Raw genomic sequence first — 72,089 nt, forward strand, 5'->3', positions numbered from 1 at the left:
GTGTAATACACGGAAGGCTTGATTTTAACATCATATGATCTAGGCATGAGCCGCTTTGGTGTGTAGCCAAAGTGTGCGCCGGTTGGAATCCATGGTATGAGCATAGGTTAAGGTAATCCTGTGTTCCTACATCCTGATGTCCGGGCTCAATGTTAATATTTATATCGCCTGTTATTACAGTGTTTTTAAAAGATGTTAAAGTTTGAAGAATCTGGTTCAAGGAGTTGTGGAAATAATCTAAATTTCTAACAGATGGAGACCTGTATAACGCAATAATAGCTGTGTCGCTTCCAATTTTGATTATTAAGCAATTGCATTCTTGTAATATACGTTCTTCAACTGAGACTTTTAGTGATTCTCTAGCATACACTATCACGCCGTCGTTTTGGTTATGGTTAGTTCTTGTATAATACATACTGTATCCTGGCAATTCTGGGAGATTATTATGTCTATTTTGTAACCAACATTCAGTTAAAACTATTATATCACAATAAAAGTTGAGCCTATGGAGGAAGATCTTAAAGCTATCTATATTTTTATAAATACTGCGAATGTTTTGGGTTAGTATTGTTAGTGAATTTGGGTAAACAGAGATACATTGTCGGCACTCCTCAACATCGCACGACCTTGACTCGGATACAGATAATTCATCCATTTCGTTTAGTATATTTACATCCATATTTCTAACTTTTTATACTATGTGTAGGTCTAAAAATAAACAAATTATGTGGCGCTCTTAGGCGCCTTCATAGTCTATAGAATTTATGTACCTGTTTTCGGCCGCTTTTCTTGCCGGGCACTCTGTGTCACCTGTCTTGTGGCCGCAGGGTTTCTTGAAACGTAGACAGGTCGCACATTTAGGCGAGTCCGCTTTCTTCGAGCACTCCTGGATTGAGTGGCCATCTTCCCCGCAGTGGCCGCAGGTCGGAGAGGCGGCTTTGCACGTTTTCGCCGCATGTCCATATTGCTGGCACTTGAAGCATCTTGTTACAAGTGTAAAGTCTCTAACTGGGCATGATGTCCAGTTAATGAAAAGTCTGTCCTGTGAGATTAGAGCTTTACGAATGACGGCTGGTACTTCTATTACATAATTTGTGTTTTCCAAATTTTTTCTTCCGGACTTATGGCTCAATTTTATTGAGGTCAGAAAAGTATCACGTGACATTGTTGGAAGTTTGTCAGCCAGGTTTTGTTCATAGATGCACTTGAGGACGTCCGCTTCAGCCATGGAACAGGGCACGCCAATAATAATAATGCGCGGTTTGCGTTTGTTGGTTTCGTCGACAGTGAGACCCGAGTTAACCAGGTTGACCGAACTCTTGAGCTTTTCCATATCCTGTTTAGTTTCAATGTCACTTTAAACTACTATTCAACGAGTGTGTAACTTTTTAATAGTAAGGGAGTTAATCATGACATCGATAAAAAAAATGTGTTTATAAAGTGAAAATAGCTATTAACTATAACACAAAAGCGTTCGGCCACCAGACCTGGATGTATGATGCACTCACGCCTTAGCCTTAGTGCCTTAGTACAAACTAAATTTAAAAAAAAATACATCCATACGGCGAAATCATGAAGCTATAGCACAGAATACATAATAGTAGCAACAGAAATTGCACTCCCTTGATCAGGATCAGATGCCGACATTTTAATGGTAATAATAATAATGCAAAATTTCCAACGAACCTGGTCACCTGGTGCATTCGAAATCGCACCTTACTACTACGCTCACAAGAGCGCAATTTTTTTGTGATCAGAATTGATCTACCTCGCAGCTCAAGCGTCAGGGTTGTTTAAGCAAAGTAAAATAAATAAAAACTTAATATTGAGAAGCAATTATTGTATTTACGATTAGTAAACGTTAATCTAGTGGTGTTTGTATTTCGTACCATCTCCAAAGTACCTATTAATAAACTTCAGTGTTGCGATAATTCGAAATTGGACAAACAGTTTTAAAAGGTGTAGTGTCGGAAAATAGACACGGTAAAGTAAAGTTAATGTTTTATTAGCTAAAATAATGTTTTTGCTATAGCTTTTTGCCATAAGTATTTCAAATTTATTTTAAAAAAATGCTGTTATTTTTAATTATTTAAATTACTACAGTTAATTATTATTTTTAAATATTACGATTTTCCATTATAAAGACGAATAACAGTGCTGTTGGAACAATAAACCTTGATTGCGACGATGATCGACTGAGCGAGTATAGGTACGCGTGTGTACACAGGCGCGTGGCAGCCATGACTGATTTGCAACTTGAAGTTGTCGCGCGCTGTAGGTAATTATCTCGGCCGGCATAGGCGAGTGACGGAGGCCTGGCTATAGATAAAAATGGAGGCCACACTCCGAATACCTACTTGAAGCACAATCTCGCTCTCTGTGGGCAGACTCTCTCTTTCTAAGTAAACAAAAAATACAAATTTGCTCAAAGTCAATGAAACTCAATGTAAAATTTTTATTTCTTGACATAGGTATCATTAAATGATAAGTGTAAATACTGGTAAAACGTTTTAGGAAGAAATTACTGTGAAAAATGTAAAAAATGTTTACAATGATCCAATGTCGGAAATCACCAAATAAACACTTACGCGTGGAATCTTAAGTGACTTCCGGGACACCACGTACTACCGCAACCACGCACTACAAAATTTTGCACCATTTCTTGTGAATTATGTCCTGTAAACAATCTCAAACGAAATTAACTGCATAAACAAAATAGTAAACAACCGCCATGATGGGCCGGATTGGGCCGATGTTGCCACATGGTACCGATTCCCCAGGAATTGGGATTGTAATTTCCTGATTCGCCAACACATTAAACCTAAACGGCCGACAATTTTGTGATTTTTAATTCAACTAGGTAATTGTAGTTCAATATTTAATTATTTATTTGTTTAACTTCTGATTTGGTTAGTGAATTGGCTATTTCGAAGAATTTACTAGGAGATTTAAATAAGGAGATAGCAATACTACAGTCCACACTAAAAAGAGAGGTCGGCCCACAGAGAGCGAGATAGAGATAAGTAGGTATTTGACTCAAGTTTTTGTTCCAAGTCTGGCCTCCATTTTTATCTTTAGCTTCATGGGCGAAATCCAACTTTGACGTTCTAAATTTAAATCACTTTACCGCCCTTTTACTATTTTGGTGGTTTGAAAACGCATTTTCTTGATACTTAACATAATACTTAACCACATGTCACTAAAAAAAACTTGATAGTTGGATATTTTAAGTAACGGAAAAAAAGCTAGGTTTAAACTAACTTAGGCTAACTTGTACCACCTAACTTTGACCGTATCTATGACGATACCTAACCGGTGTTTTATGTTAGAGTTTGACAGATTTTTGACGTTTGTCACAGTTAAAGTTGGTGCAAGTCAGCCTGACGTCACCTTCCATGTTGCCATATTTGATACTTATTAAACAACCTTTCGACACTTACCCCGTTACTTATAAAACTTACACGCTCGTTGAACAGTGTTTTAAAGTGACGTTTAGTATGGAAATGTCATTTTAAAACAGTGTTCAACAACTGTGTAACTTTTTATTAGTAAGGGGGTAAGACTCTAAGACATTCGATGATTCGACCATTCGATGATACGGCATTCGATATTTCGTACGTTCGAGATTATGACCAATCGATGAAACGGCTTCGATGAAACGACCTTCGATGAAACGACTTTCGATAAAACGTAGGGAACCCACTCTGCTCATAAGGTAACCCCGCAAAAAGAAGTCTACTGTAATGAGACTAGCGCTTCTTAGAGGCAGTGAGATTTCATCCCTGCTTAATGAGGATCATTTCGATTTTTAGCTGTTAATGCAGATTTATAGGGCTAAGAAATCCTTAATACACAGTCCAAAAATTTTTGTTCTACGACAAAAATTGACGAAGTTATGGTCAAATTACTAAAAAAGTTCACTGACCGCCCGGCGCGGGGACGATGACGTCATTATATCCGATCCGAACGCTGCCGGCGTACTGCGTGGATAGAAAATATTTTTTTCTAGCCAAACTATCAGTTTTAGAGAAAAACTTGTAATGACATTTATTCATCAGAATAAAGTAAGCTATCGATAGGTAATTTTTAAAAATAGAAATTGTGAAAAATAACGCAAAAAATCCATCATAATATTATGTATTATTATGTTCAATACAAACAATTATTAAGTTACACTCACCCCAACCGCGTCTCCGCATTGCATCGAATCCTATGAAAATGTGGTTTTTGGACATAGCGATACTTACTTTTCACAATTTTTATTTTTAAAAATTACTGATCGATAGGTTACTTTATTTTGATGAATAAATGTTATTAAAAGTTTTTTTCTAAAACTGATAGTTTAGCTGGAAAAAAATATTTTCCATCCCAATAGTACGCCGGCTGCGCTCGATTCGGATATAGTGACGTCACGCGGCCCTGCGTACGTTGACTTTTAGCGGCAAAAACGGCCTATGTTTATTACTTAATATCTTCGTAAGTAATGGTCCGATTTGGATAATTCAAAAAGATATATCTTTCTTATGTCTTAAAGATTAACGTAGATACTAGTTTTATTGAATTTTCTACAACAGTACTGATCCTCATTGGTTTGTTGCATTGAAAGGATGATTAATTTTTGAGAATGCTATACTGGTAGGCTGAAAAGCTTTTTGATTTTTAAAGCTGCAAGATTCGCAAGGCTATGACCGGAGCACTTGGCTTCACCAAGATGGGGCTACGTGTCACATTTCAAATGAGAGCATTTAGATGGTAAGAGACAAGTTCCCACAAAAAAATAATTTCAGGCAGGGGTGACATCTCCTGGCCACCAGGAAGCCCTGATCTCACTCCAGAAAATTCTTTTTTGTGGTGTTACATTAAGAATAGAGTACCTATACAAATTTTATAATCCAACAAACATGCAGCAACTGAAGCTGAGCATTCGGCAAAAAATTGAAAATAGGTTTCGAGGTAATTCTAACGAACGCATTTCAAGATTTTGATGTATGTTGATCGAATGTTGTAAGCGTCAAGGAAATCTCCTAGGCGATTTAATTTAATAAAGGTAAATTTAAAAATATATTGCATTAAATTTCCTTCAAATTGCAAAAGTTAAAGTTCTATAAAAATGTACAGTTTTCGTTTCCTTCAATTTTCAAAAGTGAATTTTCTTCTGGGCCACCCTGTATTTATGTATTCGTCATTAGTGTGAATAGCCCAGATAAAGAAATTTGTTTTTTGAAAGGCTTTTTGAAGAATGGCTTTTTTGTAACTTTTTGGACTTTAAATAAAAGCCGTCATTATTATAAGCCATTTTATTCATATTTACCTCAAAGATTAATGTACTTCATTTTATTAATAGAAAATTGTCGTAGTTTTTTAATATCCGGTATCCGGCCGGATAGTAAATTTAGGCCGGATATCCGTTTCATCTCTACTTAGTATACAATTGTAGAGATTCCAAAATAAATAGTAAATCAGAAAATAGGATCATAAAATATCAGGTTAAATAAGTAACATTATCATGAATATTTTTGAATTTAGATTAAACTTATTTTATTTTTTTCAAATAATTGTATATTTTGTTTTGGTGATAAGAGCTTTTAGATTTCACAATCAAATCATGGTTAAGTTATTGAAATTAAACAAGATTTAAATAATTCTATGTTTAATAAGATTTGCCATCATGACACGTCATTATCTTCAAAACTATCTAGTACACTTTCCAATGCTATCTTCTCTGGAACCATTATTGCATTTGATACAGGTGTAGGTTCCTTATTTCTCTTTAAGAATGGCAATAACAGACTTTTTAGTTTATTGTCATTAGTTATACCAAAATCCGATTCAGCTCTATCCACTTGTTTCTCCAGCAGGTCAACATTTTTGTACAACTTCATTATGACTTCATGAAGAGTACCAATCTTCTTTGATAGAGTGTTTACTTCATGTCGATATTTAATAATATCTTCTGACACAGCCGAATTGCATTCGCTGTTTTTGATCCGTATCATTTGCAAGACACTAGATAATTCTTCAAGTCTTGTTAGCATGTTGTCAATTACATCTTGCACAGTCTGAAATCCACTGGACACATCCAGTTTTATGTACGCAGCGTAATCTTTGACCACTTCGTTTAGCATTGCAGTTATTAATTGATATCACACATCAAAATCAGGATACAAAAATTCAAGCAAGCTCACAATTTTATCAAGTACATCTGTCACAAGTTTTGACAATTGCCTTACTGAAGTTGGACAAAGGTGGAGAAGTTTTATGAAAAATTCCATGACGTAAACTTAATACTAGTATTTAAAACGGCAATAAGTTAAAAACACCATGCCTGCAATGAGACATGCTTGTAGTTTAGGCCTGCTAAATAGTTGTGAAATTCAAATAGCCATGACATGATTTGAAATCATTGCAAAACTGCGCCATCAACACAGACAGAGTATCAAGGACAATGGGAGCGTTTGACGGAAAATAATAGCGCTGGCTAGCGCTAGAAAATAAAATGGCGTCCTTTTAGCGGTAAGTGTTTTCACTGTCAAATGTATGGGAAACTGAAGTATAACAAACGTGTCCTAGGCCCTAGCCGAAAACATACTATAATTTTGGAGGTTGCCATGGCAATCAAAATGGCGATTGCTAGCAAATTCTAACAATGCTATTTTATTATCGGCTGAACGCAACCAATGTGCGCTGGAGGCACAGATGAGACGGGAGGAGGGATTTGTTGATCTAATCTAATCTAATGTTGTTAATAACTAATTTTGGAAGGTACACTATTTATTTTCTTCTAAAAGTTAATCGAGCAGATAATTTAGTAAAAACAAATTTTACTGTCTGTGTATAACGCTATTATTCGAAGTGTTCTAGATTATGGGTCTTTCTTTTTGGAACCTTGTAGCATTGTGGGTTTGCGCAAACTTGACACTGTTCAATCTAAAGCCCTTCGTATTGTCACTGGTGCAATGCGGTCTAGTCCTAATAATGCGGTCCAAATTGAATGTGTTGAGCCTCCCCTTAGTCTTCGAAGGCAATTTTTAAGTGATAAATATCTATTTCGTGCATTTCAATTTCTTAATCATCCTCTCTATTCTAAGTTGCAAGATTTGTCAGAATATGTAGACTCTGTACCTTATTGGACTCATAAAACTACACCGTGCCTTGTCATAAGTTTTCGTAAATATATTTCATTACAAGCTCCTAGCCATAGATCTGCATACATGCCTCTGTTCTGCTCCAATTATGAATCCCTAATTCTCTCCCCTGACATTTATTTCGACTTGGATATTCCAAAATATGGTAGTTCTGCTTTCTCTACTTTTAACCTTGTTTTAGAATCTAATGGCTGGCATGATTGGCACCATATTTATTGTGACGCTTCGAAACATTCACCTGATGGTAACGTGGGCGTAGGAGTCTTTCATTATCAGTACAAAATAAATCAAAAAAAGATGTTCCCCCCTGAGACGTCAGTATTTACGGGTGAATGCTATGGTTTATACAAATCATTAGAATATATATTACTCATGAAACTTAAAAAGTCCATAATTTTTTCAGACTCAAAAAGTGCATTACAAGCTTTTGCTAAATTCCCTTTTAAAGCTAATATTAATTTTCCAATAATTATTGATAGTAGAATATTACTTAACAAATGCCGACTGAATGGTTTTCAGGTAATTTTTGCCTGGATCCCCTCTCACAGTAATATTCCCGGTAACGAAATAGCAGATAAAATGGCAAATGAGGCAGTACAGTGTGGAGATATTTTCCCATATAAAAACTTCTCTCATGATTTAGCTTCCCTTCCTAAATCCTATCTTCGTAAAGCTTGGGAAGGTGAATGGAACAGTAGTGACCTGGTTAAAGGGAAGCATTATAAGAGTATACAGCCCAATATCCCGGTTAAACCTTGGTTTTTCAGAACGACGCTCGATAAGACAGCCACCTCTATTCTCATTCGCATGCGGTTAGGGCATACGTGTACGCCAGCACATTTAGCCAGACTTAAAATCATTGATAGTAATTTATGCGATTGTGGCTCTGAAGTAGGTGATATTAATCACATCCTGTTTTCCTGTCCGAAGTATGATCGCTCCTTTTTTATGTCCTCATTGTTAACCCTCCGTGTCCCTTTTCCCACTTGTATTAATACCCTTTTATGCACAAACGATCAAGATATTTATAAATGTATCTCCTTATTCCTATCTAAAAATGATATAAAGGTTTAGTCTTTGTACCTCATATATGTTTTAAATTATATTTTTAATATCTTATTACATCTACCTACCTACCTATATTGATCCTATCCTTTTTAATTTCCGAAATTCCGATATTTCCTACATTTTCGTTTCCCTACCTTTGTCGTGGCAAATGCACAAGCCGTGCGAGCCAAAAAAAAAAAAAAAATTTACTGTCTTAAGCTTCGTTCCCACTTTAAACTAGATTTACGTTATAGTTCCAAAATACTGGACTGTCCTGTCGATGACATTGACAGCGGGGCGCCACCGTCAATACCGAATCGCTGGTTCCGATTTTTGCCATGTTGGAAACCATATAGTTGAACGATGGTAGCGCCCCCCTGTCATTGAGTTTGGCGGGACAGTTCAGCGTGGGTCATCTATAATATTATGGTCATGGTTAGTCGGTTTCTCTGGGACTGGAAAAATGACTAAGCCTAGGCCCGTGGCCGCGTGGGCCTGATTCTAATTTGTATGAAGAATCAGCTGATAGGCTAGGCTAAGAGAAAAGACAGCAGTATCTCCATCCAACATGTTATAAGCATGCAAAAATGCTTTAAACCGGATCTCCAGCGCGTGTTTTGCCCTACACAATCAACAAAAACATGTCAAAAATCTAAGATGTCAACGTACCATTGCATCGGCAACAGTGATAACTATCCATTGCCTGTCATGTCGTCTCGTTCTATCGCAAAGAATCGCCATTTGATTTTGATGAGAGCTAGAGCAAAAACGGAAATGGATATTAGTTAACAGTGTGGCCCACAGCGCCACAGGTGTGGCCTGTGGTGGTGTGGCGTTGAGATGTTTTTGGTGATTGTGTAGGCAGAACACGCGCTGGAGAACCGGCTTTATAAATTCATATTGCTGTTAAAAAAAGACTGAAATTTTAAAAAATTACTTGTATTAAGATTAAATAATAATTAATGTGACGACTGACTGTAGGTATATTCATAGCATTATTTAAAATGATTAATCATTTGATTCCATGACTAATACAATAATAAAAAAAAAACAAGTGTTAAAATTTGCTTGTCAAATTGGGCTTTCTGTGTGCAGCGTTGAATTTTGGTTTATGGCTTTGTTTTAAGAAATAACAAAATAATGTTACCTTCTACTGGTTATTTTAAAGGTATTAATTGTCCTTTTTATGATAGTGGACTGTGTGAGCGACCTTATTGTCATTTTCGTCATGTAAGGAAAGAATCTCAGAATGGAGCCAACGAAGAAAGTGGAGCAATTCTTCAGAAACTGGTGTCGGCAGCGGTACAAAAAGTCCTTCAACAGACCGACGCCTCAGGAACAGTCTCTCCTCAAGAAGTTTTACCTTTAGATCCTGCCGCTGATATAATTAAAACTGGTATTCAACAAACAGTTTCCAAAGTCACATACAATCCTACACCAATATCGGAGTTGAATAAGATTACTAACATAGATTCCGAGAATAAGGATGACATTAACGAGCAGAGGAAGAGACATATTCCGGTTCCGTACACACCTCGAAAGCCTATTAGTTTACCAGTAAGAAGGCCTTTAGACACAAATGGTGCTTCGAAACCGTTCATATACATACCACCGCCCGTTAAATATACGCCAGGGAGCACTGATTCTGCGCCAGTTGATCCTTATACGCCCAAGGGTGGAATAGATTCCACTGAAAAGTATCTACCTGGTTCAGAAGTCGAATTGCAGGAATATAAACCAAATGAAAACACGCAACCAACTACCACTAAACACAACTATGTACCTTCAGATAGGAGTGTAAATAAGAAAAAGATTTTGGAATACAAACCTACCAAAGTGTCAACAAAGAATGAGAGCAGCACAGTAACTTATCAACCAACACCAAGATCTTTGGCTCCATGTTTTTCTAGCGATGAGGAATCTGAACCAGATAATAAAAAGAGGAAGATGTCTAGTGAATTCAATGGGCTGGATGATTTAGGCCCTGAGTTCGATATATTAGATCAAATTTTGGACGAAGAAAAAACAGAAAATCCACAAGTTCAAGACTTAAAAAGAAACAAACAGGAGTTGAAAGATGACAAAAAACTATCTTCAAAACCTAAAGAAAGCCTTAAAGTAAGCAAAAGTGAAAGTAAGAAACAATCCAGTAGACATGAAAGCAAAAATAACAGTAAACATGAAAGTAAGAATGATAGTAAACATGAAAGTAAAAATGATAGTAAACATGAAAGTAAAAATGATAGTAAACATGAAAGTAAAAATGATAGTAAACATGAAAGAAAACATGACAGTAAACATGAAAAAAAATATGATAAAGATAAAAATACAGATACCTCAAAACATGACAAAGAGAAATTAAAATCAAGGAGTGAAGATAAAAAATCTAGTTCCAGTAAAGATGGTTCTAGAAGTTCCAGTAAAGACCATAAAACAAAAGAACACAAGTCTCGTGATGATAAGAAAGACAAACACAGCAGTGACAATAAAAAACACTCTAGTACTAAAGTGTCCCATGAGAGTTCAAAAGATAAACACCGTTCCAAAAGTACAGAAAAGCATTCTAAACACTCTAGCTCAAGTAAAAATGAGACGAAACATAAAGATAAAAGTGAGCATCACAAAAGTCATAAAAGGTCAAAAGAGTCGAAGGAACGAAGCAAAAAGAAGAAGAAAAAAGATAAGGAATCAGTATCTAACAATGGTTGGGCTGATAGTGACAACAGTCATAATGAAAGTATTGAATTAAATGATGAAGATTTATGTGATATATCAGACTCCGATGAAGAAAGCAGGACTTTAGAATGTAAAAGGATATTTGAAGAATATGTTCCAACGCCAATAACCCAACCTGTTGAGGAAACAACAAAAGTAGAGGACAACAATGAAGATGAATATGTTCCAAGTAAAAAGAGAATATCAAGGACAGTAGAAAAAAATGTTAAAGTAATTCCTAAACCTCCTGTAAAACCTGACTACAAACTCAATGCAGCTCAGGCTATGGCTGAAAGGTTAGCGAAGGTGAAGGAATATCATGCATCAAAAATTAAAACAGAGACTCAAGTTGAGGATTCTAATAAAGTAGATATCAGAAAAAACATTCTTGGTGTTCCAAATATCAGTAGCTCTAAGATTCGTATTGCACATGTGCCTTATGCTTCTACTTTAATGAATGCTAAAAAGAATATTTCACCAATTACTAATGTTAAAAGTGAACCATCCACTAGTTCAACTATAGCACAAACTGTGAAAAAAGGGTCCCAGCGAGTTTCTCATGTTCCAAATGAGAAATTTATTGATAGGCCAGGAGTCCTAGAACCACTTGGATCAAAGATTCCAGCAAATATTAGATCAACATACCTAAATATGATGATAGATGATTGTTTAAAAATTTACCTTTCTGCAACTGATGCCTATGCTAGAGCTCAACATGAAGAACTAACAACTAGTAAAAAATGCACTACTGTTCCAATATATAAAAACTCTGCAGTAATGACTGTTAGTAGGCTAAGAAAAGAGTTGCAAGAATGTAATGGAATAAAAAAGACAGGACTTGATTGTTCAACTTTACAAAAACTACCACAGAATGTGTCTGGGCAGTCAAGTAACTCAGGATCATGGAGTATTGAAAATAAAAACAGAAGAGTAGTGGAGTCACAAGAGTTTCATGGAGCTAAACTTTACACCAACATACAAAAGTGGATTCTATCAGAAGAACAATTGCAGGAAAATGGCTTTCCTAGACCGCATCCCAATCAGAATAAAGGAAGAGCAATAATATATGGTCAAAATAAACAAACACCACCCAAGGGATTTGTCAGGACATGCTGCCGATGTAAAAAAGATTTCACTGTAGATAAAAAAGGTTTTCCTTGCATTAAAGAGGAATGTATTTACCATCCTAATCGAAAATATAGAGTACGTGGAGAGGTCAAATATCAGTGTTGTAGTCAAGATGGCATGTCGGACGGGTGTTGCATTGCGCCGTGCCATGTTTATGAATATGTAGATTTTGAAAATTTAAAAGGATTTGTAAAAACTTTACCACCAGAAAAAGAAATGGAAGATTATGGTGTATATTCTTTAGATTGTGAAATGTGCTACACCACACATGGCCTAGATTTGACCAGGGTAACTGTAATTAACTCTAAATGTAAGGTGATATATGAGACTCTTGTAAAACCATTACATCCTATTATTGATTACAATACAAGGTATTCAGGGATAACAGAAGAGCAGATGGCAGAAGTTAAAACAACACTTTTGGAAGTTCAAGCTACTCTGCTTGCTATGTTTAATAGTAAAACAATTCTAATAGGTCACAGCTTAGAGTCAGATTTTAAAGCGCTCAAATTAATTCATGATACTGTGATTGACACAAGTGTATTATACCCTCATAAAATGGGACCACCCTATAAAAGAGCGCTAAGAAATTTATCTTCTGAGCACTTGAAAAAAATAATACAAAATTCTGTTGATGGTCACGACAGTGCAGAGGATGCAACAGTATGCATGGAATTAATTCACTATAAATTGAAAGAAGATTTAAAGACTAGGTAAAGAAGTACTTACTTTACTATGCAGTCCTTGTGTGCAGATTAAAATTATCAAGTACGATTACAGTGTTAGCTCCAAGACTGCCAATCCTGCTTACAATTTGAAACCAATATGTTTGATTGTGACTGGACCTAAATAATCTTACCATTAAATATAATTTATTAATTTGCCTTTTGTGCTGTTACTAGTACTACTACATTAGTAGTATCTAAGTATAATTACCACCTTAATTTTATAATTTGTAAAGACAATACTATTTATATAATTTTATGGTGTAGTAGCAATAAATGTTAGAGTTTATGTCTGTATTACTTCATGTGAAGTTATATAAATTAATATCTTTTCTATAAACTTTTATTTGATAAAAACTCTTTTATTTTCTAATAAATCCTTCATTTTAAGTTTTTGTTATCTAATTAGATCTGAGTTTCTTGCAAACTTGCAGCTAGAAAAATAAACGGAGGTTCATGAGTATAGTACCCGGAGCACAAAAATAAAGATCGTTGTCGTTATGGAGGGTACCTAAGTAATCGTGTTTTTTGTTCGGAAAAACAAAACAGCGCCGCTACGGTTGTTTAAAAGGAATGGGAATACCACTGTCTAATAGGAATACGAAAGTTGGTACCTACCAAATGGAACTGATAGCTCAGCAGTATTGATAGTAGCGCCCTACTACGGCAGCAGTGTTAACTGCCCATTCCCGATCATGTCGTCTCGTTCTATCGCAAAGGTTCAACATTTTGACGAGAGCGAGAACAACAGAAATGGATAGTAACACTGGCCGTGTGTACCCAAATGTTTATGGGACACTTTCAGAGCCCCGATTACGGTAATTTTTAACGTCAACAATCCAGACACGCTTCTCGATTCTGCGATACGATTGGTCGTTCAACAGCGTACGTCAGCTGTTTTGACCAATCGTATTGCAGAATCAGAAACGCGTCTGGATTGTAGACGTTAAAAGTTACCGTAATCGGGGCTCAGATTCAGTTTTGTCCATTAAGTGGCAAAAATCGGAACTATTAACCTACTAGGATTGATACTAGCGCCCTCCTGTCAAATATCTGGGTGGGATACTTCATTGTTGGACAGCTCGTGCTTAGGGTACAGTCTTAAAACAATCAAAGGAAGCAACAGTGATCCCAATTAGCATATCAATGAAATATTATTTGTGAATTTAACATTTAAGTAGGTAGTAGTAAGGGCTAGCGCTAAGTAAGACGGTTTACATGGGATTTTTTTTCGCAATCCGCGCAGTATGCTCCGTGCCAGAATGGGAGAGTTGTTTCGTTACGTTTCAAGTCCATTTTCATGGCTAAGTGTGTGTAACCCGAATGTAAATGAATAATATAACGGGACTATTCCCACCGTAGCCAGGATCTACAGCTTGAACGCCAAAAACCCAACCAGTGAAGAAGTTTGTCCCGGAAACAAATGAATAATATAGCAGGTAAATAGTAATCTCGTTACAAAACAATGCAGCATTATAATGATTTGCAACAGGGATACTATCAGCACGACAGCACCCACGACGCTCGTTGTCTTCTTCGCCAACACCACGTTAACCAATATGGTAGGTAGGTTTAAATTTATTTTTCGGATTATAAATGAAGTAGATTCAAGCTTGCTCTTAACTCCTACATCGGGAACAACACAATAGATTTTACACTGTGAGTCGTACCTGAGAATCGAACCCAGATCAGTTTGATAGAATACTCTCTAACCATACTTACGTTGCTCGGACCACGAGGAGACGCCATATTGATGCGCAGTGTGCATTGACTTTATGAGATTTAAAGTACTAGTTCAAAATATACACAGCAGCAACATAGTGTCTCGTAGCGAAGACACGTTTATCTGTACCCTGAGCACGAATAACTCTCGTATTCGTATTCCTCTGTTTTACATACACAAAAAGTCGATTATGATAACGAGAACGATATTTATTCGTGCTTCGGGTACCAACTGCTTTGTTGTTTGTGTTCAAATTAGATATAAAATCATAATTATCTAAAAATTCTTGCTAATCAAACCAACACCAAACTGTTTTTTATGATCCAGCAAGATATTTTTCTAAACAGACATGTTTATATAAAAATTATCCCCAGAAAATATTATAGTATTTCCCTGCCAGACTGATGACTAAGTATTAGAGCTGGATTCATACTTACCTACTGAAAACAAAAACACTTGTAACATTTACACAATAAAATGTGAGGGCATAAAATAGAATTACGTTGTACTGTTTAAAAAGATAAATAGATCTTAGGAGAGTAAACACTTGATCTAACTATTGATTGAAACTCCTTTCATCAAAATTCATTCTTGATATTAAAATAATTAATTGTTCAAGAAACTAGGCGAAAGGAATTTCGTGCAAGGGAACGTTAGACTAATAAAAGAGGAAATTAATAAAGTGATAGAGAAATACAAACACAAAAATACAACCGAAAATAATATTTTACTAGAAGACAAAATATTACACATTCGTAAAAATGTCCTCAAACATGTGAGACATTCAAACTTATAGGTTTATATGAAAACTGCTACACAGTGCTCACATGAACATCCATAGGAATGTCCAAGGTGAGTAGACAACTTGATGAATTTTGTGCAGCAGATTATTTTTTATATTGCAGACAGAAATAAAAACACTTGTACTATTTTTAGGTAAACATTTTGTTGGGGTATACTAAAAGTTTTAATACCTCCAGGTGTTAATTTAGAAAAGTAATTGGATAGTTCTATTATTCAGTATTAGCAATAAAATACAGTTAGTTAAGTAGTAACAACTGGTATTTTGGCAGTTTTATTATGAAGATTCAAAACTTATGAACATGAAATAAAATATAAAGCATAATAAACAATTGATGCAATATCTATTCTCATAACGAAAGGCCTGTAAATTTTTCCACTTGAATAGCTAGTAAATTCTAGGACTTGTCATATTTATTCTTTGACAATCACTTGGATGTTACATTACTGAAGCTGTGCGTTTCAGTGTTATGCTATAAAAGTATGTGTTAAAAATGAAATTAATTACAAAAATAAGTTATTCACACATAATTGAACAAGCTATATGCCAGTATGGTATATCTAACAATGTCTAGAATTAAGTAATAAACTTTTCCTATTCTTAATATTAGTGGTTGTAATGATATTAATACAATCTAGTATATTGTCAAAGACAAGCAAATCTAGTGGTTTTCATGTATAAAATAAAGATACAATTTTGAATTTCTTTAACAAAATTATGATGAGTAATAATGACAGTTAAATATGACGCTCAAACTGTTAAAACAGTTCTGGCAATGGTATTGACTCAATATAAGAGTTAATTTACACACTTGTCCCAATGAATTTACATGGAGGTATTGGCCGTTACCAACAGCAGCCCAGATCCCGTGTCACTGACGTCAGAGACCCAGTGTGTCTCCGCTAATCAATAAACGATTGTTCTACACATGCTTTCACCCGCTTTTCATACTCCCTCCGGTTCTCCTTGTATAGTTGTGCAGCCATTGAGTTCGCTGGTGAGTTTGGATTTGGGTCACTAAGTAAGGACTGAAATTAAAATTAATTACATTTATTGTTGAATTAATTAATACACTATTATTATTATTTACTATAGTCACATCTTCAATAAGAATCAATTTACAAATAAGTTGATGCTTTGGTAGCAAAATCAATTAGGATGTCTTATTGGAAGTTTTGCTTGAAAATCAAAATTGTACATTCATTCTTATTATTTTCTTATTTATCTCTGAATTGAAAACATATTATTTACTAGGACCAAAAAGTGCATGCATGAATTTTTTAAAATTTTATGATAAACATTTACCTGTATAGAAGTTAAAATAGCTGACACATCATATGTAGGGCTCCACCGATTTTGCAAGATGTCTAAACAAATTCCACCATCAGCATACACATTTGGATGGAACATTTTTGATACAAACCGCACTGTTGGTGGCTTATTGGGGTATTCTTCTGTAAATTCTATTGTTAGTTTAAATGTACCATCTTCAAATGGAGTATCATGGGGCCCAAATATCACAGCATTCCAGATCATGATATTGTTATCAGTAGGAGCACCCGAGACACCAGTTGGTGGATCTTCTTGTAAGCTGAAACCATTAACGATAAAATGTTAAAGCTGTCTTTGGTAGAGTATTCAAAGTTAAAGTTTTTTATACAAAAGTTCCTATCATTCACAAATCAAGGTCATATGATATTAGGTATAATGTTTGATTGAATTAATACCACCAAAGTCATGACGCTAACAGTAATGCAGGTAACGTAGAATTTGTAGCGTCTTACGAAAATAATTAGGGTAAATGGTAAGTTTCCTGAAAATTAGAATCTATTTGGATAACCTAGTTAGTGTACCAACAAACAAGTGTGTGACGTAGCTACATCTACAAATAGCATGTACAACACTGTACTCGACATAGAAAACCTCCCTCCCAACGAGGATGGCAGTCAAAAGGTAAAAATGGAAATGTAGAACAGAATAGAAATCGATGAAAATGACAGTGATGTAATTTGATGAATCAGCATTATTGCTTTTGTCCTAAAATAAAGAATCGTCTAACGTCGTATAAAATACTGAAATTGATGAAATTAACTAGGCTAAGATTGATGAATAACCAAGACAAACCGTTTGAAATCTCTCATCAGGCGTCTTCTGGCAGGAGTTGACATTTTGATTTCACGCACTTAGCACACTGGTTTAACCGATTAAAGTTTCCAAAACCTTAATCTACAAGTGAATCTTTCATATGATCGATTTAGTAAATATCACAAGGCTCTTGTACACAAAAGATTCTTCCTTTGTCGTTGTAAAATTTTTGTCGTCACGACTGTGAGTGAGATGGTTGTCAGATGACCATGAAATTAGCATTTTTTTTAGTACGTAAGACAGGTACACCAACATAATGATGACGTTTGATTTCGTTGTAATGTTGGTCAAATTGAAGTCAACTTCATCTTAATAGTGTTGCGCTTTCCGGTACCGGTAGCGTAAAAATTATGATTCGAACGTTAAAATAATACGACTAAAAAAAAAAATTAATTGTCAAAAAACGTGACACTGACAGATATTATTTGTCAAAATAGTATATCAGCTGGCATTATTGATGAATTTAGCTAACTAAAAACAAGGTTTATGTGTTAAATAAAAGCAATTTAATGTGTTTGAAACATGAACGAATCAACATCAAAAAAGATAATTTTTAATAAATCATCAGTAAGTACAAATATTGTAAATAATCATAGTGTTACTGAGTAATTACCTTATCGTTATGTTTTATCTTTATCATTACAGCTATTAAGCTTAAAAGCAGAATTACTAAAGAAACAAGAAGAGGTTTACGAGAAGAAACATCTGCCTCAGCATAAAATAGAGAATTTTAAACCAGCTCCTTCAAAGCCTAGTATTGAGGAAACTAAGGAACACTCGAAGAAGAGTTTTAAAGATAGCCTAAAGGCTGTAGACACTGAAGAGTTAGAGGCAAATAGGAAAGTAAAGTAAGTGGTTTTATATTGCTTAATGATTTTTTTAATGATGAAAGGATTTACCAAGCCAATCTACTCCATCTTAGCTATTATTGTTGGTGAGCTTGAAGTCAAACGCAGATTAATTTGTACTAGTACATACGCAGAACTTTTATAGAACCCAGCAAGTACCATATGGATTTATTTGTTCATCTTAAATTTTGCATCTTTTAGGGCAGCTTTAGAAAAGAAGGCAGAGCTGTATAAACACTTGAAGGACAGTGCAGGTGACTCACAGTTGGCTGGCAGATTTTTAGTGGACTTCAAAAATAAAAAACAGCAAGAAAGAGATGATTCACAAGAAGATTGCAATTCACAAGTTCCAGAAGCATCTTATCAGGATGATGACAATGATTGGTAATATTTTAAAAAGATGCTACAATATTTTATACAGTAACCTTTTTGCATTTAATTTAGTTATAAATAAACTAACCTTTCTAATATTTTTAGGGTTGAGTTCACTGATTGTCTTGGTCGCACACGCAAGTGTCACAAATCAGACCTAGATCTGTACATGAAAAGAGATAGAGATCTTGTGAAAATTTTAACCAATGATCATGATACTAAAGATGATACTAAGGTAAGAGACACTTTGTATTTAAAATAAATTCTTTAAAGTATACCAATCTTATTGATAATTTTGGTATTATGTTGTAGGAGTCATCGAATACCACTACTCCTCAAAGCGAAAAACCACTACTAGTGCAAAAAACAAATGACTATCTACAGTCACTACGTGAGAAATGGGAGGAAAAAGAGAAGGAGCTGCTTGCCAAAGACAAGGATATTCACTACCAGGATCTATTGTTTGATGGTTTGTAACAAATATTATGCTTAGCTTAGTTATTATGTATGTAAACATCAAGATTTCCCAAGCTGTTTCCCCAGCCAGGGTAAAGCAAAATCCTCTTGCTTGTTGCACCTGCAGTAGATACTCAATGACCTGATCAATTGAGTAATACAAGTTAATCTGTTCCTTTAAGTGTAAGAAATGACATACTATTAAACATTGGCTACTTCAGGCATAACAAAAACTTTTTTATTTTTGGATAAGTTCCGAAATTTATTAATAAATTAAGTAAAACACTAATTTCATGTTTGTATTATCCAGAGGCGCGCATCCACGGCGTCGGCTACTACTCCTTCAGCACCGACGAGACGGAGCGTCGGCGGCAGATGGATGAACTCTTGAAGCAGCGGGAGGAGACGCTGCGGGCGCAGAAGGAAGCCGAAGCAGTTAGGAAGAAGCGTGACGAGTTGCTGGCGGCAAGAGTCGCGGCCGCGCGCGCTCGTCAGCGGGCCAGGGCTGGCTTGCCGCCGGAAGAGCCGAAAGGTAATATTACTAAAGCCCAGTCTATGAGCACGTAGAATTTTGTCCAATGACCTCAAGCTACCCATCCTTATCGCTCGCGCGTAATTATGTTGCTATCGCGCTCGCACACTCGCTGCGGGCGCCCGTCGCACAGTCGCGACAGCAATATAATTACGCGCGAGCGATAAGGATGGATAGCTTGAGGTCATTGGACAAAATTCTATGTGCTCATAGACCGGGCTTTAGCAACTTCGCCATATTTTTTCTTTTATACAAAACGTTTTCCCATCTTTTAAACCTTACCTGTGGCCTAATTCACGTATTTAGTCGCTTTAGTCGCTTTAGTCGCACGAACTAAAGTCGCTGACATAGCCCGACGGATTAGCAAGCTGAAGTGGCAGTGGGCAGAGCACATAGTACGCAGAACTGGTGGCAAGGTTCTGGAATAGAGGCCGCGTACCGGAAAACGCAGCGTAGGACGTCCACCCACAAGGTGGACCGACGACCTGATAAGGGTAGCAGGAAGGCGCTGGATGCAGGCCGCTACCAACCGTGCGATGTGAAAGTCATTGGGGGAGGCCTATGTTCAGCAGTGGACGTCCTGTGGCTGAAATGATGATGATGATGAAGTTTTGTTACGTGAATAAAGCTACTGGACTACGACAATTTCTCCGTGGTTGAGGATTCCGGGTGAAACTCGCTTCCACCTACGGCCTGATCGTCACTTACCATCAGGTGGGATACAGGCCAAGAGCTTCCTAGTTGTGGATAAAAAAAAAATTATAAGAAAAATCAGCTATATCGGCCCACCGTCTCCCCCATCTCACCTCCCTTTCACACGACTACAACAACTGCTTAGCCAGGATCTAGAGTTTGACCTCCAATGAAACCCACCCCTGGGTTGATGTTGAGCAGTTCATTGACTAATTGTATAAATAAAATTTTGCCCGCGACTTTGGAAACTTACCTAATCGTTAATCTCTCTTTTCAGCGCAAAACGAAAAGGACTTCACCACATGCTTGCTAGAATTCTTGACTCAGCAGAAGAACGAGGCAGACGCCAAAGCGAAAGAAGAAGAAAAGAAACTTCGGGAAGAACAAGAGAAGGAAAGGCAAAAGTTGCGGGACGCATACATCCGCGAATGGGACTTGGGCAAGGAAGGGGTTGAGGGTAAAGTCAAGAAGTTCCGGGAAATGACTCAAGAAGAATACGTAGAGCAGCAGAGAAGTAAACGCATAGACGAATTCGCACCACCAAAAAGTTCGTCGTCCTCAAAATCTGTTCACACTTTCGACGAAAGTGGTAGAAGTTCTTCTGGATTAAATCCATCTACGCCAAAAACGTGGTCAGAAGTAAGACCGATGGAAGCTCCCCCGCCCCCAGATATAGGAGATATCAGTGCGTTAGACGAACAAAAAGGCCTTTACTTTTCTACCAAGAAACCTGCTAACACCATTAAATACAAGAACTTTGTTCAACCCCAAGAACCAACGCCCATAGAAAATGAACTTAGTGACGATGAAGGTGAAGGTGAACAAATAAGGCCACAAAAAAGAAAGTCTGAAAGAGATCATTCAGAAATAGCACCTCCTCCGACCTACGACTATTATGGGCCCACGCCAAAACATTCTAGACCCAAAAAACCATTCGAGTCTGACATTAGGGAAGCATACGCACAGGGCGCGAAAAGCCTAGAGGCAAAAGGTAACGATAGGCAACTATCAAAAGCGTATGACTTCACATTTGATTGATATACATTTTATGTAAATAAAAATGCTAAGTGTAAATTAGATTTTTATTGACTTTAAAAGTACCTATATCTAAACTAATATCACATTTATGAATCCTACGTGTAGTGTTTTATAGTCAATCTATTACAGCACTGCATTTGATTCGAAACTGTATTACTGCACAAAGAAAAGATGCGAATGATAGTGCGAAGAGTAAGGTTATTCAGTATTAGAAAATAGGTTGTATTTTTTTACACACTAATATCAATCTATTATATTCTACTAATATTTACAATATACAATTTGCTCCCAATAAATTGATTACAACAATTGTGTTATGCACTCAAAAGTGATTTTAAAATACTTAATATTAACTAATCTAGTAGTTTGTGATGAATGAGAACTGCGGTCTTTTTAAAGCTATTTGATAGAGATCATTATCACATATTTTTACGGCACAACTATTCAATCTTCCTAAGGTTATGAGAAAGAAAATAGATAACCATGATTGTAATTCTAAAAGAATGTCTCATTATCCAATAACAGTGCACTTACAAAATAATACTAAATGCTAAAATGCATATAAGTATAAAAGGATTGAAGGTCACCGCTGCTGAATCGTTTTTAGATTTCGGTGGCATAGGCGACCCGTTCTTGTAAGCGTCAGTCGTGGTAGTAAGTGTAGTGGTATCAGTCATTTGTTCCATAGATTTTTCAGTCGTTGCTGGACTGTCGTTTTGCTGAAGCGCTTCAGCAGTAGGTAGTTGCATGCTTGGTTTTATTTCGTTGCTCACCATTTCTTTCACATCAACAGATTTCATCATCGTTTCAGGAGCTTTTGTCGAAACCATTTCTTTTACTACATCAGCTTTCATCATCATTTCTGGGGCTTTTGTCGTTGTAGAGTCTATTTTAAGAGCTTCTGCCATTGTTGTTGCTACTTCTAAAGAGATCGGCATTTCTTTACTGGCTTCACTACTGCTTTCTACCATTTTAGGTTCATCCGTTGTCTGCTTCATGTCTATTTGTGTTTCAGGCGTTGTATTCATTGACGTCATAGTAATATTGGATGCAGGTTCTGTTACTGTTGTTGGTTGTTCAGCAGTAACGTTGGCATCAGTTTCGTTGTTCTTATCGTTAACAATAGCGTTTTCTTCGTGTTCATCGTTTTCGATTATATTATTCATTTTGGTTTTACCAGAATTGATGAAAGTGCTGGATGTTATGGCATTTCGTTTTAGTCTTCGATTTCTTGCGACGATTTTGACCAGTCCATTGAAGGCGTCGGTCTCTCGGTCGGTTTTGGGGCCGTTGCAAAGGTCCCCGCGGCAGGGGCACGTCATTCGGTAGTTGTTGGTCGAGTTGCAGTGCAGGAGGTAGCATTCGTCTTGGTAGAACTTCACGCAGTACCGGGACTCGACGAAGGCTGTGGAATAGATGAATTGTGGGTTAGATAAGAAAATGTGTGTTGGAGACATAGTCTGATATTAGTAAACACAATATCTCTATTAGTCTTTTATAGAAGCAAGCAAGGTCTTGTCTAGCCACAAAACTTCAAAGAAGATTATTCGAACCGTGTAAAGTTGAAGTTTTTTTACTCTGGGTTCTATACTGTTCCTGCCGTAGAGTTGAATTTTCACGATGTGAGGTTACTGGATTCGATGAGAGGGTGATGGTACATAAAGACAAATTATGTTTATCCCATTTTCTTATCATAAGTTTGGCACCATGGTTGAGACCTCTGATGGTCTAGCAAGATCTTACTAGGCGTTCGCGCCGATGCACCTGCTCCGCCAGCGGCCCGCACCAGTAGCACTGGAGGCGCCTGGCGCTGGGGACATGTTGCATACGTACGCGGCGACGGTGGCGCAGTGCGTGTACCCCGGGTCGCAGGCCGTGACCTGGTCGGAGAGCTCGTCGCATGGCGGTGCACCAGCTCCGCCAGCGACCACCAGTAGCACTGCAGGCGCCTGGCGCTGGGGACATGTTGGATACGTACGGGGCGACGAGGCGACGGTGGCGCAGTGCGTGTACCCCGGGTCGCAGGCCGTGACCTGGTCGGAGAGCTCGTCGCAGGGCGGCGCGCGCTCGCGCCGGTGCACCTGCTCCGCCAGCGGCCACCAGTAGCACTGCAGGCGCCTGGCGCTGGGGACATGTTGGATACGTACGGGGCGACGAGGCGACGGTGGCGCAGTGCGTGTACCCCGGGTCGCAGGCCGTGACCTGGTCGGAGAGCTCGTCGCATGGCGGTGCACCAGCTCCGCCAGCGACCACCAGTAGCACTGCAGGCGCCTGGCGCTGGGGACAGGTTGCATACGTACGGGGCGACGAGGCGACGGTGGCGCAGTGCGTGTACCCCGGGTCGCAGGCCGTGACCTGGTCGGAAAGCTCGTCGCAGGGCGGTGCACCAGCTCCGCCAGCGGCCACCAGTAGCACTGCAGGCGCCTGGCGCTGGGGACATGTTGCATACGTACGCGGTGACGAGGCGACGGTGGCGCAGTGCGTGTACCCCGGGTCGCAGGCTGTGACCTGGTCGGAGAGCTTGTCGCAGGGCGGCGCGCGCTCGCGCCGGTGCACCTGCTCCGCCAGCGGCCCGCACCAGTAGCACTGGAGGCACTCGCCTGACGCTGGAAAATATAGGATAATAAAGTTAATCTTGTGTATGCATTAGCAAAACGAGATTTTACACCACTATTAGATTAACAAAGACGATTTTAAGGTAAGGACTAGACAAGATGGTGCAAATTACTACCTATCTAAATATAGGATGTTTGTTCTACTCATAATAATACAAAATAATTGAAAATATTGTAGGCTTATAGTTTTCTACTATACCTACTTACTAGGTAACAATGATGACTTATGGTTCGGAAACGTGGCCTCTCACTGTAGGCCTTATACAGAAGCTGAAAGTTGCACAGCGTGCTATGAAGAAATGAGGAGATCCGTAAACGAACTAAAGTTGCTGACATAGCCCGACGGATTAGCAAGCTGAAGTGGCAATGGGCAGGGCACATAGTACGCAGAACTGACGGCCGATGGGGCAGCAAGGAAAACCGAAAAAAGCAGCGTGAGACGTCCACCCACAAGGTGGACCGACGACATCATAAAGGTAGCAGGAAGCCACTGGACGCAGGCCGCTACCAACCGGGCAACATGGAAAGCATTGGGGAGGCCTATGTTCAGCAGTGGACGTCCTGGCTGAGATGATGACTAGGTAACAATAGGACAAAATTTTTCACTTTTTTTCTCCCCTTGGCGATTCACATACCTAATTGCTTTACTTACGAAAATCAATTTATTCTTTCTCTTTAATAACGTTGTCTGAAAAATATTGGAAAAATGTTTTTACATGAACTTCAGTCGTCCTTTTCTTCGATAGCTTTTATTTTTATACGACTTTGATATTAGGTGCGCGCACACACACACACACATTGAGTGGGTGATTTGTAGTTTTTTCCACTCGATAACAATAAAATTTACCTATTACCTACGGCGAGTTATTTTGGTATTGTAATTATGAATAGTTAATAATTTACATCGATTTTAATAGACCTGCTGAAATGTTGCTTTTTGTCTTAACTATTTAATTCTAAACAAGTGCTAAAGCTAAGAATTTAAGTTTTCTAGAATAATATATTCTGAATAACCCACTCGGTGGACCTTATGCATTCATTATGCATTATGCTGTCAGAGCAGGACCGGTTGTGGAAGCCTTTGTCCAGCAGTGGACGTCATTTGGCCGCGAGTCATAAAGTCATAATCAGAATTAGCGAGGCCATTTGATCGCGTCATTCACAAACAGTCCAGTTGTTGAGCGACACGAGATCATTTATTCAGCGTACAGCTGGCCGCATCGCTTGATTACTGCCACGGCCTAATAGTCGCCGGCCAACGCAAATATTGGCGGAATCCTCCGGGCGACGATTGTCGCGTTCCATCTACACTCGGACACAAAAATGTGGGCATGTTTCATTTATTAACGTTTAACTTTAATTGTTTTAACTAGGGCCAACAAATTAAGTAGTATCTACCTATTTAGGGATTTGGTACACGATTTCAAATTATGATAAATGCTCGTGTTCCTAGCGTACCTATGTCAAACACGCAATGTTATAAAAAAAAAAAAAAATGTTAAACCTATGTAGGTACAAAACTACGTGTAAAACTGTGAAGACAAAGCTCAAGCTAAAAGTAATTGTTTTATTTTGGGAAGTTGATTCAATTTAGTATCCTATTGTAAAACAATCAGTTAGGTACATTTTGTAATTTAATAGTAACTGCATATAATCCATTTTTGTTTTGTTTGGTAATTCCGATGCATTAGCAGGCCCATTTAATCGTCACTAATTCAGCGAACACGAGCTATGTGGAGCCATCATTTATTCAGAATGCAGCTAGCCGCATCGCCTAAACGCTTTGGCACAGCATATGCGAGTAACCGCTCATAATATACTACGTAGCTGTTATCAGCGGAAACTTGGAGGACTTTATTTAAAATGTATAGAAATGTATGAAGGCCGTCACGTCCACGTGACAAACTCGTCTCGCTGCGATCTCAAGGGAAGAACGATGCTTGCCGTAATCTGCTGTAAAACTAAAAGTGGGGCAGAGATATGTAGTCGCTAAGCCAACACAAAAATTTACAGGTTCTCATCAATTTCAGGATCTTAAAGTAGGTAGGTAAATGCTTAAAAAGTAAACTCTTAATTTTGTTCTTTCATGAAAGAAATCAAGTAAGCACCTACAATAAAAAGTAGGTATTTTAACAACTTAAATTCAGGAGTATCTACCTACTCAGGCTACCTACACCAAACTAGGTAAGCTTTTTGCTTGTAGACTTAAGGTTATAGTTTAAATATATGTGTTTGCGTGGATAGAAGTGGATATTGTGTTAAGCTAACTGACCTCATTGTATTGTACCTACCACACAATAGTCAGCTAACATTAGCAAGATTAATGTGCTGTTAATGTAGGTATTCATACACACTCGTGCGACGTGGGCGCTACTTGATACATTGATAGATTATGAGAAGAACAATACCGCGATGACTAAGGCCAGACATATTATTATAAGATGTTTAGCCTGTCACACACAAATAGGGTGTCATCGTCTCAATACTTGGTTTTATAAGACTAAATACCTAGTTAGTTATCTATTTAAAGATAGGAACCAGCATCTACAGTGCCTATTTATAAAAAATTCAGTAGGTATATTATATTTATTAGGATTTTTTTTTTCATCTTTATTTAAGGAGTCGCTCTCTCTCGATATCGCTCCGTACAGCCACATTTTAGTTAAATGAATGAGTTTGAGCATTTTTAAAAGGCTGTGATTATTTACTTACTACTTACAATATCCCATAAAATACATTTATCTAACAAATAACATACTGTTTAAATGTTAAATAAATAGCTCGTCATGTTTATGCGTGCCACTGTACTGCAACCAGACAGGCGCAGCAATATCCAGGTAGACTCCCTTCGCCCACTATCGAATCGAAAGTGTTCGCTAACAAGCGCGGGGAAATAATGGGACTGCAGAATAAACCTACTTCATTTATGAATTTTGGAAGTAACTTTACCTTATAACGTTGAAAGAGTTAACTTTAGTATCTAGAGTCAAATTCCTGAAGCGGGAGTTATCCCGGTTCAGGAATTTGTACAAACTCAGAAGCTTGTGCAAAAACTTAACTTGTAATTATTGTTTTTGTAAATGTATAATTATTTGTGTAATTCCAATTACCTATTTTGTAAATAAGTATCAATCAACGGTAAAATTTTTACAAACTTTTTGTACCTAATTAGTAGTTTAGTCATCATTGATCAATCTGAGTTTCTTTTAAGGTCTGAAATTATCAAATAGGTAGTTACCTTCTTTATATTTTACTTTAATAGTCATACGAGTATAACAACAATATGAAAAATACTGTTTTGCAAGTATAATCGTCCGCTAAATAACAAAATGCAAACTGCGTTTTATCTTTGCCGCCAACACGCCGTGAACACGACTGTGCATAGTTTCCATGCAAATTAAATACAACCTGCGAATATAACAGTCTGCAGCAGCTGTATTGTAAAATTTTATCTACCTCGGAACGCGCGAAAATACTTTTTGTTCGCAAACACATCACTGCCGGAGGCTAGTTGCTGCATGGGAGCGACCACTTGCGCCGAAGGCCGTACGTATGTCCACTGAATTTTTTATTACACGTGTTGTGGCGAGTTAAAATTTGTAAAATGATGATTCAAAACACTTTGTTTTGTTGTAGCGACACAATCGATCGATTGAGGGTACGATAAACGGTATTTTTTGGTAATCTGAAAGAAAATTTGATATCGTATCTAAATTATTAGCATTAAGTTGACGGCAACTATTATGAGATTGTCATATACTACGAAAACACCAGCAATCTACGACACGCTACGGATACTTCGTAGCATTGTTGCTACGAATTACTACGAAACTACGACAAGTCGAGCTATTGAGTTATGAAGAAGTTCTTGTTATATCGGGCTTTCAATCTTGATGCCGCCTCGCATCGACATTATCATAATGTCATCAACAATTTTAGTGATGTTTATCACTGAGAAATTGAATTAGTAAATTGACATTTATAGCGATATGAATAATATACGTATTTGTTCATTATGTATTTGTTTGTCTATTAACGAGTGAATAGTATTTTTAGAAATGTACGTAGGTAACTTTTATACCGTAAAGTTATTAAATATAACCCGCGTTCCAGCAAACTTGATATGAATATTAAACTTTATTGTTTATAGCTTGTTTCTGACAAACAACTCCATAAGGCACTCAAGGCTCCGTCCGCGTTTCGCGTCTGTGCGGAATAAATCATAACATGCATCAAGTAACTGTTGAACAGAGGGAACATTTATCACCGGAGTTGGCAACTCAGGATAATCCCGAGGTACTTTAGGAGGTACTCACCACTTAGCAGGATGAGAATCGCGGCCGCCAGCGCGGCGGTCCGCGGCAGACACGACTCTTCTTTCGCCATCTGTCGAAAAACTTGTTTAGTTTCTGGTTTCATTTACATTAGTTAATCAAAGGAAAACATCTTTCCATTATTCAGCCTTAATTTAGTTTAACTACTATTAATTTACCTGTAGAATATAATAAATATTACGTAACGCTGTTGGAAAAAAATAAAATTAATTAAAAGGCATTGCTAAAAGGGAAAGACACGCTTATTTTATATTAAATTTCTGAAATAAAATCACGTCCACTTAATTTTTCATTGTTTTTGCTGTGGGGCAAAGTAGGTATACATATTTGAGTAGTGCTTTTTGTGTAAGTTGGAACTTAAAGCACTCTTAACTAGTTTCTTTAAATTAAAAAGAAAAACTAACGGTTTGTACATGCTTTTCCACCAGTGAATTTATGATCCATCGTTCAAAAACTTAGCGTCGAAGAAAATTAACTTACGTGCAATAAAACACACCCTACGAGGTACTATTTGCAATATCTACCATTCTTTAAGACTTTTACACCAAGAAGTAAGTATTCAGGATTTATTTTCGTTTTCATTTAGTTACTAATAAATAATTGCTTCATACTGGCATACCTTAAGTACTTTTCACTCGATCCTTGTAAGGCGCTATATTTTTGTTGTTACATTAGTTGTTGTCTGAATATTTTCGTTCTTCTAAGGAACTACGGGTACCGGCACAGTTGTAACTATCTTGGGACCGACTTCGGGTAGTGTGAGTTAAAAATTAACTTCTAAGTTTGCAAACTTTTTGAAAGATCGGAACTAGGGGACCGACTTAAGAGATGAATGGAATTGATACCTTTGTTACTAGAGAGCGTTGAGACTAAGCGATACGAAGCGCGTACGCCAGCGTCAGACCGCCGACTAGCGGCTCCGCGGTGTGTCCGTGACGTAGCCGCGACGTAAACGTGCGTGTGACGTGCTGAATTGAATTACGGTCACGTGCGGTGAAACTGTGTCGGTTCCGTACATGCCGTTTGTGGTAGTGGGTTAAAAATATCTAGTACAAACGAACCTTGAAGAAAGCTGGACAATTATTTCTCATGTCCTTGGCTTACATAAATATTTGAAACTTACAAGTTAATAAAAGGAACTAGGTCTGATCGGCTTTGCAGTCACACTAGCCATTTAAGGCATTCTAGAATGCTAGCCTCACAGTTTGACATAACTTGAAGACAATGAACTTAAATTTTAACGAATATTGTTAATTTGATTTTACCTTATTTCTTAAAATTGGTCCTCGTAATTGTTACTATGCGTAAGATTATAATATATTTGTGTCATGTACTCAATTTCTGAGGGCGGCGTAGACGGCATCCCCTGGGCCCAGACGGGTAGAACCGCAGTGTTTTCGTTGCAAAACCCTTTCATTTTCGGTACAAGGAATAGGTGGATTCTTTTACGTTGTCTTAATTAAAAAGAATGGCTAATCCTGGAATTAATTATGTTTTTGGACGTAAATTACTAAAATGTGTAGTAAAAAGTTTTGCTGCCTGATTTTCCTGTTTACCTATCTATTTTATGGTTGTGTGTAGAAACAACAAATATTTTAAAGCTACGTGATATACGACTATATTTTTAAAACAAACTGTAGTAGATGAGTTTTCAACGAAACCGAACAGCTACCATTAGTCATAGGAACAACAAAATTCTAACTGCGGTTTTCATATTTCAAAACTAAAGTCGGAACTCTGAACAGTATGTACCTACGTAATTATAGTAAACACATAATGATCGATCAATATCTCTGATTGTAAAGAACGATGACTTTCAGTTCCATTCAATATTGATTCATTCTGTAATAATAAGTGGGTTGGTGACACGATCAATCATTATACCTTTAGAATACACTTTGCCTCTTAGCCGGGCTATTTATACGACCCAGTTTGGTTATGCCGTTATGATCAATGGATTACGTTATTATTCGTAAGTTTACTGGGACGCTACTTGTTTTTAATAGTTAACTGTAAACTTAATAGGTAACTAAAAAAAGTCTTGAAACCAACTGGTCAGTATTCGATAGATGCATAATGTCACGACATAAAAATAGAGACGAATACCCAATTATTATAATGCGTCCAATATCACAAGACGCTAAATATTACCATACCATAATAATTTACCTTATAAATCATTATTACATTCACACGCAATAAATAAATAGCAATGGATACTTTATTTAAATATGAATCCCATCTATTACCGCGTGGCGAAGCCATTTTCTCGTTGTTTTCCGTCGCACATAAAACAGCTTCTTAGAAATAAGGTCGCTCTTTAGAAAATACGATCGTGCAGGGACAATAAATTGAAGCATGAATAAACAGTCCAAGGAAATAGATTATCGCCCAGACTAGGGCTGTGCGCTCGGGTTTCCCCGAAACGGTTCTGTGTTTCCCTAGATTTTAATTAAAGTTCTGACATGTGGGCATAAAGGGCAATTTGACATGCACAATAAGCAATTCCTGTAATATAGCTGAAATTATATTTACTCGTAGTACACCGGTTTCACTGGTACCTCGTACAGTTTCAGAGAGTTGTTTGACATAATAAATGTAAAGGTTGCTGATTTCACTATTCACTTTAACCGTCAGATACAGATTTATTATGGGCAAAAAAAGTGCTATCTGGAAAAGGTTTTGACTATCTAGAAAACAAAAATTTAATGATAAAGGCAGAACACGTTAATAAAATGTAAGTAGGTAATATTGATAGGTAACTGATTTCTTTTCATCTTTGACACGGATTTTTCTTCCTGGAAAATATTAAAAGAAAACTTCGTCCGGGAAGAACAGATTTGGTGGCAGCCCTAGCCGTCACTAGCTCCGGGACCGGGGTGTTTTTGCCGGGAATCGATTCGACCGTTACGAGTTTTGTTCCGATATGGAGATGGTTCCGCTTAGTTTTATTTACCGTTCGTAGTTTGTTGATGAGATTTGTATGTCCATCAGGGGTTTTGCGCTGAAGTGTAGAACTCAATGCTCGATATGTTATCTACATGTTTGTTTTAAATAAACTTGACGAAATACAAGTAACTAGTGGTGTAATTTGAGTTATTTGGTGACGAGTAAGTAGGTAAAAAAGCTTCCTTGTACCGAAATAAATACCTGGAAATTTCCATCCATGTAAAAATTCCTGTGTTTAAGGGAATATTTATCAAAGTAATAATAATTTTGTTTCTTGTAAGTACCTAATTAATTATTTAGTCGTTATTATATAAAACTGTAGATAAATCTACAATACTAACTGCACGCACTGCTTCCCAAAGAGTTATTTCTTAAGCACTAACTTCCTTGATTTTTAAAAACTTTCAGCTTGATCTACTCGTACGTAAATATAACTATCAAATAAGTAGGTACTTTAATTAAACTGTGTTTGAATCATTTTTTTTTCTTTCTTTCTAAATATACGAGTTTAGGAATTTGTCTACGTATTCCTGTTTAACAACATACAAAATAATACTGTAGTGTGGAACCGTGGAGATCTGGTAATTTGCTTTGTTTGTTGAGGCGTGAGAGTAACTTGACCGCAATCCCAGGCCGGGTTCCGATCGAGTTTTGGCCGCGTTTCATGTGTATTTATTTCACACCACTACAGAAACATTGGAGCTGTAATTCAAGGGAATGTAATAACGTTTGTAATTTAGTTATTTATGTTAGCATTTCATGGCAAGTAGACTAGGTGAAATCGCATTTGGATTTGAAGGGGAAATAAGACGTCAAGGATTTATAGATAGCAACATAGGAAATATAACACCAATTTTACTAACTTATGTAATTGTATCTCTCAGCACCTCTTTAGTTGTATGAGTACAACTAAGTTTCGTCGGCGCGCTTTTCTTCTGAAGCTGCAATGATCAAAATTTTACGAATAACATGCAGTATTAGGTACAGTAGAATACCGTGTCGTACGACGTCGCTTATAACGACCGACCGCTTTTAGCGATGCATATTTATGATTTGGTTGGTTGATTTATTGAGAAATAACGTCAAAAATTACTTCAGTAGTACGACGTCCGGATAGTACGATGTAATATCATCGGTCCCTTGAGCGTCGTTATAATCGGATTCTACTGTGTGTATGTTCTCCTTTTTCAATAAAAACTAAGTTCACTTATATGACTCAAGTGTTAAAGCGTAGCTAACATTTATGTTAATACTGACATTAGTCACCAGCACCTGTTATTCAGTCGTCGCATTACTGGAGCCATTCATCTCGCATAAAGCATTTGATAAAAGTCTGAGATTGGCGCGGCTGCGGTAGGTGAGCAGTCCACAATGCGGTGCGAGCTGGCATTGTGGGATGTAGGTCATCGAGGCATTGGAGCCTTGGCTGCATTGCGACGACTCTAATGATATGCATCCAGACTGACAAATAGTATGCCAGTAGTTCAGAATTTTAAATCAGATTATTTGATATCTCAAACAATACACATCACGCGTTGGTTCCCGCTGAAAACCAGATTCTCGACATGACGTTGTGTCATGTCGCGATATTTGCTGAGCGGGCGCAGCGGGCGCCTGTTCAGCATATTTTTAAGATAATTATGTCTACTTTTGTTTTGTCCGTCACATTATTATGCTTATTCTTAATAATTATATTCTTGTTCAATATTCAACGATAACAGCATTGGTGTGTTTTGGTAGTAGGCAAGAATGCCAGTAGGTACCTCTATGGTGGAAGATTCCGGGTAAAGTACACAATTCTACCTTTGGTCATAAAAAGATGAGATGTAGGCCAAAAAACAAATTAAAAAACCTCCGTCATCTGTCTCAATCACCACTAAGAACGGACGTAAACAAATTCATTACAAAATGGTGTTGTTGTGAACAGTCGCAATGTCACATTGGGAATGAATTAAATGGCTGTCCCAAGTCAACTGAAACAAATGGCCAATCCGAGAAAAATATTGTCAGTAACTAAAAAACAAACGACAGAAACGAATTTAAGTTTCCAAACGAAATGCTGTAAGAATTTCTTATTCTTGATGAATGTGATGTACAGTCACGGAATGAAAAGGTTCGTCAGTTTTCAAATTGATTCCTTCAACGAATCGCGAGCACATGTTACCTTTTGAAACTATGTTACAGAATAATCTCGAGTTAGAGAAAATAATCTTTAACTGTTCGTCAGTAAAGTTCAAAATTATTCAGATCAAAGTTGTTTGACGATTTATCTTGTCAAAAAGATTATTATGATTGTAAACTAAAACCTTCTTGTTGGTTCAACCTGCCATTATTATTTCTATTAAATAAAAAAAACTATTGTCAATTGGTCAATGTCATCATTGCATTGCACTGATGGGATAGAAAAATAAACAAGCAAAACCATTCGTTAGCAAACGTCATATTTATTTTAATGTTAGCAGCACTGTTTCTTGCACTGTTATGTTGGCAGGTTTGATTCTTACAGTACCTAGTGCAAGCGAAAACCGACACTAAGGTGACGAACCTTTTCATTCCGCGACTGTACCTACTATAGCAATGGTTATTTTTGAATGCTACATAATAAATAAATAATAATAATAGAATACCTAATGCTCGGTATTCCCGAAGTAGCCTCGTACATATTAGTCAAATGATTAATTAATTGCATAAATTAACGGCGAGTACTATTAATTAACAGTCTAGGTGTTTATTGCTAAGTGTAGAGTAGAGCTTTAAGTGGTCTCGGTAAATAGACGATATTGTCAGTTGTCACTAAATATTTAAGACAAATATTACGAGCTTCTCAAGTTTCAAGGGTATTAACAATAAATTCGATTTCCTATTTAAAATTAGATTAAATTGAATCGAAATATTGAATGCGGTATTTCAGTTCGATACTCCACTGACCCAATTTGTAATTCAATTTCTGTCCAATTGTTTTGGCATCTGTGTGACTTTCTCTACCCTAAGTCCGGTTTTCTAGAAATCTAGGTACAAATTTTCAGAATCTAATACTGAGGAAAATGCCTCCATTGATACTAACTGTTATGTTTCTTTTACTGGATAGAATTTAGTTTTCTCTAATCTAAGAAGCATAAAAAGTAGAAATACTTTAGTCAAATTTTGTATTATTATCATTCTCTCTTGGGCGCATCATGGCTGGTACAGTCCTATTCGAAATAAGATGTACAGTATCTTTTATCCAGGTACATAATCCAAACCCTAAAACAATGTTACATAAATGCTGACAAAATTAATCAAACACGTTGCCTTACAAACCTGTAATTATGTGATCCTATCTTACAATGTAAGCGAAGCATTATAAATCGATGTCAGAGTCAGGCATTGTTAGCCTAAAACCAAATTGAAATGAATAGTATTGATATGGGCGCAGTAGTTCATCACCCCCTATTTCATTACGGAGGGGTTAAACTGTTTTACAAGCGGTAGAATACGGTAAATGTATTTCGCGTCGAGATTTACACAAAGGGTCGTCGGGCGCCGCTCTATCTTCATTTGACGTACCCGTGCCCTGCCTCCGGGGGTAGGCCAAGAATAACAGTAAATTTTATTGGACAGTGAGCAAAGATTATTAATAAATATTGTGTTACATGTAGTCGCTTCTGTCAACTACATATTTCTTTGTAAGACTGTATGTAAATATTATCCTTGTAAATATTAATTTGAGTTGAGGATAATGAGTTTTTGCGCAAATTAAATGATGAAGCTGCAATATCCATAAATAGTGTAGGTATGTATGTACCTACCAAGGCTATTACGATGCCATTTTTTGGGAATACCTATATAAAAAGCTCTTCAAAACTTTCCCTAAAGTACTTTATGTTAGCGAAAAGCTCAAAATATAAGACGCCGAGACGTGGTCAAAGGTTGTGTTAAGACCGTTGTGTACAGACAGACAGGGAAGATATACTGAATCCAATCGATAAGTTTGTTATTATTTCTTGTATAATATTGAAGTCTTGTTGTTGTATCGTTATCGCATTCAGGGAAAATCTCTTAGCGTGGCTATTTACGTCGATGTTCTGGTGTTTATATCTAGGCTGTGTCTGTCGCAGCGCCGGCCAGATAAATGGCACTATTTGTATAGATTTGCGGGACTCGCACGCCCGTGCCCAACATGCGATCGGGTGTAATCTCTTTTAAATTGCCTGCGATGAAGTGGCCTAACATGCCCCAGGTGTTTATTTTTTGTAAATATATTAACAAAAAAACCCTGTTATTTTGTAGCAAATTCACCTGCTACAAGTATCTAAGTATGTATCTCTTTTAAAGTTTCAGGAATTTTCTCAAATAGGTACTCCTTCTCTTCCCTTTCCTCCCATGAGCTCATTTTGTTTTAATAGATATAAGATCTTGAAACATTATGTGTGATTACAACAAGACTGGAACGTCTGAGTATCACATTCAGCTCTGTACATTTTGGATAAAATAAGCCTTAGGAGACACACAAAAGCACGTTTTATGATACACAGAAATATGAAACATGAAACTACTTACCGTCGCAACATTCTACGCAAAGCTAATGTACCCGTATAAGACTACGCATGTAAGCATAAGCAATCATCAGTTTATGTATGAAGTTATAGAGCTCTCAGCTCCCACGCCTTGTGCCACATCCGTACGTACGAAAATATAAAACAAAGCCTTACTTTAGTGCTCATGAATAAGGATTCTTTATTTTATTTTATGAAACCAATAAAACCTGCAACAACAGTTCGCAAGTATCCATACAAAACTGTTTGATGCATTCTCCGAGGAGATTGTAACGGCGACATTTATGGATTTTTTATCGGATGATAACAGTATTTTTTTACATTCATGCTGCATCGTCGTAACTAGGTGAAATGGTGTCATAGAAGATAGGTATAGTAAAGATGTTTCCCGTCATACTAACTTGGGGTTTGAGAAAGTATGTTACGAAAATAATGTAAAAGAGATATTATAAAAGTTATATCATTTTAGTCATCTCAAAACGTCAAATTATGTTGGAAGGCGTCTTTTTGCTGGCACGCAATATGTGCGGTGCGACGTGGTGGAAATTCGTTAGTTCATAACTGCACAAAAACTATACAGCATCAGCCGACGGTTTCAATTTTGGCCGCAATAACACGCTGTGTATTTTCAGGCGAATGGATACGTTTAGCTTTTCGAAGCAACCGCAGCAATCTCTTTCTGGGGCAACAAAAATAAATGCACAAGTATTTCACGGAGTTATCTGCAATTTTGTAGTTAACTCGTTGCACTCGAACGATCTCTGTTAAACATTAAATTCTAGTTAGCTGTTGTTTTAGTTTCTACACAATTATTGCTGCATTATCACGCTACACAATCACGTGCCTTTGTACCTAACTTAGATCTGTTTAAGTAGTGATTAAAATCTGTTTCTAAACATATACGCTTGGCTACAAAAACGTGCCAAGTAGTGATTTGTTTCTGAGAGTCACAGGCGGTGCCACGAATCGATTTCTAACTGGCTATACTTGTCCAGTTGATAACTAAAATGTAATTTGGTCGTCAAGACTATCAACCAGATCTACGTCTTGAAGGCGATGAACACCATCACATGACACTTTTAGGCAAACTAAAGGGTCCACACTGCTTGTGACCGTAGTCTGGAGGAACCTATATGTGGTCGTGATCGTCATCAGTGAGAAGAAAGGGTGAATTAAGTTAAGTGTGTGAATGAAGGCTTGTATTGGAATATACCTTAGTGATGGTGATTGTATGCTCATACGCGTGGACAAAGTGCACGTCACCCAGTTCGTCCTGTACGAATATTCGCAATGCAATCAGTAACAGAGGATACAGATGCGTGTCACGGCAGGGTCACGGGGGAGCTAACTGGGCCGGTGCAATAAATAACGCAGCGTAAGTTCACGGCCGTGCTCATCCGCTCGTGGACATGGCAACTGAATCTGCGGGCCTAATTCGCGATGATTTCCGTATTTTCAAATGTCTGTTGTTTTTACACATGGCAAGAAATTGGAATAAGTTAGGGAGCAGAAAATAGATATGGTTATTACGGAAAATTAGGGAGAAAATTGTGTTTTGAATTAAACTAGGCCACTTAGCCAAACTTTTGACTTCAAAGTTCTCCAAGATTTCAAAGCATAGTTAAGATTATGACGAAACTAGGCGGTTTTGTCTTGAAGTTATTACCTTATTGAAACCACATGGGTTGTAATTAACTGAAATCTGAAATCCTTGCTGGCGAAGCCGTGTGTAATTGCTTCGTAGCTGATCCAATACTTTGAGTGGGTCACCAGAGTACAGATATTCGCATTGCAATCAGCGACAGAGGATATAGGCGCGTGTCACGGTTGGTAGCGTCACGAGGGAGCTAACTGGGCCGGTGCAATAAATAACGCGCGCACCGTAAGTTCACGGCCGGGCTCATGCGTCCGGCATATAGGTAATTCTGCGAAAGTAATTCACATCGCAATTTGTTTTAATAAACAAATTAAATTAAATTTTAATCTGCATAAGAGCGAAAGAGATCTTGTAGAATAGAGCCTTAAATCTTGCTAAAGCAGATTGATTTTAATTTTAGTGACTTTATCTCGGTGTTTTTATTAAAACGGGCTGTGTTGTTATAACGCAAGCAGTAAGTTCACGGCTGGAAATAGACAGATTTTTTCTGCTCTAGTAACTTTTTCCCATAATAGTTATTCTTCGGGACCCAGCCAGAGAGATAAATATAAATTAAGTAGGTACATCTTATGACCGAGCAGGGCCTCAGATCCTCAGAGCGTAAGTAACACGGGTCACTATGATCAAACGTTTTCAAGTCACGGCTTTAGTAGATTATCTGTTTAGGAAACTGTACATATCCTGAACTAAAGTAATTTTAACAAAGTAAACAAAATATGCCATCTAACTACTTACTGTTTGTATTTTAGAATGTAATTAGATAATTAATTTGAGGGTTTTCTAATTCCAGATTTCTACTACAGACTCATTATATCGATAAAGTTTACCATAAAATATGACGAGAACGAAGGTTTCCACTTAAAAATATGCTGGAAGCGATTTCTAAAAATGAGCTAGCTATTAGTGCGTACGGTCGCCACTTGGTGACGCGTGATTTGGTTTAAAATATATAAAAAGGTCGAACCATTTTAGGGTGTCGTTTGTCCAATAAACTGAGAGTAGGGTTTTACTTTCCGTGGAAGCTCGTAATGGACAGATAGATTGACAGACACATTAAATTGGTCAAGAGTAGATACAAGTCTGGCGATGCCCTTATAATATAAACTGACACCAGGCCAGACAATGTAGAGTTCTGATTTTGTGATCTGGAAAAAGTTGGACCGAACGTTACATTTCATTTAAGACTGAGTTTGCGTTTGACCCCAATCTTATCTGACGGTTAGGTGATGATGGGACTATTTACAGACAAGATATTAATACAGCCCACGATAAGAGAGATTTTAATATCCCAAGTTTTGTTAGACCGTTATGTTAGGATTGTTTAATACAATATGACATTTACTATCATGACAAAAGCACGTCGATGCAAATGATACTTGTTTAATTTCATTTATTATACCAACTTTATTCATAGTAGGTAGGTAACTTGAATTTGTTTCTTTGAACATATGTATTACTAATACTAACTAATACCAACCTAGTTCAAAGCAAATGATTATTGGAAACTTGTTTATTACGTAGTAAATAGGTGCCATATTTTTCTCCTGTTTCATTATTAGATTCTCACTCAGTTGTAGAACATCAATCAAACATGAATCTTACGTTACACTTTTAAGGAACATCAAAACTTGTATTTGATATTGAAACTTACAAAAATAGAACCTTGTAAAGCTCTAATATTCTTCAAGTAATTTATAGTACTTATTATCTCATTTATTTCGAGATAGGTCTTCGCAAATATAAAAAGTAAATGTACGGCTCACCGGATATTGGCCAGACATGTTTCCATACAAAGGCGTATTAAACATGGCTGAACACTGAACAACTAAGATTCCGCAGACTCGGCGCTGCGTCTGACAGCTTTTAAAGGATCAATTTCCTATAAAAGAGTAAAAAGCGTAGGTGTTTCCAACCTCCTTTGTTGATCTTACAAGGAATTATCTATACTGTCTGTAGGTATTACAGAACCACGTGTGCTCAAGTGTCGAATCCATCCATCTCAAGCAGAAATTGAACCTTTTGATTGGTTGAATCTCAATATTTAGAGCAATCACAGGACATAATCTATGACTGAGTGAGACTGAGATTGAATCGAGTTTTGAGCGATGTTTTTTAATATGGATGGATAAAAAAAAGATGTTAGCATATTGAAAGTACAAATAAAAGCATCGCTGAAATTGAAAGATTTTTTAAGCCTAATTAGATACTTTTAATGGATTTTGGTTTATTTTTTTCATTGGAAAAACACAGCGAGAAAAATTCGAGAGAGAAATCAAACAAAAACACTGCTCCGAAGCCCACTCATTAAAAAGCGTAGGCGCTGTACTGTAAAGTGTGCGCGATCCTCCTTACCCGAAATAACGAGGAATAAATGAGGAACTCTTGAAGAAGTAATAAATAAAGATGGCCTACAATAGGTACCCATGATTACAAAAAATAATTCTTATTCTAAGTATGAGGTATATTTTTAGCAATTTATTCAAGACGGCTTTCTTCAAGCCGATACGATGTTGAATAAGGTAGTTGAGACCACCAGTCAATGGTCATACATTATCTACTTCTTATGAGGGAAAATGCGGTTTTCCCATTGATTTTGCTCTGCAAAGACAAGCAAATCACTTCCTCGCCAATTCTATAAAAAGGTATTTATTGATTTCAAAGTTTTCGAATTTTACAGCATTCTGTAAATCTGGACTTTGAAGAATAAAATGATTTTTAAAGACATTGTGCCTTGGAACTATTGTTAAATGATGTCTACTATGCATTTGCGTAGTTTCTGCCACAGAGGGTAATGAGAACGTTATTCCAAACATGTTACATGATTTGCTAACGTTACTTGGCAACACTTGTGCCTAGCTGTCTCAGCGTTGGTAATGCCATAGTAAGAGACAATAGTAAGACGTCTTTGAATTAAAACATGAGTTATGCACTCACGTGACTGTTGGATTGGCTTGCCTACGTCTTAAATGCTATCTTAGTTGCTTTGCTATATGCCTACAGTCTAATTTTTTAGAAATCAGCAGAAATGTCATCAAATATGGCCAACTGACATAAAAATATTTTTAGTCTGTGAACTAGTGATGCGACAAAACCTCTCGTTAATCGCGAAGTGAAATGTTGTAGTACTTGCGTATCATCGCCGGGTGATCGTCAAAATACTAAAAATATGCAACAAAGTCGCAACATTGAATGTGAACTGATTATGAAATTTTCGAGAACAGGAAACAAACTGTATTCACAGATGTAATCAAAAAACACACTGGACAGTAAAACATCAATGATATCCGTAAAGTTATTAAACTTCTGTTGCTTGCTGTTGCTTGCTGCGTGATTGGTGGATTTTGACATATCTGTCAATGTCATGTCAAAAATAACTAATCATGCAGCATTTGGACCTCGCGTCTACGTATTGCCATCTGGCGGATTTTTCAATCGCGAAAACCCTCATTGAAAGAAGTTGTTTATTTTCTTAAAAATAAACAATGGAACAATACGTAAGCATAATTGCATAAAAAAGTAAAATAATTTCGTTTAAATAAAACCGACTAAAAATTAAACTGACTCCGAAAAAGTAAACACTAAAAGTAGAAAAATAAATTTACGTTATCTCCAATATTGTCGAAGTTATCGCTGGAAAACTAAACAAAGTATCGTATATTTTTTATTTAAAATTAATCAGTAATCGGAATAAGTGAATACTTAAAATAATATCGATTAAATTTACAGATTATTGTCTATGACTTACAGGTTACGGCACTGATGTGTCAGAGACAAGTCATAGACAATATGGAGATAACACATGATTTTAAACGTCAAGTCAATTTGACAAGTCTCACAAATTTTCATCGTCCACGTATTTTGCTAAAATAATTTGTTTCAAAGATTGATTTCAAACTTGTATAAACGTGAAAATAAAGTTGGTTTCATGGGCTTGTTAAATAATGTGTATGATATTATGAACACGTAAGTGATTATGGTGTAATTGTGTATGAAAGTGTTTGTTTACATCTCTGCTGGATTCTAAAAAATCAAGGTATAGCCCGCAATGTGTCGCAATCTATACTTTGTTGCTGTAATCGGTGTTGCAGCTGTTACATCTCGTGTACTCAGCGACATTTTTTACATTAAATACTCTATTTATCTTTATTTTACTGTGTCAGTAGATTGCATTGGGACACGTGCGCCGTGCCACAATCACTTCGGTGCGAGGGACGACAATAATTTGATTTGCCACTGCATGTGCAAGTTTAATCTCAATCAGGATGTTTTAAGCCTTTGTAAGCCCTTTATTAGATAAATCTGTTTATTTATACATCTAATGCTGAAGACACACGAGTCCACGTGTAGAAATATGTAGCAGGACTGGACTAGGAACATCACATTATCACAATATGTACAATATTCTCGTTACATATTAGGTATTATATTAACAATCAAGATTGTAGAGGTACTTTCTTACAATACACCTATCATTTCACAAGATATGTATTTATGTTCAGAATTGTTACAAAGAGAGTAAGTCGAAACATTTTTTCTTGAAGTATACAAACAACATAAAATACGGCCCAGATAGGCCTTACAAGTCTTGCAAAGACTGCAAACAAAATTCAGCCATTAAAAGTTTTATGAAGTTTTCTGCAGACATTCGTTGTGGTATCGCATAAAGAGTCGCGTGTATCTCTTGATTTCTAACGAAACCCTCCAAACAGTAAGTTATTCTGGAGACAGCTGTCTTGCCCCGTGAATAATGGCTCGTATTTAGGCAGGGTTATTCTCTGGAGATGCATGGCATTATTTAATTCATGGCCAAATGAGACATCAAGTGTGACCGTATGTAGGCGAGTCTCGCTTCAAGCTGATTTGTGTTTTTGACCCCGCAGGTTGAATTCTCTTGAGGGTCAGCCCCCATTACATTATTTAAGACACGACGACAAGCGGTGAGTGTGTCCGTTACTTTGGTAAATGTGGCCGACCTTGTGCCAATCTAATTTGTATATTTCCCTCACGTTTTTTGCAAACTTTTTAGTTCTCAACTTTTTATTATTATTATTAACTAACGATTAATGGAGTTGTTTGTTTGATTAACGGTACATTGCAGCTATTCAGGTAGCTGTATGTAAGTAAGACAAAAGCAGTTGTTTATCTATGTTATAGCTTATGTTATAGTCATGACTACGAAAGGGATGCCAATTATAGTATAAATTACGTAATGTAGGTAGATAGAGCAGCGCATATCTTATGCGCATAATCTGAGGTTACAAAGACGATCTCAATTCGATTTGGATCCCTTTGTGCTGATGTATGACATAATTCCTATGATCTTGAGTTTGATATCCTTTATCTTAGTTAGGTATTATACGTGGTAGTTTAACAAAGGTTGATAAATACTATTCGTAGTTATCCGATATTTTTCGTAATGTTGTTTTTATTATTCCATTTTCAGTTTCATTTTGTTGTAACGGTGATAATTAATTTGACACTTTTATCTTATGTACGTACAAATGTTTATAACACATTGAAGTACTAGATACAGCCTTATACCTTTAAAACAGAGTACAGAACACGCTGGCCTAGAAATCCGACTAAGCTGAAAGTGCAGGTACCGGACGCAAGACGTCCGAGTGCCTACTCAGCTTTGTCAGTCATAATATCAGAGTCAGTGATTTGTTTCGATTATGTAGTAAGTATGAATTATGTATGAGCTACAAAGTAAGTTGTGAGTACCTATATCGGTTATTGAATGTTGACTGAGTTTCTTCCTCCACTTTTTCTCAGCACCAGCCCATATGATGTCCCCAAGTGGTGGTCGGGCAAGCTATATTTGGGACATGTACAGTCGCGGAATGAAAAGGTTCGTCACCTTAGTGTCGGTTTTCGCTTGCACTAGGTACTGTAAGAGTCAAACCTGCCAACATAACAGTGCACGAAACAGTGCTGCTAACATTTAAATAAATATGACGTTTGCTAACGAATAAGGTTTTGCTTGTTTATTTTTCTATCCCATCAGTGCAATGCAATGATGACATTGACCAATTCACAATAGTTTTTTTTTATTTAATAGAAATAATAATGGCAGGTTGAACCAACAAGAAGGTTTTAGTTTATCAATCACAATAATCTCTTGACAAGATAAATCGTCAAACAACTTTGATCTGAATAATTTTGAACTTTACTGCCGAACAGTTAAATATTATTTTCTCTAACTCGAGATTATTCTGTAACATAGTTTGAAAAGGTAATAATATGTGCTCGCGATTCGTTGAAGGAATCAATTTGAAAACTGACGAACCTTTTCATTCCGTGACTGTACAAGTACCCTATAAGGGCCTTATTTAATTTGAAATGTATTTAGTTGCAAGTGAATAAAGCTTATCGATAGTGGAAATATCAATTACTGTAAGGCACAAAACACGACTTTTCAGGAGAGCCAAAAAACAATTTTTTTTTTCTTTATACCTCAATATCTTTTTATGTGATGTTACGANAATTCCAGTCACCAAGCCGCCAGGAAAAAATCCTTTCTTGCAGGGTTCCGTTTTTTGCCATTGGCTACGGAACCCTAAAAACGTGACTAATTTCAAATTCATCATAACAAAAAAATATACAAATCAGTGCTACTTACGTACCTCAAAAGCATGTAAATTCTGATTCGTAAAATTCACATTCGTTCGTTCGTTCGTTCGTTTCAGCCGAAAGACGTCCACTGCTGGACAAAGGCCTCCCCCAAGGATTTCCACAAAGACCGGTCCTGCGCCGCTCGCATCCAGGCACCTCCCGCGACCTTCACCAGATCGGCGGTAGGTACACCTAGTGGGAGGCCTGCCCACGCTACGTCTTCCGGCTCGTGGAGCGTGCTATGTTCGGAGTTTCCCTGCGTGATCGAATCAGAAATTTTATTCATTTTATTTTATTTTATTTTATTGTTAGGAAAACAAACAGCATTCTATAACACATATAAAGTTACCAATTAAACTTCACATTTGCCAAAATGAGGAGATCCGTAGGAGAACCAGAGTGACATAGCCCGCAGAATCGCTAAAATCAAGTGGCAGTGGGCAGGGCACATAGCTCGTAGAGCTGATGGCCGCTGGGGCATGAAAATTCACGATATTACCATAATTAAGACTCGACTTAATTGTCTGTGTGTTGCGAATTCATTTGTAATCAAAGAATAATGGAAAATTGGCAATTTAGTATTGACTCGAGCCTCGCCACGCGTTTGGCTTTATTGAATGGGGATTTTGGTAAATAGAGACAAATCCGGTGCAAAAAACATTAAAATAAAAATAAATCGCGTTAAATAGGTAGGTACAGTCGAGTTAATAAATATATTGGCAGTGCTAAATGTTTCAAAATGTTGTATTACACTCAATACTACGCTACCGCAACATGTTAATGAACATAATATTATACAGGATGTTAGGTAAATGGGTATATGAGCCGACACTAGCCCATGTTAACTTGGGCATATAAATGGTATGGTGAAGTCAGAAATTTGATATCATCACTTTATTTTTTTAAATTTTCATACAAAATATTTTTTATAAAATCCGATTTGTATGAAAATTAAAATAATTAAAATGAAGATATTAATTTTCTGACTTCACCATACCATTTATATGCCCATGTTAACATGGGCTAGTGTCGGCTTATATACCCATTTACCTAACACCCTGTATATTTTATAATGATTACATTCATTGATGTTTGATGTTGTATTGAAATTAGTGACCGACCGAATATTCGTTTTCGTTTTCGGCCATTTTCGGCCAAAAAATGGACATTCGGCCATATTTTCGTTTTCGGCCAAAAACCAGCCGAAGCTTCGGCCAAACCGAATATCAGAAATACGAGAATAAGATGGTGACGTTTATCGTTCCGATATCTTCGGGAGTGAATCTGGTGCACTCATGGTTCCAATCAGACTTGAACGGACGCGGTATTGTCACACTCTTTTGAAGTTGTGAAGTGAGGTTACGTTGTAAAGGGTGTCCAGCGAGAATTTTCCAAGTTCAAAATAGAATACAAATAAAACCTAAGAATTTTCATTAAGTTTAATTGTTTCAAAATAGAGTCTAATGCGGATTTGAAATACGCCATGAGTCACTGGTCGGGAGCCTACAGAGCGTTCGCAGTTGAACAATAAGTATTTGAAATGTATTGTCGAATGATCGATGAATGTCTGATACCGCAACTGCAACTGCATCCCGGTCAACTACGTAACTCTATTTCAGCAAGAAGGTGTCTCACCACACACGGAGAGTACCTCGATGGAGACACTGAGGACTATTTTTTTTTTTCAAATAAATGATCAGCAGGTACAGGGACATACCCTAGCTGCCTCGGTCACCAGATCTCACACCATGCGATTTTTTCTTGTGGGGATATCTCAAGTCAAAAGTTTACAGCAAACAATCCTTAAATAATTCAGGTTCTGTAAGAAAATATCCGCCGTGAAGTTGCAGGAAAATTATTAGCGCGATTTGCTCTCGCATAGTTGCGAATGTAAGGGTCCAGCTGTGAGAGTGCCTATATTAAATCCGCATTGTTAAACTCCAGTTTGCATTAGTAATAAATAATAAAAAATCATTAATTTATTTGTATTTATTTTTGAAGTTGAAAAATTCCCACTGGACATCCTTTATTTCTTCTTCACTTCCCAATATTTCATTATACACCGAAAATGATATTCTACTAAGAATTCATAATTATTTTTTTTGTGTTTTAATGCCGGTTTTCTTTACTCAATCCTTATCAAAATCAACTGTCAAACGTCATTATGTTTTTGGTCAAAACATTAACGGTTTTCAAAGTTTTTACATAATTTCAGATTGAAATTTGAGAGTTGAAGGTCATTTTCGTTTTCGTTTTCGTTTTCGGCCGAAAATGAGACTGCAGCCGAAGCTTCGTTTTCGTTTCCGTTTTCGGCTGAAAATCCATATTCGGTCGGACACTAATTGAAATATATGATCGTTAAAACGCTATCCATTTGAAACATTGACATTGCAAATATGTATTTAAGAAGAAGAAAGATTTGATTGAATAAACAGAAACTACTGGAAAAATTTGAAAAAATCTTTCACCATTAGAATCCTATTTTTTTCTTATGAATCTCAAAACGTCATTGATCATGTTAGAACGACATACACGCAGTCCGATTTTAATACTAGTTTTTCAGAGATTCTATGATTTAACTAAAGTATTTGTCGTTGTCGCTTCAGCCAAATGACGTCCACTGCTGGACAAAGGCCTCCTCCAAGGTTTTCCACGTATTTATTTGTACATAATTTAGTAACTTTTAAAATCGATGCTTATTCCCCAATCTTGTTTAGGTACATATTTTTCCTACAGATAGGTAGGTTATATTCAAGCAGCGCGTGTACGAAAGTAGGTTTACGAGTAAGTACCTACACTCGCCACCGTTTACGATCCTTGTTGTCGACAATGGAGCTGACTGTACTCTGCTTTATGGGAATTCAAAATTACCTGTTATGTTCTTTTTAAGGGCCCGGGGTTTAATTCAAAATGTATTTCGTTATTTCTATTATTAGATAAGATAAGATAAGCATTTATTGTTAATTGTGTTGGTACAGTGGTGTTACATAAAAGGCACATAATGCTAAAGTACACAATTTATCCATTTCGGACGTACAATATAAATTGTCAAAAACATAATTATTAATTGGATTATTATTTGCAATGTCAGTTATTATAAAATTATTCATTACATTACATTAAAATATTCATTTAAATTATAAAAAGATTTGTCAAATAACCAGTCTTTGAGCGTTCGTTTAAATTTGATTCCCTCTAATTGTTTTATAGTATTTGGCAATCGATTGAATATTTAAGTATGTACTTTTTTCATAAATGTAACTAGAGGGTTTTACAACACACCACACATATTATATTTATGTTGTGATCGTAGATTGTGCTTAGTATCACTTTTTTTACAAAACAAATATTTATGGTCTTTGACAAAAACACATATTTCTAGTATATATGTTACGGTCAAAGTGATAAATGTGAAAATTATGAATAATCGCCGGTTATTATGAATAATTACCGCATGATTTGGTAAATGTGATTAATATGAGGTCATTTATGTGTGTATAAAACTAAATAGGCGGCTTAGGGGTGGCCCAAGGGCCACCCCCGCCGCACCTTAACCTATTTTTCACTTTAAATCAAAACATTATGTTATAGGCATCATGGAAAAGTAATATTATGCAAGAAACATTCCAAACTCATTATGCCAAATTATATTAATATATGATATCAAAACGTTCAAAAGTTTGGCTGTACACGAACACGTACACAAGATGTTGTTCTCTTTTATGAAATTTGTTAGTACTAAGGTTGAATTATTAAATAATCACTGTTAAATGTGATTAATTTATCACTTTCACCGCGGCTGTCGGGAATTATTCATAATAACCGGTTATTATTAATAATTTTCAATTTATCACATTAACCGTAACATATATATGTTAACGTGAAATTGTGAACTCTGTCAGTTTATAATATAACGCGTTAGATTGTAAACTAACAGTGGGTTAGGTTAGGTTAGATTGTAATTTAACTACGCCAGATTATAATCTGACGGAATTCACAATTTTACGGTGACATATACACGTCACAGTTAAGAATTTATAGTCTTTGAATACATTTCTTAATGATACATATTTATTTATATTATACATAATACGCAGACATTTTTTTTGGAGTCACAATTAGGTTACTTACGGTAAAGATAGTTAAAGGACTCTACATACTTACCAATAGGGATGTTATGGATATGTAGTTCTGTTATGGATACGGTTACGGATATAGGAATAATATTATACCGGTTTCGGTTACGGTTACGGATATCTGTGCTTTAGAATTAGAATGCAATTTGCAATAGTTGTCCAACACGGTTCATTCATGCCCGCACACTTTACATTGAATAAAAAGTAATAAAAAAATAAAAATTGATACTATATGGCATTATAAAGGTAAATCAGGCTGTTATATTAGTCTTTATTTAGTTATTTATCCTTTTCATAATATAATGCTATACAAAAACATTTTAAACTGCCTATCCGAAACTATCCGAAACTTTTGAATCAGTTACGGTTACGGTTTCGGATATTTTTTTATTTCGGATATCCGAAAGTTTCGGTTACGGTTACGGATATCCATAACATCCCTGCTTACCAAGCCCGCCGACAGCCCGGCGGGTTTATTTCTGAAGAATCCATGTCGACAATTCGTACTTTTAGGCATGTCAAAAGTCAACGACTTTTGTAGGCGGGTTTATAACCTACCCTTTTAAATTAAACATATTATTATTCAGGTTCTAAGAAGACAGAAATTGTGAAAGGTTTAATTTACTTGAAAGAAAACAAAACCAATACTTTTTCATTCATGAATTGATTTGTTATTTATTGTGAAGGGGTCAATGCCATATCCACGATATCTTGTTAACTACACGAATATTAAGAAAAGGTAATCTTTCAAAGTTTATGAGTTATTTTTAGGAAATAGTGAAAAAAATCTAGTAGAGAACGAAAGCTGGAGCACGGTAATAATATCATACAGTATTGTAACTTCATATAAACCGACGAAACGCTAGCTTTCTTTCGAATTTCAAATCTCGGGACGCGGCCGCGTCGATGGCCTAGTGTGACTAAGGTGATTGGATTTGACTGACCGTCATTTACGGTCAAATTGGTCAAAAACTAGTCATTAACTGTCAGAAATGGTCATTTTCAATCAGTTTGATTTGAAATGAAAATTATAATTGTACTAGCTTTCCGCCCGCGGCTTCGCCCGCGTGGAATTTTGTCTGTCACAGAAAAACTTTATCGCGCGCGTCCCTGTTTCAAAAACCGGGATAAAAACTATCCTATGTTCTTTCCCGGGACTCAAACTATCTCTATGCCAAATTTCATCAAAATCGGTTGCGAGGTTTAAGCGGGAAAGCGTAACAGACAGACAGACAGACAGACAGAGTTACTTTCGCATTTATAATTTTGCCAACGATTTCGCCCGCCTGAATTTAAAGTAACAGGTCATTAAGTACTCATTATGATTAGTAGATTCAAAATTATTGAAGTATATAATATTTTTTTAAATTAAATCTACAAATCACAAAACAACACGCATTTTTATCCTATTCCATTCACAAAGTATTTTGTTTGTCTAAATAAAAAAAAATTACAATCACAAAACTAGATAGAAATTCTAAGTAGACAGATGTAATTAGAATGGGTACTGTAGGTTTGCTGTAGGTGAGCAGCCCTATCGCATGTTGTCATACCGTGACGTACCGCGGGGCTGTTGACATTTATTTCAAAAATATGGCCTAGTTGGAATACTGTATTAGATAGTATTACCGTGCCGTGTTCCAGCCACGGCACGGTAATACTATCTACAGTTCAAACTGTGAAGCTCCCGAGCTCTCTCTAAAAATAATGACAATATATTTCCACCTTATGTAGTTTAAAACTCCAGAAGATTAATGTTCATACTGCTCTTCCAGAATATAGACAGTGTATTTTTCTCCAACAAAGTAATATAACGCTTAAAGCGGGAAGTTCGCGCGTAAATTACGCGCGCCATACGTCAGCACAACTATTCGGAATTACATTTTTGCTAAGACGGACATCCATTGTAGAAGTTAGGCTTGCAAGCGCGAAGTTATTAAACAGACAGACAGACAGACAGACAGAGTTACTTTCGCATTTATAATTTTGCCAACGATTTCGCCCGCCTGAATTTAAAGTAACAGGTCATTAAGTACTCATTATGATTAGTAGATTCAAAATTATTGAAGTATATAATATTTTTTTAAATTAAATCTACAAATCACAAAACAACACGCATTTTTATCCTATTCCATTCACAAAGTATTTTGTTTGTCTAAATAAAAAAAAATTACAATCACAAAACTAGATAGAAATTCTAAGTAGACAGATGTAATTAGAATGGGTACTGTAGGTTTGCTGTAGGTGAGCAGCCCTATCGCATGTTGTCATACCGTGACGTACCGCGGGGCTGTTGACATTTATTTCAAAAATATGGCCTAGTTGGAATACTGTATTAGATAGTACCTATTACCGTGCCGTGTTCCAGCCACGGCACGGTAATACTATCTACAGTTCAAACTGTGAAGCTCCCGAGCTCTCTCTAAAAATAATGACAATATATTTCCACCTTATGTAGTTTAAAACTCCAGAAGATTAATGTTCATACTGCTCTTCCAGAATATAGACAGTGTATTTTTCTCCAACAAAGTAATATAACGCTTAAAGCGGGAAGTTCGCGCGTAAATTACGCGCGCCATACGTCAGCACAACTATTCGGAATTACATTTTTGCTAAGACGGACATCCATTGTAGAAGTTAGGCTTGCAAGCGCGAAGTTATTAATCTTGAAAATATACGGAGGTATGTACAGTCGCGGAATGAAAAGGCTCGTCACCTTAGTGTCGGTTTTCGCTTGCACTAGGTACTGTAAGAGTCAAACCTGCCAACATAACCGTGCATGAAACAGTGCTGCTAACATTTAAATAAATATGACGTTTGCTAACGAATAAGGTTGTTGTTTTTTTTTCTATCCCATCAGTGCAATGTTACAAAATGTAGTTTTTTTTAATAGATAATGGCAGGTTGAACCAACAAGAAGGTTTTAGTTTGTCAATCATAATAATCTTCTTGACAAGTTAAATCGTCAAACAACTTTGATCTGAATAATTTTGAACTTTACTGACGAACAGTTAAAGATTATTTTCTCTAACTCGAGATTATTCTGTAACATAGTTTCAAAAGGTAATATTATGTGCTCGCGATTCGTTGAAGGAATAAATTTGAAAACTGACGAACCTTTTCATTCCGTGACTGTACATTGTTTTAAAATATTTATTAATTTTGGGATCGTTGAAAATAATAAGCTAAATAACCGTGTTGTTTTGTGTTTTGAAGGACAAAAAAAATGTTTGTTTGACATCAAAATGCAAAAACATGTCTTCAAAGTTATGTCTTCTTCTAAAGTTAGCCATCGACATTTTAAATTAGCTAATAAACATGTGATCAAATGAGTCTGTTTGTGTAGTATGTAGCACCACCACGCCCGCGTCGTTACGTCATGGTTGCGTTTCTGTTGCGCCACAGCTGCGTCTTGAACTGATAATACCTAGTCTAGAGGTCGTTTCATCCACGAAGACGCGCCCCACCATTCTCCCGCTAATGTTTGAGTGTTATCGGTACACGCTAAATCATCCATGACTGCACACGCACACTAAAATAATGACGCTCGGATTGCTCGGATCAAACTCCCCGCACCCCGCGCTTTCTTCGACCAAAAATTGGTGGGGCGCGTCTTCGTGGATGAAACGATTTATATTTCGCTACGGCAGTGGTTCCCAAAGTAGTCTGGGCTACGACTCATCTAATACAAGTTCCCAAACTCGGGACCGACCTATAGGAAATTTCGTCCGCTGCCCAGCGATTAGATCAGTTAGGTGGTGTGTCGTTCTACAGGCAGGGCCCATTCAATGTTCGCTCGCGACCCACCACTGGGTCGCGACCCATAGTTTGGGAAACCCTGCTCTACGGCATAAAATCTGCCATAACTTAAACGTATACATGTATGAGGTGTCAGATAAGATCTCTTTTTGGGTCATATCAGCATTTAACCCATACACCGCACAACTTAAAGATCGATGCTAACACACAATGGCCGCCAACCACCTACGTTGACGAAATCCGTTAAGACACGAGGCGTGTTATAATTACAGCGAGTGGGCAGAGAATGCCTGCCGCAGGACGCTGAGGATTTTTCCCCTACCCGCATTAAATTATTGCCTTGCTGACAAATCGTTCGAATTGAGAATGTTACTAGGTATGCAAAATCACTTGAAACCTATGTTACAGTTAAGCTTTTACATTTACAAATACATTAGTTTTTATTTCATTCAAAAATACCCAGTAGTTATGATTTTATAGGCATTCAAAGTTCGCTTAAATATTGAGTCCCGCCGACGGTCACGTGATCCCGTGTGACGTACATTCACAGCGTCCGCTCACTAGAAAACGGATATAAACATACTTAAATATTTTTTTTTGTAAATACAAACTTATTATACATATTAACACCCAGACCCATCACAGAAATTAAAATTGAACCAAACCCAAACTTGATGCGATTGTGACGTTTTATGGCGAATTACCTTCCAACTCCATCATTAGACCCCGATTACTATATAGAATTAAAATACTCATCAATACAAAACGAACGAGCCCAAACTCGATGCATTTAAGTCGTTTTATTATAGAGTTCCTATGGCCACCTTCCAGCTCCATCATCAGATCAGCTCCATGTCATCATAATATTGCATGGTCATCCAAATCACATGTGTTTGCGAAATTTCAGCTTAATCGGTTGCCTGGAAGTGGGTCTTAATTCAGTTTGCAAGATTCCACCCATACAAATATGAGCCAGTCGTTGTAATATGACGTCACGCGCATAAAATGGCGGGCCGGCCGCCGCCCGCACTTTTAAAATTCAATATCTTGGAAACTAATTGACGTATCGAAATAATTCTTTCACGTGTATTTTTTATTTTTAACAGAGAATACAGAAAGCTAAAAAACAAAATTAGTGAACATTCTTCATTTTTTCCACCAGCGTTGCTTCGGAATCCGTCTGAGGCTAATAATAATAGATTTTGGTCCTATAAAGTATGTATAAATGATCAAATTGATCCCTATTAGTGTCTATTTTAATTAGTAGGTAGTAGGTAGGTAGGTACTACAAACGATTCGAATATTCAGATTCGTTCGCTTGAGCCAAATGACGTCCACGGCTGGACAAAGGCCTCCCCCAAGGATTTCCACAAAGACAGGTCCTGCGCTGCCCGCATCCAGGTACTCCTCGCGGTACTTACCTACTACTTATTTTCGAGTGGCAATTCCATAACTACGAAATGGAACAGAAAATATACATGTAGTAATGTTATAATTACCATTTTCGTGATTATTGTCTTCGACAGACACATGAGTTCCATTATTAGCGCTCTCTATTCATCGTAGCACAGAACCTTTACAATGGCAACACTGAAATAACTGAAAAAAGAAAAAACTGAAGTATAAACAATTGTTCCACTTGTTCCCGACAGCATGCATGACCCTAGCATGCATCCCATCCATCCAATAATCAACCTTATGTTAACTAGCTATACTGTGCAAAATTACCTGTGTATATTTAGATTGTCATGATGTTTAAGTTTCAATAAAACAATCCTTAAAATTGAGGCCTTAAAGGTGAAGTTTGTTTGACTTTGCCAAGTCTGCAAGTGTTCGGTCGGCTAATCAAAGGGAGTGACTCTTGGGCGGGTAAAAGGATTTTCCATTTTTAACGACAGTTCATACTAAAATAGAAAATGTACGAGTAATAGAAGGGTCATCTGCAGAAAGCTTAACGAACTCTATTTTCAATAAAGAGAGACAATTAGATCTAAATTTTTATTTTTAAAAAGGATACAGAGTCTGTAGAGACAGGATTCGAACTTTAGCCACATTAGCGCCATATTTAAAAAATAATAAAAAATATTGGAACAAGAAAAATTGTAGATTCAATAGCGTGTACGATAATAGCCACAATAGTTTAAGAAGGAAATAAAAAACTTTTTGATCGCGTTGCGACTTTTGATGTTGGTTACAGTTATAGTAAGATGGTGCAACGCAGGGTTAGTTTAAGTTTAGGGAAGCTGTTTAAAATAAATAAACTTTCAGAATTCTTCAAGGCAAGACATTGGAGAGCACAATAAACAAGTAACCGTAACATATACAATGCTCTAACCAACAGACAGCGGCTGGAATTTTATATGTCTGACTGGATTACTAAGAGATATACGTTTCCAGTTGCAGCCCGAATATATTTTACAAAGTAAAACAGAAACCTCAAGCTTCTGGAGGACCACGATATTCAAGACGTAGCTAGTTTAGGTCCCGTGCACGATGACCTAGTTAGGGCTGGAGGAAAATGCTTGATGTACAGGGTGACATTTAAATATTTGGAATCCTTTTAAAGTAAGACTTTATTCATGGTACATAGTACATTCCCTGAAGACAAGTCCAAGTTTAAAAGCATGCCAACGATTGAAATGTCACCCTGTAGATAATCCTATTGCTGCTTGCTTGCGGTAGCAATAATAGTGATAAGGATGAATAGAAAATCTAAAAAGTTTCTATTACGAATGCTAACAACGCGATCGATCCAGTGATGGTCGCGGGAAGCATCTGACAGTCGTTATGGAAACCCATGGGGGACGGCTTTTGTCCAGCAGACGTCCGTCTTTTATTTTAAACGACGACATATAAATGTCACATTATCACCTTTGAGTGTAACTAAGTACATGAGCGCCTGTGACTACGACTGTACCATTAGCCGAAACGTAAAGCTGTAAGTTGTACTTCTATTATTACATAAAATATGTCACGTTCAAAGCAGTGGTTCTCAATTTCAATTGTTATTAATGGAACGCGAAAGCTTAAAATCTTATATGAAATACCCAATATAGCCATTGCCCCGGCGGGCCGTCTGTCAATGCAGTGGACAGGGCGGGCAATTGGGGCATTCCACGGACGCTGCCAAATGCCAGATGCATTCAATAATAGCTGAGCCTGAGCGTTGTCATACTAAATAGTGTGTGCAGTCTACTGAAAAAAGCAACTGAACTGTTTTCAAAACTGAGTTATCTACACCATCTTAATCAATTTCGCAAGACGAATCGATCTGTCTAATCGCCTGAAACTTTTGCAAAATGTCAGTTACGTCAGTTAGAGAGGCAAGCGACGAGTTTATTGTGTCGGGCAAGTTCTTATGTCGAGCTCAGACAGTAACATGCTAAATAATTTACTCTGCTCAAATGTCTCTTACATACAGGATTTTTTTTTCTTATCTTTCCTCAATTCTCTTTTCAAAACCTTAACTAATTTTTTTAACTGTTTTGATCCTAAAATTCCCTTCCTCTCCTCCAGAAAACGAAACTTCAAGCTTATTCTTTCTGTAAACTTGTTAAGTTGGGTCTCGGGGTCGTTATTGAGTTCAAAGGCACGAATCGTATCATAAACAACGTATATTGTCTCAAACACGTCGAAAGAACACGTCATACAGTACTTGGTTACAGTAATTACAATAATATCCAGCCAAAACAACACAGAATGAACGCGCGTGTCGCGGCCATGGGCGGACTGGCGTTATGCACGAGTCTAGAAGATTCAAAACAAATTGTTAAAAAAAAAATAGGAGACGAAAAATAACATGTTGTACTATGATTTTATTTTTTTGAGAAACGTTTATGTAATCCCTTAAGTCTACAGATTACCCAACGATCCTACAAGGGACAGGGGGACGTTGAAAGAATTGCTTAAACTCGTTTCCATCGTATCCTGTGGTAAAACCACAAAGACCCTGCATTCGCCGCATAGCCGGGCTGCATCGCACAATGGAATTCCTCCTGGAATACCTAAGATTTCATTCAGAAGAGATTGAGCAGCTCTCGATCTACCATTCATTCGTTCCCGATTCAATTCGGTCTAGAAATTTCATTGCTGCTTTATTTTTAAAAGGATTACTACAGATCTTCGCATTTATTTGTACGTCAAGCTAGGTAACTGAAAATTATTATTCAAGTATTGCAAATAGGTTTTTTATTGTGAAAACAGTTAACCCAGCAACAAATTTTTTATAAGATTTTAAACTGTTTTTATAAAACTCATAAAAAAAAAATTGCTTTGAGAGAGATCCGTGTTTCTCTATTTTAAAGTAGTTTTTTGTTGTTAGCAACAAAATTACGTAAATTAGAATAAATACGTTCTGCGCAGTTTCATAAAAAATTTCAAGGTAGATGCTACAATGCGTCAATGTGGTCTGTACGTTAGTAGAGAATAGTAGAGGAGTACCTACCTACAGCCAGCATAGCAACTTAAAAGAACATAGTCCCATTAGGCCCGTTTATTACTGTCTCGAATCAGTTAGAGTTAGAACGTGTAAAAGATGTTTTTAAAAGCCTACTAGCTGACCCGGCGAACTTTGTTCCGCCTTAATGGCAATAAATAAGCCGACATTTTTTTATTTCGAACGGGATAAAAAGTATCCTATGTCCTTCTCCTGGCTCTAAACTACCTCCCTGACAATTTTCAGCTAAATCGGTTCAGCCGTTCTTGAGTTATAAGTGGAGTAACTAACACGACTTTCTTTTATATATATAGATTTGCAAAATAAATGAATTTGAATGCTAAATGTTAGTTGTCATAGATGTCTGGATAATTTTCAGTTTCAACTTCGTTCGTTTCAGCAGAAAGACGTCCACTGCTAGACAAGGGCCTCCCCAAAGATTTTCCACAAAGACTGGCCCTGCGCCGCCCGCATCCAGGCACCTCCTGCGACCTTCACCAGATCGTCGGTCCACCTAGTGGGATACCAGTTTGGGCTTCTGTACCTAAATGTATTATTTTACGGGCACATCCATAGAGTTACAAAAGTAGGTTAAAATTTTAACATCTAACATACCTTACACGTCTCCACCGAATTGTTACATAATAGGGCTGACTCCCGACACGTCCCCAATTTTAGATTTGTGCAAATATCCCCCTCCCCATTCAAGATGGCGACGCTCCCGTTTCGCCGGGAATTAGTATTCGCCCAAGGTTGTATGCCATGCCGTCGTTTTATTTTCGGATAAAGTGTTAAAAGCCTACTTAAGACATAATACAACGGAATCGGGGCCAAAGCGTGTATTGTGTGCGTTACGACAACGATTACTTTGCGCGTGTCTTTGGTACGAGCAATCTTATTTTTATAGGAATATCTACCTATGGCTAATAAATATACAACATGTTTTTATTTTTATTTTTATTTAAAGAGTGGTAGCGTCGTAGCTTCGTAGCGTCGTAGCGTCATAGCGTCGCACAGTAGTCGGCAAGCGGAAAAAAGTCCAAAATTGGAAGGTTCTAATTAATTAAAATTAGCATAGTAGCTTTATTGTAGAATAGTTATGGGATCATAATCACAAAAAAANATACTAAGTTTGGTTTATTACACTATTTTGTAATCAAAAAACAAGGTTTGGTCGATGGCCGCGCGAAAAAAAAAAGACGCCAATTTCCGGCATTGTCTTTTAGAAGTAAAATCAGCAAAAAATGTTTAGTTCTAAACCAAGAAGTTTTAGACCTGATAAAAAAGTGACATTATTTGTTAGTAATTTCTGTTATGTATTAAAACATAGGCATTGCACTATATAACATTTTTTTTTATCATTTTAAAGCAATATTATGAAAAGAAACATGACAACACTGAAAAATGTAATTATTACCGCTCTCCCATACAAAGCCGACCACTGTGTGGCGCGCCCATCGAATACATTTTTAGCCGTATCGTTTTGGCTAATGTGCACATTAGCCGGCTAAAGATGGAATATCATGACGCAAACTAACATGTTATCGAACTTTAGCTGCTTCTCGAAGCTAAACTTAAGTTTAGCCGGCTAATCTTAAGTTTATATTCACACCTATCTTTAGCCGTAACATATATATTATACATAGTAACACCCAGACCCGTCACAGAAATTAAAATTCATCATTTCAATTGCTGCCCGGCTGGGAATCGAACCCGGGACCTCTCGGCGTAGTAGTCCCTTCTGAACCACTACATCCAACGGCAGATACCTTAATAATATGTAGACATACTACGTTGCACATGTGTGTATTTTAAGTATGTGATTGTGCTAAATTGTAGCTTGTTAATTGTGTAAAAAGATTATATTTATCTATGCACAAAATTATATCCCACCATAGCTGGCAGAATTTTTCGCAATAATCTGCGCTAAGAAGACGTAATATCTAAGATGCCATAGTTACAACAAATAATATTAATAATGACGTCGGATTTTCTTTGTTGCCCGCATATTACTGAGCCTGCTAATCCACTGCCATTCCGGCGATCTTTGTACATCAAGCCCCATAAATTACGCCGCATTACCCGACCCCGGCTGAAGCCGTGCGATGCACTGATAGGCCGCTTTGTCTTTATCTTACGCTGTCACTCAAGAAATGGATTGTAGTCTCGTAGTTAATAATTGCCGTTCTAGATTGATCTCTCTAGGTCCACTAGGTCTTAGGTTTGACTCAGAGTCAGAGTTAAAACATACTTGGTGAGTGGGTATGCCAATGTGTATTTAAAAAAGTCATTTTCTGTACCCAAGTAGGATTTTAAAAGCGCTTTTACATGTCCTAGCGTTACTTTAAAGTTTAAACCCTACCACAGTTCAAAATAGTAAATGGACCAGACGTAAAACGCCGGTATATTATCATGATTGTGATCAGAATTGTTTGTTAAATGACAAAGTAATAATGACGGAAAAACTCTATTAATCATTTTTGTCATGTATAAAACTTTCACTTTTTAATGCAAAACAAATCAATACAACAACAACAAGGCATATCCTTGCATACAGAATGGACGAAAGTCCCACACAATGTGTCGCGTAGCTGCGGCTAGTCTCTAATATCATTTGTTGATTGGCGCGCGCTCGGTGTTGGCTCGCTGACATACAAATAACTCTTCGACGGACCCGTCACAAAGGCCTGTACGCTCCACACGTCACCGCTGCAAGATAGGCTATCTATCTGGTCCGGTCGGCAGATATTATGGATTTATCGAAAACGGATCGCAGGAGAACGGATGACATTGTTTCGTACAAAGTAGGTTTATTCCACTTTGATCACCTGGATGATAAAATCCCCAGGTGATCAAAATGGACTGCAAGCGACACTTTGGTGTCTTTTGATCACCCATGGATAAGAAGTCCACTTTGATCACCTAATCTGAATTCACGATAGCCGAACGGTGAAGTGGTTGGACTGGCCGACTCGTGATCCGGGGAACGCGGGTTCGGTCCCCGATGCCGCTCGACTATTGTGGTGAGCTCACTTGTGATACAAGCATATTTAGCTTAGTACGAGGGGCTAACGGGAGTATTGACCACATTGGAATAGACATTGATGAAAGTGGAATGGACCACATATTAGTATTGTTTTTTGGCCTCGAGTTTACGTGTCTAAATTCAGAAGTTTGTCGCATGGTCACAGATGTCTGATTTAGTCACTCCAAATACGCCTTTGGTTCAAATGCAACAGCACTTACGTCAACCCAAACCCTAATACCGTCTAAGATTCACACTAGTTCTCGCTGCTTTAGCACCTCGTGACGTAACCGCACAGGCATAACCGACCGCCTCAAGCAAGTGTCGGCCGGATTACAGCGTGTAAATTAGCCTAATGACCTGTGGCGAGCTGCCAGCCTGACACGCTGGACAGTTGCACTGGACATGACATTTACATAATATAATTTATGTTAATCATTTTACTTCTGAAGTAGAAGTAAGTAAGTATTCAAAAAAAAATTAAATTATTTATTTGCATAAAACATGGTACATTTCAGTTATTATCTTGTTACGAGAACAACATGTTTCATCGACATAGCGATATGCAAACATTTAGTCGTCATGCAGTATTATTATTAAATTATTAATAGTCATTATTAATATTATTTGTGAAATCAATGTATCTTTGTATCAATTTTTGTATGTAATATTGTTGGTACCTCAATAAATAAATAAATAAATAAAATATCAAAACAAGTCGCTTGAAAGGTTCATGCAGTTAGTTCTGATATGGTCATGAACTTTAAGGCTGTGTAGCACTAACTTACTTTAACAGTAACTATGTCAATAATCGGTGTTTTGGTATGGAGTTTGACAGATTTCTGACGTTTGTTAAAGTTAAAATAAGATGGTGCAACTCACCATAAGATCAGTGTATTCAGGCGTAGAAAAGGGCATAGAAACATAATATTTGCATGTTAAAGTAACGAAAATCTCATACCAAAATTTTTCAGATTCTCAACAATGGACCTCTGGATCTCTCTTTCGATATGTTAACTTTTCACGTGACTTGATAATGCCTACTTTCCTATAATCTCACAAGGATCACATTTGCGAGGACAATTAGCTACCGCTGCGCTCGACGCCAAGCCTATAGAGTACAGATACATCGTCGATGAGACAATAGGTGCATGGAGACGTCAGGCAACAGGCGTCATCCGTCACGAGTCCGCACAACGTCGCGTCAGCTGTCTGACGCACTGACAGCGTGGGCCGAGCCACAAGCGGCGGCGGGAGCGGGAGCGATTGGATTGGAAATTCTCATTGCATTATAATAATCAAATTTTCATTGATAAGATAGGGCAATAACCCTCCTTCTGGCGCAGTCGGGTAAAAATAAAAGAAACACTAGTCTTCAGTCAGAATTAGAGTTATTATCACACATACACATATGGTATTAGTTGTTTGCTGTAGGTAGATAGGTACTACTGTTTTGCTGTAATAAACTGCATCAGAAGCGCTGGCTACTGTGTGTTAAGTAGGTAATGTGTTTTATAATATCAGGCGACTTGCGTCACCGAATTTACTTATACCAGGCCTGGCTCACTCCGCGCGGTACATCCGATAATTACCTACAGCGAAGCGCCCCGCCGGCGGGTATTATAACAGTCGAGTGTCACGCGCGCGCTCGTCAGGACGCTGGCGTGCGTTGTAGTATGATTATAATTCTATGATCGAAGTATTATTTAAAAATGGGCATAACGAGAAAGAAATATTGTGCGGCGTTCGGGTGTTTAAATTCGAAAAGAAATCTACCGGATTCATCATTTTTTTTTCGCTTCCCAAAGATGCTGAAAGGTATGTTGGCCATGAAGTTTATCAATAATTATTAGGATAGTATAGGAACCTAACCTACTATGACTACTGCTCAGAATGCGTTCGTTCGTTTCAGCCAAATGACGTCCACTGCTGGACAAAGGCCTCTCCCAAGGTTTTCCATAATGAATGCATACTTACCTACATACGTACCTCATTACAAATAAGTAGATTAATTATTTTTTCACTAGACAGCAACCCTAATAGCGTAAGAAGAGTTCAGAGGCACGCGATAGAAAGAGACAAAACTTGTAGGTGAATAAAATTATAGGTACGTAGTGCTGTGCGAGCTGAATTCCACTGTATCGCGTCGTAGCAAGACTCGCATTTGTTTAAATCGCCTTGCGGAGTAATCCTTCTGTACCTGTACTATTACTTATTCTGTGCTTATACTTAGGTTAGCCCAGTATTGTATACGAGCAGTAAAACTTATCGAATTAGCAGATAACTTTTTGTGTGCCGCGATAGTTCCTTCCATCTATGCTCTTGAATATGGAGTTAGCCAATCTCTTTCTGTTAGGTAGTTGACTTTAAGAGTAAAATGGCTTACAAATAGGGAAATGTGTTATCTCAACGCTTGGATCTTGTGACTCGCCTGGAAGGGAGGCGTTCTGTGACTGATACAGTGAATGCTCCGCCCGAGTGTAGCTGCGACCCGTCAGCTATGTAACGCATACGCAATTAACTATTAATTCCACAGTTTGTCGCTGGCATGCGACGTAATTTGACTTCCCGCTCCGGATCCTTGTATCGATAACCTAGAGTTGGTTTGTTGTTAAAACCTTAACATTGACTAGCTTTTGCACGTTGCACGTGGCTTCGCGTGAAACAGTCTGGCACAGAATGACTATCATGAGCATGTTCGTTCGTTTCAGCCAAATGATGTCCACTGCTGGACAAAGGCCTCCTCCAAAGTTTACCACAATGCACGGTCCTGCGCTGCCCGCGTCCAGGCTCTTCCCGCGACCTTTACCAGATCGTCGGTTCACCTAGTAGGCCTGCCCACGCTACGTCTTCCAGCCCGTGGCCGCCACTCGATATGTCATGAGCTTGTACCTTTTTCTAATACCGGTATTAAAACTACCCTATGTTTTTCCCCTGGTCTGACTAAAACTACGAATAACTAATAACTACGAATTAAGCTTGAAAAATTAAGAGACAGACAAACTTACTTTCGCATTATGCGAAACTTGTTTCTGTCCTCTTCTTTCATAACGTCGACTACACATTTCATTTACTCTAATGTGTTATATGTATATTATGGACACAAATACAGAGTTCTTTAGTAACATAATAATATAAGAAGGAACTGAGAGGTATATGAGTGAACTAAAATAGATACGTATTCGATTCTAATGTACCTAATCCAGAACAAAGGTATCATAGTAGGTAATAGAAGTAGAGAAATCCCAACTATAATATAATAATAATAATAATAGGACCGGACGGATTGCACAACTTTTGGATTAAATGGATTCGATGCTCACATGACCGCTTAGCAACACAATTTCAAGAAGCCCTCGAGCTCGGGTCCCTTCCAGCCTTCATGACTACCGGTGTCACCACCTTGCTCTACAAATCTGGTAGTACTATGGACCCAAAAAATTACAGACCAATCACATGCTTGCCTACCATCTACAAGCTCCTTACATCTATTCTGACCACAAAAATTAACACACATATTGTCGCNGGTATTCTCGGTGCAAATGAGGATATTATGAACATTCTTCTGGCTTCGTCTGATCCATTGATCAATAAATTTAGAAGTAAAATCAGCAAAAAATGTTTAGTTCTAAACCAAGAAGTTTTAGACCTGATAAAAAAGTGACATTATTTGTTAGTAATTTCTGTTATGTATTAAAACATAGACATTGCACTATATAACATTTTTTTTATTATTTTAAAGCAATATTATGAAAAGAAACATGACAACACTGAAAAATGTAATTATTTCCGCTCTCCCATACAAAGCCGACCACTGTGCGTCGTAGCGTCATAGCTTCGTAGCGTCGTATTAGTTGTCGTAGTAATTTATATCAATATTATTATTTAGCTATTATTTGTCTAAGGATAGTACACAGCACTATATCAATTTATATTACAATGTGTTTAGTGAGATTTTGTAGGCCAATTACGACTACCCAATCTTTAAGATAATATTAAACTTAACTTTTTGTAATTATATGTACACATATAACATAATTTTTCAAATGTACTGTAGTAGTAACTTAAGAGTTTCGACTATTGGTATTGGTATTTTTTATACCGTACTTATTTCGCTAGATTAAGTACGGTATTATTTACGGTAAAATAATCTATACTTATAATAAATCTGTAGAGGTCAATTCTGTTTCAAAATAACTATCAGGGGGTGATTATTAGTGATCGATACTGATGCCAAAAATGCAATCAGTAAAATTTTTGTCTGTCTGTCTGTCTATATGTTCCTTATAGAAACAAAAACTACTCGACGGATTTTAACGAAACTTGGTACAATTATTCTTCATACTCCTGGGCAGGTTATAATATACTTAGGAGCAGAGTAGTGAAGGGAAATTTCAGGAAAACGGGAGAAGTTACTCCATTTTTTAAGCTTCTGTCGCGTGTGCAGCCTTAAGCCTAAACGGCTAAACGTAGGCACTTGAAATTTGGAAGGGACGTAGCTTAAGTACCGTAGAGGTGCACTAAGAAAGAAATTCCCGAAATTTCCACGGGCGCGGGAATTAGCGGGAAAATCCTTTTGTATGAAAAATCTAAACCGCTTAAGTTAGACGCTTCAAATTTGGCATGCAGGTACCTTAGTAAACTTAAAGCTTAGTTACAAGACGATATTGCAGAATTCCCACGGGAACGTGAGTTAGCGGAAAAAACATTTGTATGAAAAAATCTAAACCGCGTAAGATAGATGAAGGGGCCCGGGTAAAACGGGATCCACGCGTACGAAGTCGCGGGCGGCCGCTAGTGCTTAATATTAAACTGAAAGTGAACCCATGACCCATACCCATAACATATTTAATGAATGTACTCTCTAAAGTAATTATTAAACCAACATCAGTTGAACCCATAGCAAACTGTTCTGCAATTCGTCACTGCACAATCAATCACAACAAAACTAAGTGAAACTTTCTTGTTCGCTTGTTATTCGGGTCAAACGGCTCATCGCCGACAAACAAACAAGTTGGAATCGGAACTGCATTAAAACATGGACGATTATAACTTCGGTCGTTTCGCTCAAGCCCCAGTTTTGGGGCACGCTTCGAAGAAACGCTCTTTTAAACTTGGGAACAATTGCTTCATGACTCAGTATATTATGGGCATAACTTCTGCCCGCGGCTTTATGATTTGTGTTTTATTAAAGTAGAGGTTTCAGATCCAGTTTTAACCGGTTTAAAGTAGCTCGATACAGCCGCGAGCTGGTTTTAGTCGGTTATTAGTAGATTAGGGATGGGAGCGTGTATCACCTTTTTAAAATCTCACTCTTCAATTTTTTTTGTAAGGCAATGTCACAATCGGACTCAATGCCGCTATAGAATTATCATGTCCTCCAAACTATTTTTCGGACGGTTTTGAAAGTGAAGTTTAACTTAATTACTTAACTCAAAGTTTAATGTGTCAGAAATGGAACTCTAAAACGAGAGACAGTGCAACAAGAATCTAATGCCCGTTTTCACCATCAATCCCTAATTTTTAAGTGATCCCTTTGACAAAAAATCCTGTTATGTGTTACCATAGGAGTCACTTAAGAATTAGGGATTGATGGTGAAAACGGGCATAACTCCCTAAAAATACGGAGGCGCTAATTACTCTTAAACAAGCAGTTAATAATAAGTAGGTACCTCATTTTACGAAATAACTATCTCAAACTAAGCAGAGATGCGTGTAACTATAATAAGACAGCACATTTGCAAATACCACCGCAACTAAAATATAGTCTAACTAGCGAACGCCAGCATCTTCGTACGCGTGGATCCCGTTTTACCCCCTTAGGGGTAAAGTTTCGTAAAATCCTTTCTTAGCGGATGCCTACGTCATAACATCTACCTGCATGCCAAATTTCAGCCCGATCCGTCCAGTGGTTTGGGCTGTGCGTTGATAGATTACTATGTCAGTCAGTCACCTTTGAGTTATAGTATAATATTTAGACGTGCTGCCGAATGTACTGTACATTACGGTGCAGTTTAAGTCCATCACGTGTAACATACGCGTACACGTGAAGTATTGTACTGCTCACACTGTAAGGCCTGGTTCCCACCAAAGCGGAGCGACGCAGAGACGAGAAGAGATGTGCGGCGAAGCTGACAGGCTATTTCCACCAATGCGGAGCGGAGAAAAACGGAACGTTGCGGAGACGAGAGAGGTGTGAGCTGTGCGTGGCTGCACTGAAAAAATCGTTTCGTTACTGCTTGCGAACTGAGTGTTAACCTATAACCAAACAAGGTTTAGCTCACTACAAAATAGTTTGTTTAATTTACACAAATTTTTGTTCCTTATAACCACAGTACCTAGTTAGCAGTGACTAGTGTAACCTACAAGTCACTCATTTGTGTAAGCAATATTTTTTTCATTGTGTGAGCTGTCAGATTGCTAACTTATGAAACACCGCACCGCTTCGATCTTCTCCGCAGTGAAATTCTATAGAAAAATAAGTGCGCCCGACACTTCCATTTCCACCGAATCGGAGCAGAGTGAAGATGTACAAATAATGGAATCTGAATGATTAAAAAAAAAACTTTTAAACTTTCGCGTTCCATTTCAACTAAAGTAGTAAGACACGGGTCTTAACGTGACGTTTATTTATGAGTTACAGTCTGCTTGTGACCATGGCTGCAGAATCGCAGCCGAAACGTCAAGCTGTGAGTACATAATGTAACTCATTAATAAACGTAGCGTTAAGACTCGACCCGTGTCTTACTATTTTAATAAAAAAAAAATTCTGCTCCGCACCGCACCGCCTCGTCTTGGTGGAAAACGGGCCTAAGATCGGTGCTTTTGCACGTGACGAACCGTAACCTTTATGTTACATATTTTCCTACAGTTCTTTTTTTTTTGAGTTTGAGTTTTCTTGTGACATTCTAGCATGTTCAGTATAGAACGACACGCCCGTTTTTGTTAAAATGGCGCAAGAGTTTGTTAACAACCACATAACCACATTTGAATTTGTTTATGTATTGTAAACGCATTCATAACTAGCTGTACCCTCACCTTCATACTCGTGAATATCATCAGGATTTTTTACGAATCTGAGTCCAGTAAAGAGGCAAAGCGATGGTGACTTTTACAAAAAAAGGTCAAAATTGATTTTATACCAACCATTGATTAATTCTCCACATTTTACAAATCATAGGGCAGAATCTATGCTGTGTTTTGTTATACGGATTATAGAATTAGTTACCTACTTATATCTAATTCTGTTATCAAGCAATGTAAATAAAATTGAAATCCTCTTAGTACTTTTACTTCTTGGGTCCTTTATAACATACTTACAGAAAATAACGTTAAAAAACTAGCTGGAAGACCCCGAAGAATAACGTAGTTTAAAATTTTCTACCGAGTGTGTACCTACTCGAAGGTTTCAGATATCAATATTTATTGTCAGTTCCAAGTTTACTGCTGTCCGATCCTTTGAAGTCCTTTCAGTAGCAGAAGGAAGATGACACGTCCAATATATTACCGAGAAGCATCGGATGGTTCGTATAATACATGCGAGAATTGGGTCGCGCTCGCGGTGTTGGGTTCCAGGAGATCGATGGGCGTCTATTGAAACTTTATATTTTTGTTATCGCAATGTTTATTCTTTGTGATACTTATTCTTAGATGTAGTTTGTGTTTTAAAGAATTTATGACGTATACTTTTATGAAAATATATTTTTTTAAATAAAATAGGTATAGGTACCTACTTAATTCGTTGCAACTTGTGATGCAAATTAACCAAGTAAATTAGGTGCTCTGACGTCAGCCACATGTCTCATGCAATTTAGGTGCACTGATGAACTTAGCTGTCAGACACTCGGTTACGCTCCACCATGCCAAAGCGTAAGAAATATTATATATTCTGTCGCGAATAGAGTTATTTGAATTCAAATTCATAGTGTACTACATAGGGTCTTAAATATAAATAATTGAACTTAAAACTTAATAACCCTTTTATGGGTATTGTAATTTTAATTAGGGGGGCAAAGGCCAATGCGTTAGTGATTTACATTTGTAATTTTGTTTCAGACGATCGCTTGCTGAGTCGGCGCCTGAGCCGGGCGGCGGGCGCGGGCGGCGGTGCGCCTAGTTGACAGCATGCTCAACGACTCCGTCACCAATATCTCCGACCTGGCGCTCGGCCCCGATCTGCCCACCAGCCCCTACAGCCTCGCCCAGAAAATCGTCATCGCCATCGTCGCCAGCGTCCTCTCAGTCCTCACGGTCGTCGGCAACTCCATGGTGATGATCAGCTTCAAGATCGACAAGCAGCTGCAGACCATCAGCAACTACTTCTTGTTCTCCCTCGCCGTCGCCGACTTCGCGGTCGGACTGATCTCCATGCCGCTGTACACGATGTTCACCATCTACGGCTACTGGCCGCTAGGGCCCTACATCTGTGACACGTGGCTCGCTCTGGACTACCTCGCGTCCAACGCGTCGGTTCTCAACCTGTTAATTATAAGTTTCGACAGATACTTTAGTGTGACGAGGCCCTTGACGTACCGCGCCAAAAGGACTACACGTCGCGCCACGGTCATGATAGGGAGTGCGTGGGGCTTCAGTTTGGTGTTGTGGCCCCCGTGGATTTACGCGTGGCCGTACATCGACGGGGAAAGGAAAGTGCCCCCCCACGAGTGCTATATCCAGTTCATAGAGACGAACCAGTTTATTACTTTCGGGACGGCCATCGCGGCGTTTTATGTGCCAGTGACGGTGATGTGCATATTGTACTACAGGATATGGAAGGAGACTAAAAAAAGGCAGAAGGATCTGCCTAACTTGCAAGGAGGGAAGAAGCACGACTCGTCGAAGAGATCTAACTCAAGGTTAGTAGCTAGCGTAGTTGTTTCTATTGTAATTTGTGTAGGTGTTCAAGTTTTACAGAAAAAGCTGCCTATATAAATACTTGCAAATTGTGATACAAGCTTTTATCTAATTGATTTAAACGATTTCACTTAGATCGTCTCATTATTAGTCTAAAATGGAAACGCTTCCATTAATCTAAATTCGTTACTGCAGAAGCGTAAATAAACTCTAAGAGAAAAAAGCAACCAATCACCGAATACATCTGTTTGCGAAACTCTTACCGAAATATACATGAACAACGTGGTCTTTACTGTTAGGGGATAGAGTCGCTTTTTCTTCGTCGTGACTGGTAGAGCCTTTGCAGAGACAATTCCCTAACCGCACCTGTCTATGTAACTAAGATTAACGTTTGGTTTAAAAGCGTTCGCTTGTCCCGACAGCCCTGGATTACAGTTTTATAACAAAGTTGTGTTTTTCGTTTATCGGAAGGGGGTAGTCGATGGGAAAAAGTACGGGCATAAATTTAACATGACGTAGCTTTGGGGCAGTTTGGTTGCCTCTTGCGCCAATGGATTAACAATGCCAGCTTTTGAGAATAGGTATGGTCTTGATGTTAGGTATCCGTTCGTTCGTTCGTTTCAGCCGAATGATGTCCACTGCTGGGCAAAGGCCTCCCCCAAGGATTTCCACAAAGACCGGTCCTGCGCCGCCCGCATCCAGGCACTTTTCTGCCCCAGCGGCCATCAGCTCTGCGAGCTATGTGCCCCGCCCACTGCCTCTTGATTTTAGCAATTCTGTTTTAGTTAGTTATGTTGTTTTGTTTTTGTCAGTAATAAAAATGTGTAAGAGTCTAAGCAAATCTAATTCTTTCCGTTATTTTTCGTATCTCTTCATGAGCTACTCTATCTACTCTGTAAACTTTTAACCCCAATTTGACCCCCCTTAACATACTTGGGACAAAAGGAAGTCTGTCATCTCATTTGTAGTTATTCCATAGTAATCATTGTGTTAGTTATGAATACGTAACACAAAGACAGATAATTCCGGTCTTTGTTTAAAATTACCGTTTTTCAGACATTCTGCAAATTCCTTTCGTGGTTGAATTATTTTTCCTAGCATTACTACTTGCTACCACAAACTGGTATCCAAAGGAAATGTTCGACAAACTTTCAACATTAGTATTCCCAGTCGTGCGCGGCTCCGATAAACATTATCTCGACAAACACTGGTATCGATATCGAGAATCGAACGCAAACAACCCTAATTCTCCCCGGGGATGAGCCATTAGCGAGTTTTGCATATTCATCCGACTCGATTGTAAGTGCGAATCGATTTTAGTCAGGTTCCAGGAGCTTTCATCCGTCTATACGGCATTAGAGGTGGTATTTCCACAGTGTCATTTTTCGTTGCTTGGGTTTCTTCTAGGCTCTTGTTTTTAAGCGAGTGCCATGTAGTGGTAAGAATGACGTTAACAGTTAAAATATTTTTCTGAGATAAAGGCAAATAAGTTATCCTAATCTTGTAAGTCTTGTAACATCATTTTTATGTTTTTTAAATTACAAAATACGGACCGAAAAGCTGTAGAAATGGCCAACACCCAGACACCAGACAATTATTATTAATTATTTCCTAGTCATTCTACAGACTATTTAATNTTCGTCGTAATCGTCGTGAATCGTCGTGCTTCCTTTTCTTGGGCTATCCCGGACGAGCCCCCAAGCTGTAGGAATTGAAACCCAGGTTGTATTTCTTCAGCTTTATTTATATTTACTCCAGGATAAACCACAAAAAATAGGAACGTCTTAGAACCGTCTTAATACTAATGGTCTTCTGTTTAAATCCCGTCGTTCTTACTTCCTCACTCATTCATTCCGTCTCACTCACTCCCTTGCGTTCCGTTTCACACTCCCACATATATACTTGCAAATTGTGATACAAGCTTTTATCTAATTGATTTAAACGATTTCACTTAGATCGTCTCATTAATAGTCTAAAATAGAAACGCTTCCATTAATCTAAATTCGTTACTGCAGAAGCGTAAATAAACTCTAAGAGAAAAAAGCAACCAATCACCGAATACATCTGTTTGCGAAACTCTTACCGAAATATACATGAACAACGTGGTCTTTACTGTTAGGGGATAGAGTCGCTTTTTCTTCGTCGTATCTGGTAGAGCCTTTGCAGAGACAATTCCCCAACCGCACCTGTCTATGTAACTAAGATTAACGTTTGGTTTAAAAGCGTTCGCTTGTCCCGACAGCCCTGGATTACAGTTTTATAAGAAAGTTGTGTATTTCGTTTATCGGAAGGGGGTAGTCGATGGGAAAAAGTACGGGCATAAATTTAACATGACGTAGCTTTGGGGCAGTTTGGTTGCCTCTTGCGCCAATGGATTAACAATGCCAGCTTTTGAGAAAAGGTATGGTCTTGATGTTAGGTATTTTTTCGTTGGTTCGTTTCAGCCGAATTATGTCCACTGCTGGGCAAAGGCCTCCCCCAAGGATTTCCACAAAGACCGGTCCTGCGCCGCCCGCATCCAGGCACTTTTCTGCCCCAGCGGCCATCAGCTCTGCGAGCTATGTGCCCCGCCCACTGCCACTTGAATTTAGCAATTCTGCGTTAGTTAGTTATGTTGTTTTGTTTTTGTCAGTAAACAAATCTGTAAAGGTCTAAGCAAATCTAATTCTTTCCGTCATTTTTTGTATCTCTACATGAGCTTCTCTACTCTGACAACTTTTAACCCCAATTTGACCCCCCTTAAAATACTTGGGACAAAAGGAAGTCTGTAATATAATATCCATAGTAATTCATTGTGTTAGTTGTGAATACGTAACACAAAGACAGATAATTCCGGTCTTTGTTTAAAATTACCGTTTTTCAGACATTCTGCAAATTCCTTTCGTGGTTGAATTACTTTTCCTAACATTACTACTTGCTACCACAAAGTAGTATCCAAAGGATATGTTCGACAAACTTTCAACATTAGTATTCCCCGTCGTGCGCGGCTCCGATAAACATTATCTCGACAAACACGGGTATCGATATCGAGAATCGAACGCAAACAACCCTAATTCTCCCCGGGGATGAGCCATTAGCGAGTTTTGCATATTCATCCGACTCGATTGTAAGTGCGAATCGATTTTAGTCAGGTTCCAGGAGCTTTCATCCGTCTATACGGCATTAGAGGTGGTATTTCCACAGTGTCATTTTTCGTTGCTTGGGTTTCTTCTAGGCTCTTGTTTTTAAGCGAGTGCCATGTAGTGGTAAGAATGACGTTAACAGTTAAAATATTTTTCTGAGATAAAGGCAAATAAGTTATCCTAATCTTGTAAGTCTTGTAACATCATTTTTATGTTTTTTAAATTACAAAATACGGACCGAAAAGCTGTAGAAATGGCCAACACCCAGACACCAGACAATTATTATTAATTATTTCCTAGTCATTCTACAGACTATTTAATAAAATTGGCAGGATGCAGCGTGACCATATTCAAATTAAAATTCTTTATTACTACTCCACACGTTAAAATTAGGGTGTTCAAAAAAATATAGGACAGTATGGGCCCTGTCGGGCACAGCAAAAATTAGAGGAATAAATCGCAGTAAATGAGTTAAAATTGTGTGCTGTATTAAAATTTATTTATTTTATTTATTTGTATACAAAACAGGACAATGTCGGAACAAGCAGTAAAATGAAAATATACAAAAACAAAACTTGTATTCCATGTTTTTTGTTTGATTTTTGATAAATAATAAAGATTGCAATAAATTCCTCAGTCACGTGAGTTTTTTGTTGTCTACAGTCTTGTTTAATACGAGTATAAT

At 37.5% G+C, this 72,089-nt stretch overlaps 6 protein-coding genes across 8 annotated transcripts; 3 read left to right on the forward strand and 3 right to left on the reverse strand.

Annotated features, from left to right (window-relative positions):
• Positions 1–5,633: 5,633 nt before the first annotated feature.
• LOC114351567 (uncharacterized) lies at positions 5,634–6,561 on the reverse strand. The gene has a single exon (XM_028302830.1). The coding sequence runs from the start codon at positions 6,123–6,125 to the stop codon at positions 5,667–5,669; it is 459 nt and encodes a 152-aa protein (XP_028158631.1). The 5' UTR covers positions 6,126–6,561; the 3' UTR covers positions 5,634–5,666.
• A 2,630-nt stretch (positions 6,562–9,191) lies between these two features.
• On the forward strand, positions 9,192–12,785 carry LOC114351553 (RNA exonuclease 1 homolog). The gene has a single exon (XM_028302817.1). The coding sequence runs from the start codon at positions 9,333–9,335 to the stop codon at positions 12,750–12,752; it is 3,420 nt and encodes a 1,139-aa protein (XP_028158618.1). The 5' UTR covers positions 9,192–9,332; the 3' UTR covers positions 12,753–12,785.
• Positions 12,786–15,191: 2,406 nt separating this feature from the next.
• On the reverse strand, positions 15,192–17,646 carry Ubc6 (ubiquitin conjugating enzyme 6). Its single transcript, XM_028302818.1, has 3 exons — positions 17,410–17,646; positions 16,591–16,876; positions 15,192–16,313 (listed from the first exon to the last, which is right to left on the reverse strand). The coding sequence occupies exons 1-3, from the start codon at positions 17,451–17,453 to the stop codon at positions 16,188–16,190; spliced, it is 456 nt and encodes a 151-aa protein (XP_028158619.1). The 5' UTR covers positions 17,454–17,646; the 3' UTR covers positions 15,192–16,187.
• Positions 17,647–17,873: 227 nt separating this feature from the next.
• LOC114351543 (coiled-coil domain-containing protein 174) lies at positions 17,874–21,899 on the forward strand. Its single transcript, XM_028302800.1, has 7 exons — positions 17,874–17,997; positions 18,076–18,278; positions 18,480–18,662; positions 18,756–18,885; positions 18,963–19,119; positions 19,417–19,638; positions 20,609–21,899. Exons 1-7 carry the CDS (start codon positions 17,953–17,955, stop codon positions 21,367–21,369), a joined length of 1,701 nt encoding a protein of 566 aa, XP_028158601.1. The 5' UTR covers positions 17,874–17,952; the 3' UTR covers positions 21,370–21,899.
• LOC114351544 (uncharacterized) lies at positions 21,610–29,240 on the reverse strand. Of its 3 annotated transcripts, none has more exons than XM_028302804.1 (4): positions 29,164–29,240; positions 28,301–28,370; positions 23,823–23,975; positions 21,610–22,774 (listed from the first exon to the last, which is right to left on the reverse strand). In XM_028302804.1, exons 2-4 carry the CDS (start codon positions 28,368–28,370, stop codon positions 21,900–21,902), a joined length of 1,098 nt encoding a protein of 365 aa, XP_028158605.1. In that variant the 5' UTR covers positions 29,164–29,240; the 3' UTR covers positions 21,610–21,899. The 3 variants fall into 3 exon arrangements, with proteins under 3 accessions (XP_028158605.1, XP_028158603.1, XP_028158602.1); XM_028302802.1 differs by having other exon boundaries at positions 28,938–29,229; XM_028302801.1 differs by lacking the exons at positions 23,823–23,975; positions 28,301–28,370; positions 29,164–29,240 and adding an exon at positions 23,348–23,691.
• A 38,255-nt stretch (positions 29,241–67,495) lies between these two features.
• Positions 67,496–68,360, forward strand: LOC114351561 (muscarinic acetylcholine receptor DM1-like). The gene has a single exon (XM_028302823.1). The coding sequence runs from the start codon at positions 67,554–67,556 to the stop codon at positions 68,358–68,360; it is 807 nt and encodes a 268-aa protein (XP_028158624.1). The 5' UTR covers positions 67,496–67,553.
• Positions 68,361–72,089: the final 3,729 nt, after the last annotated feature.

This window comes from Ostrinia furnacalis, unplaced genomic scaffold, assembly GCF_004193835.3.
Source record: "Ostrinia furnacalis isolate ACB-3 unplaced genomic scaffold, ASM419383v2 OfSCF1160, whole genome shotgun sequence".
In the NCBI taxonomy this organism is placed as follows: Eukaryota; Metazoa; Arthropoda; class Insecta; order Lepidoptera; family Crambidae; genus Ostrinia; species Ostrinia furnacalis.

Bases quoted from the DNA above. Each gene is read 5' to 3' on its own strand.
- LOC114351567 (XM_028302830.1), bottom strand. From the start codon at position 6,125: ATGCTAAACGAAGTGGTCAAAGATTACGCTGCGTACATAAAACTGGAT.
- LOC114351553 (XM_028302817.1), top strand. From the start codon at position 9,333: ATGTTACCTTCTACTGGTTATTTTAAAGGTATTAATTGTCCTTTTTAT.
- Ubc6 (XM_028302818.1), bottom strand. From the start codon at position 17,453: ATGTCAACTCCTGCCAGAAGACGCCTGATGAGAGATTTCAAACG. The intron at 16,877-17,409 runs GTTTGTCTTGGT...TAATGGTTTCAG, and splicing joins CTGATGAGAGATTTCAAACG to CTTACAAGAAGATCCACCAA. The intron at 16,314-16,590 runs GTAAATGTTTAT...TTTTAATTTCAG, and splicing joins CTATTTTAACTTCTATACAG to TCCTTACTTAGTGACCCAAA.
- LOC114351543 (XM_028302800.1), top strand. From the start codon at position 17,953: ATGAACGAATCAACATCAAAAAAGATAATTTTTAATAAATCATCA. The intron at 17,998-18,075 runs GTAAGTACAAAT...TTATCATTACAG, and splicing joins TAATTTTTAATAAATCATCA to CTATTAAGCTTAAAAGCAGA. The intron at 18,663-18,755 runs GTAATATTTTAA...TAATATTTTTAG, and splicing joins CAGGATGATGACAATGATTG to GGTTGAGTTCACTGATTGTC.
- LOC114351544 (XM_028302801.1), bottom strand. From the start codon at position 23,663: ATGCAACCTGTCCCCAGCGCCAGGCGCCTGCAGTGCTACTGGTGGTCG. The intron at 22,775-23,347 runs GTACGTATCCAA...TCTATTCCACAG, and splicing joins CACCGTCGCCTCGTCGCCCC to CCTTCGTCGAGTCCCGGTAC.
- LOC114351561 (XM_028302823.1), top strand. From the start codon at position 67,554: ATGCTCAACGACTCCGTCACCAATATCTCCGACCTGGCGCTCGGCCCC.